Here is a 71038-nt window from a genome sequence, read left to right on the forward strand (position 1 = left end):
AGCTGTTGAACAAACAAACTATAAAGAATGTAAAAGATTCTACTAATTCTACAACATTGGAGTGAATTAAGTGATATTTTACAGTGGAGTTTGTCCTGCAGACACTTTAGTTGATGTGTTGTGATGTGACTCTGCTCATCTGACAGCTTTCTGTCTCTGGATTGTTGGAGCGACTTGATCTGAACCAGCTGAGGGATAAAAACAAAACAAATGAGAAGCAATAACTACTTAGTATATAGTTTTAAATCTCCCTGTACAATTCATGCACTTAACACACTGTTTACTGCAACAGTTACACCCTTCTTGCATATGTTCTTTTTCAGCTATTTATTAATAAGTGACTTTTATGTATATATATATATATGCCTATATTGTGCTATTCTTAGTTAGTGTATTGTCTGTCTCTGTTAATGTTTGTTTATAATGGAGCACTGTAACGAAAAATAATTTCCCCTAGGGATCAATAAAGTATTCTGATTCTGATGATTCTGATTAAATGAGCAGAGGTGGGAAATAATGAAGTGCAACTCTTTATCTATGTGCGTATTTTACTTAAGTAGTTTTTTAATTAAATCTTTTTTACTTTTACTCCCTAAATTTTACAATAAATATCTGTACTTTCTACTACTATAAAACCACATGGCATAGTCAGAGGTTAAAGTAGGCTGCAACTTAGTTGTTCTCCACGCCTCCTCCTCTCTTGCTCCTCCCACCCTTCTGTCTCTCTTTCACTCGGCCATCTCTCCAGGACGCACCTGCTGTTCATCACCCTCGTTTGGCACCTCGACCCAGTCAGCAATCACCTCGGAAGTTATATAGGCTGGGGAAGAACTGTGTGGTGCAGGTTGTTTTTTGTCCTGTGATTCTACACTATCTTTCTAGGTGTCAGAAAGGTCCAATTACATGTTTGGTCTGCCTGTGGCGTTAAATTGAGTGAGTAGACGGGCCCGTGGGCTCCGTAAGTGTCTCCCCGTGGTGAGGAGTGAAGTGGGAAGTGCCTCGTTTATTTGTTTGGGACTTTCGTCCCATTAGGTTACATAAAGGACAGCCGAGATTAATATGAATTATGGCTGATAATGAATTCCACCTTCATACCAACAGTATATGGCATAATATAAATACAGCATAAACAGTGTACTGTCAGTATAGAGGATGGAAATCAGTCAGGACAACTCATGAAACATTGACATACATCTGTTTAAATTTAGTTGTGTAAATCCACAAAAAGCAGTAAACCTCAGAGCAGCAGTTAAAACTGGAGCTCTCAATAGAAATTATTCTGTTGATGAATTTTTTCCCCCCACACTGAGCCACTCCTTCTTAGGGTTCCCCCACCCTCTGAATCCGACTTTAACCCCTGAATGTGCTCATTTTCCTGTTTAGAGGTAAACCCACCGGTTACAATGTGATCAACTGAAAATTTAGTTATTTTTAATTTTCCTTCTTTTTCTCTGCTCATGTTCTACTTAACTGATACTGGCAGAGATAGTTTATTTCAGTCTAATACCAAGACTGAAATAAAGTTTGTATTGCTATTTACCAATATAATGTTATTATTACATTAATATAGCACATTGTTCATTTAGCTTTGCATAAAAATAGGTAGTAAAAAGGTTCTTCTAGGAGTTCATTTTACATTCTTACTTTGAGTATATTTCAGAGCCGGTACTTTTTGACTTTCACTTTTACTTCCAAACAAGCTGAATTGGCATTTCAACTTTTACTCAAGTATGTTTTAGCACAAGTATCGCTACGTCTACATAAGCAAAGACTCTCTGTGCTTTTGACACCTCTGCAAATTAGTGTATCATAGAAACATTTTTCTTACCACTCAAACATGCCCAGTGTGCTCACAAGCATTATGATTCCCACAGTCTTCACTATAGTGTAGATACCATCCAGTGTTTCAGCTGTAATGCAACAGGATTGTAGAGCAAAGAAAAACTGTAATTGACAGAATAACTGATTAACAGTAAATAAAAGTTTTTAAAGTGAATCAAAATCATAATTTTGAAACAAGGCTGAAAAAACCCATGAAGAAGGATCTTTAAAGTTCATTAAACTAAATTCAGTCTCACTTAAACACATTTCCTTTTCTCCACTGTGGTAAGGTATGATGCAAAGACAATTTAGCAAGAAGGGGGGGGGATAAACACTTTATACACTTTGATGATTGAATTCATTTTAAAAAAATCAAGCTAAATGTTAGCTGTGACTGACTTTTACCTTCACAGTAAGTAAGAGTTAGATGAATCACTCCTGATGTCTGATTACCCAGATCATTAGTGGCCACACAGTAATAAACTCCTCCATCTGTTACATTGAAACTGTAAATCTCTCCTTCAGATACTTTCACAGCTCCATCTCTGCTCTTCTTGAACCAGGTGAAGCTGCTGGCTAGAGGTTTGGCTCTGCTGGAGCAGGTCAGCTTCACCCAGCTGCCTGCTGACACCAAACCTGATGGACTGATGGATGCTGAGGTGTACTTGGGAGCATCTGAAGAAAAGGAGTGACACAGATTACATTTGTTACAAAGAGCTGACTTCCCATAAATCATGATATGTTGACAGGATCCAACAACAAACTCTAATTGTCTTACATGAAACACTGAGTCTCTTCTGTCTCTGCTGTCTTGGTGTCGTTTCCTTGGTTCACAGGATATCTGGCAGAGCAGCTGATCTTCTTTCCATCATGTGTGTCTGACAGAGTGATGTTCTGCTGGATTTTAGTTGTAAAGCTTCCATCTGTGTTTTCCTCTATTTCGTTAGCAGAGTCTTGTTGGAGATTCCAGGTGAGTTGAGGAGGGGAGTGTGGACAGGGAGTGAGAGCTGAGCAGGTTATAGTGACAGACTCCTTCTCCTTCAGATCACCTGGGATTGTAATACTGGGCCTCCAAGGAGAATCTGTGGTTTGACAACACAAACATCAATACTACAGAGCAGACTGCACCTCATACCAGCTTTTAAAATCTTTAAAAATCTGTAAAATGCAACTCTTAAATTCAGATGTTTAGAAATGTAATCAAGTACTCAGAATAATAACAGTGCACAAACTGAAATAAGAAAGTAGAAATGTCCACTCAGTGGACTCCGTATAAAAATCATTATAAGTGTAATATACAATTATCAAATTGAGTTTAATTTTCATTGATAATATTAATGAAAATTAAAATATTAAAAGTAAGTTTTTAAATGAGTGTAACTATATTGTATAATTATCTTATAAAATAAACTTGAAATTTCTTTACCCCTGACTGTTATTTGAAGAGGATCACATTCTGCTGTTGCCTTGAATGGTTCACTCTCTACTCTGAAGAAGTATGTGTCTGTGTATGTGGTGGTTAAATTAGAAAATAGAGTTGTGCAGTCTCTCTGACTCAGGTTCCCAGTAATACTGATTGGATAAATCTTAACTGCTCCACTACTGTTGAAGATCACATTGTTTGGATTTTTGCCAAATTTGGGTCGATTTTTAATCCACACTCCAAAGATTTTTCTTGGGCTCTTAAATTTCTGTTCGTCTTTGGGTCTGAAGCTACATGGGATTTGCAAACAAGATCCACTCAGTGCTTCCAGCTTCTTTGATGCATTTATGAAGACTGCTGCTTCATCAGGACAATCAGCCAAAGTACCTGTAAATACAACTGAATAATTATTACATTAACACCCTCATTATTCTTCTTTAAACATTATTAAATGTTCATCAAACTACACTTATACATCCTAGTAAGTCACTGAGATTTTCATATGTAAAGTTTTAACAGATATTCCTGAGGTGACAGCCATTTATCCTCCACCATTTAAAAAGTTGGATTCATTGTAAAAACTCAGAGTAACAAACATTAAAGACAGTGATCATATATAAAACAGCTCACCTGAAAGAAAGAGGACAATCAGTAACATGCCAACTGTCATCATGTTCAGATTGAAGTTCAGTGGAGCTGTGTGCACTGAAAAACAATAACAAAACACAGAAAACTGAATTCATACAGATAACAAAACATCAATAAATACCCACTTAACATGTTGATGCTGAATAGCCATCAGCTGACCCCCTTTTGTTTCTTGTCTTGGTTGAAAAACAGCTTCAAAATCAAACTTCTGCCGACACCAAAATAGCACAGCAGTAAGTTTAATGTCTGCTGAACATGTTTTTGTAACTTTGCTTGGATGTTACTGAAAGTAAATCTTTATGCTGGTGGTGTTTGTGACAGTGGCTGCATTAAGGTGCATGAAACTGGATTTTTTTAAAAAGTTTTCTACATACATGTAAAGTTCACCATTAAACAAAAGGCCCGATTAATAAAAAGGCCCAGAATCTGCATGTAGATAATCAATAATGATTTTAAAGTGTTTATCTTTAGACAAACAACCATTTAGTAACCAAACCAGTTGTGAATCAAATGTATTTTTTTAAAAAAGACATGTGTTTCCCTGCTTTCAATATATACTGCAGTCATAAATGTCTCTTCCTCTGAAATAATACTACTGTTTTAAACATGATTTCTGGCTAACAATACTGTGTATCTGTATTAGATGAATTACAAATTTAAAATTTAATTTAAGAAGGAAAAAACCAAACACGAAAGGATCTCTTACCTAAGGAGCTCAAGTGAAGTCTTGTAACTGTAGAATGAAATGAAGCAGAATTACAATAAAACATGAACTAGTTGCTGCCAATGTCAGAAGAAGAACTAATGAAACACCCAAAGACTAAAACAATGTAAAAAGTTTCTTGTCCTTCCTGATTATGTTCAGCAAAAGAGGAAGTTACTGCAGCAGTCTTTTTTTCTGCCACTCACTTGTAAGTTTAACCTTTTAACAGAACTGCACAAAAAGTAACAGACAACGTACATGCTGTTTAGAAAAGTGCCGTTTTTTTGGGATGCAAAGTGAAATATGTTCTTATAAATTAAGTGTCATGGTCCTGAGTCTGAGGACTCAGTGTTTTGTGTTTCCTTATGCTTTTGTTCATTCCGAGTGTGTATTCTGTTGTGATTTTGCCATTTGTTAGGTTTCTGTTCTTTGCCTGCCTGCTCCCACTTCTCTGTGTTCCCTCTGTCTGTCCATGGTGTTATTGTGTCTGCTCATGAGTCTGCCTGTCATGTTCAGTGTCCTGTCTGATTCTCTGTGTCAGTTTCCTGTTTTATTCTGAAAGTTCATGTCTCATGTCAGTGTGTTCAGTTTTACCTCTCCCCTGTCTCGTTAGCCTTATTGCTCCCAGCTGTGTCTCCCTCCTGTGGCCCATTCCCTGATTAATCCCCGTGTACTTAAGCCCTGTGTTTTCCTGTGCTCTCTGTGACGTCGTCCCTCATGCTGTGTGTGATTCCCCCGTGTTTCCTGGTGAGCCTTATGTTAGTTTTTCCCAGTCTAGTTTTGTATCGCCTATCATCTTCTGTTACGCAATAAAGCTGCCTTTTGAGTTTATTCCCTCGTGCCTGTGAGTCCTGCATTTTGGGTCCTACTCCTGCCTGCCGCACGGCGATTCATGACATTAAGAACAGTAGAGGTTATTGATACGGGCGACACGGGCGGTTGCCCGGGGCAGCATCGTGGTGGGGGGCGGCATCACGGGCATCGGCAAAAAAACAAAAATAAATTGCTCGTACTCATTCTGCCCCGACATCAGCCAGCGCATATTGGGAATGTCATAGGCACCTATTGGTTTTCTATCGCCCATTTGCTGGGAGTAAGGGCGCCCTGCGTTTGCGAAGTGCGCCTGCTGCTTGCGGCACAGGGAAGAGAGGGCGGGGCGGTGAGGGATTCACTGGTGGCTGGAGCAGCATCTAATAACCAACTCGCAAAATAAAACAAAATAAAAACAAACCAATAAACACGAAAACACCAGACATCATGATACAGACTTATAATTTGCACCGATGTTTTTTCGAAATTCTGTACGCGAAAAGTGAGCACGAGAGCCCTCGGTGCGCCTGCTGAAGTCAAAGTAAACTTAAACCCCGCTACATACAGTCCAGTATGTAGAGAGACGAGACGACGAGGCTCCAGTTACAGCAGTGCAAGTAAACAAACAATAAATATAAGAAGAGTAAGAAAATAAATATACACTTTAGGACTCGTGGTAAAGGGATCAATAACAATTTAAATTTTATAATTTACAGTTTGCTGCTTTAAAGTCTCACACACAACCCGTCGAAAGGGAGGGGGGGGGCTGCTTCCAAATAGAGCACATTTCATTCATAGTGATGTAAATCCAAGCCCATTATCTATTCATGATTTGAATCCTGGGTTGTGTGCACTGTAAGAAGTCATCTATAGAATTTACCCAATAAATCTGAGGTAACAATTTGCATAGACTTTTTTGTGGTAGATTTAGTTCAATATATTGTGTATAAAATAGCTTCAATAAAAAGCTACGGAATACTTAATTAAATTGGGTAAAATTTACCCCATATTTATGTATACATTCAACAGCTACTTACTCATTGAAATGAGGTAAAATTATCTCTTGTTTGCTAGTTGGTAATACCTGATAATTACTAATAAAATTTAATTATTATCAGTTGATAAACATTACCTATTCATATAAGGTAAAATGTACCCCCCCAAAAAAGATATTCAAATGGTTCATCATCTCAATGTTTTTATTCCATAAAAACACAGAATAAAGTGCAACACAACAGCTAATGCAGACAACACTTTCAAAGGCCACTTAGGCCACTTAGTCCATTTTAAAAGCCAAAAGCACATACAGAAACTCTACGAGGTTGTTTCTGTGCATGTACGTTATCAAACATATGTATAGATAGAACAGAACACTAACACCAACATTCAATAGTTTCTGTGCTTGCTGTCAGCTCCATCAAGCTATGTCTGGACAAAATATCCTCTGGGAACAAGAGGGGAAATGTGTGTGCATTGCATAAGCTTATTTTTGAGGCCGTGGACCCTTTTCAGTAGTTTCGTACCGTCAAGTTCCAAAAAAGTTTTTGAAAAGTGTCAGATGTGTTCTTCAGCTCCTTCGGATATTCGAGGTTGAGGGCATATATCAGTCTGTGACGGAGTCACCCCGTCCCGAGCCGCCGACAGCTGATCTGGGCGCATACACGCACCACCACCATTAGTTTTTACAATTACCGGGGCTGCGCGGCTTTTCGGCGACCGGGCAGATAAACAAAAAGGGGTGAGAGGTATAGTTTGAGCAGCGCAGAAGGTGGCCAACGTATTTTCCCACTTACCTTCCATAAAGCCGGTCGCGGAGACTCGCTATGATCGCCGAATTATACGGGGGTTATGCAAGCCGATGGTATGGGGTTCCGGGGTTTAAATAGTGGGTTCGCGCGCGCTTGAAGAGTCACGTGAACTGCATTATTCTTTTGGTTTGTTTGGTGTTATTGTGAAACACTGTAGGCTGCCGGGAAGTGGCCATAAATGTCTGTATATACATATATGTATTGTAGGACTACAGCAGGAAATAAGCTGAGGGGGAAAGACGGTTTGATAAAAGAAATAATAAAGAGATGACTATTACGCCTAGTGGGAGGGGCTATGGGGTATAAGATAAGGCGGTCAGGGCCCACCTGTTGTCTTTTGTCCAGTGAGCTGTTACAGAGAGGGTAACATGCAGACTGTGTTTTGTATATAGATGTTTGTTTGTGCTGACTTAAGTCAGTTCTATTTTCTTTGTAAATAACTTTTTGTGCACCTGGGAGGCCGGCAAAATAAATAAATTATCCACACTGAATGCTTTCCGACTACGCCTGTATTTGTTCGGGAGAAGTTTAGGAGAGGACCCCGCGACACAGTCCCATCAGCAGTACACATGCCTTTGTTCGACTTCCACATCCCTCCATCACTTGGTTTCCCTCAATCACAATGAACACATCTGATGGATCCTCCTCAGCCATGATGTTGTGGATCACAATCACCTTCATCATATTGTCTGTGTAATCCTCACATTCCTACGTGTTAAAAAGAAAGAAACAAAAAGCATACACGTTTTATTTTATTTAAGATGCTTTTTCAATATATTTCAGTTTATCTAAAGAGGGGAGCAGACAGAAGATGAATGGAGAAGGGGAGAACAGGGGATAGGAGAGGACAGGAGAGAAGAACATTCGGATCCCTTGAGTTAATAAGTAATCTGTTATCAATATGACAAACCTGGCAGTCATGAAAAAGATCTTCTTGTCTTTCCCCGAGGTAGCTAATGAGGCAGCAGATAAGGAGATCCCTTTTCTTCTCAATGCTCTGTGTCTGTAGGGAGATACCATTTAGTGAAAAGACTAAGTGGAGTGATTTACTTACATTAAGACTGAATTACTTCAAAACAAAAACATGGTTGATGCCTCTCTCCAGCTTTCAACGGGTGAGAGGCTGGGTACACCCTGGACAGTCAATCACAAGGAAACATAGAGACAGACAGGATAAACAACCATGCACGCACACACTCAAACCTAAGGTCAATTTGGAGAGACCAATTAACCTAACAGTCATGTTTTCTTAATTTGATCTGTTATTGTATATTTTACATGTTTGTATGGGATATTGTATTTGTTTTAAATGTTATATACCTATGTGGTATGTGACTTTTGTTGTTGGAGGAAGCCGGAGTACCTGGGGGGAACCCACACATGCACAGGGAGAACATGCAAACTCCATGCATAAAGACCAGGTTTTGAACCCAGGACCTTCTTGCTACCCACTGCCCTCCATAATTACATATTTGTGAAAAAAGTCAAATAACATAGGTCTTTCAAAGTGTCCAGCAGAGGTTTCATCTTGGAATCAGCAGCTCCTCCTTTGGCACGCATAAGCTGCAAAAGATAATCACAATCCTCAAAAACACATGGCACAGTTTCAAACATTTTTAGATGGCCACCAGAATGTTCAAAAAACTGCCTCTCATTGTCAAAAGAGCACGAATTACAGACAATGCATGTGAACGAAAGGATGTTGCCTGGCTAGGATGACTGTGAATGATGCCTTGACAAATGTGTCCTCAATGCACCCCATGTCTTGACAGTGCAAGGGCAATCTGCATGAAGGCAGGGTATGGAGTGGACTCGACCAAAATACCCATGTATTAGCCTGATGTGTTTCAGCAGGTCTAATCTTTTTGTGGTTGTGAAGTTGCACAACTTGCATTTCCAATTCATTTTCACATAACTGAGGACTTTGGTTAAGATTAACCACATTTTCAAGGTCAATGTGATTTATTTCATTTAGAAACTTGCATACCTATAGGGCTTTGGAGCGTGATGTCACGGGGGGTGGGCGTGGAAAGGATTTTGGCCCGATCCGCCATTTTGGGGGTCTAGCGCAAGTGAAAAGGGAGCGAAGTCACACACAACAGCCATGGTTCGTATTTGCTGTGTGGTCAGCTGCAATGTTCGATCACATGACCGGCAAGAGAATAAGGTTGAAAATGGTTTATCTTTTCATTCTTTCCCAACCTGGAAGCAACATGAGGCAGCTCGTGTATTGATGTTACCAAACGAAGGCGTCTAGCCTGGATAGCAGCTGTGAGACGAGCTGACGTGCAGTTCTCTTCCATCTCCAAATATCTGTTGGTGCTTCAGACATTTTCATTCCGGTAAGTTCTAAATATGTTCATATCACTCTTTATAGCCTATTAGTTTTATTTTCTATGCGCTCTGAGCTCATAGCAAATTAGAACAAATATCCTACTGAGTGATTTTGCAGAACTACCTTCTATCTATAGAGATGCTAATTATTTGGCATTATTGCAGCAAACCAGCCAATGAAATGGATGAAACACATCATGACTGGGTTCCAGCGCTACACAAGGGACCTGCTGCAAACATACCACCATGCCAATCAGATTACTTCTTCCATGTGAGGGTGAAGAGTTGACCCTTCTGGATAAGATGGTGAAGGTTTGCTGCGTTTTGGTGAACAGTGTGATAATAAAACCAGGGAAGAATGAAACCTGCTCCTGTTAAATATTCTTAAGTCTTGTGCTGTTAAAATTGCTGTATTTTTTCAAAAGATACAGTAAATAAAGTAATGTTAGTAGTGGGTGATGTCATGTAAACACTCATGATTTTGTGTAAACATTTTGTCATTTGTAAACTATAAATGACATGGATTCTACATTGTAACTGATGTGATGTTCTATAAGGTGGTTTCAATTAACCCTTGTATGGTGTTCGGGTCTGTGAGACCCGTGTTCAGTTTTTTTCAAAAGAAAAATTAAACAATTAATTATTTTTTCACGTGTAAATGTGTTGTCTTTCCACTCACTCCACTTGATTATAACTGATTTATTTATAACATTTTATATAAAAGAAAAACGAGAAGCACATTAATTCATAAATGTGATCTAACAAAGGTAAAGGGAAAAAATTAACCATGTTTGCTGTTCATATGTCTTGTAATTGGGATGAAGTAAACATCTGTTGAGTAATTTAACATAAAATTGTTTGATAGTGTTAATTTGGAAAGCCAAAACTCTAGCGGGTCCACCAGACCCATGAACACTGGCTGAGTAACAAAAATACGAACATCACACAAGGGTTAAAAAAAAAAAGAGGCAAAAATTAGTTTGTTTCTTTATTCAACTTTTGAACAGTGGTACTCAGTCAGTATATATTCAGTAAATGCAAATTATTTACACGGCAGTGCACTACAGGCATAAATGTAGACCCCTAGATAAAACATTATGGGTCATTCCCACAACCCACAGCTTTACTGTGTTCCAGCAAAGTATCCAATAGCAGTGACAACTCCTCCAAAGTAGCAAGTGGGATTTTTCTGTTTTGAGGACGGCTCCTTTTACCTGTCACTACAGATGGTCTGTTTATGTTTTGATCAAGAGCCTTTTTTTGGGCAGCTGAAGAGGAGAAGTCTATCTTATGGCCAACCTCTGGCTGTATCTTGGTCATATTACCCAGCAAAACCCAGTATGCAGGTTCATCTGTAACAGTCCTTATGCCACAGATCAACACTGCTGCTTCTACATTAAACAGAAGAGCAGCGACATGGCTGCAGGTCTCTGCAACTCCGGCCTTACAGCTGCAGTGGGCGGCTTCAACCTTCCCTGTGATGCTCACAGTGACCCATGGCTGCAATGCTGGTTCATTCAGTCTTTGAGAGTGCAGGACCTGAAACACACACAGACAAAGTTCATTTAAAGACAAGAACTATGAGCCAAGGCCGACGTAAATGTGTTTTATCTACTTTATCATAAATGTAACAAAGTGTTTAGAAAGTTAGCACATACATGTAATTTTTCATTTCTTTATGTGTCCATCTATAGAACGCTGCATGTTATAGTGTAAATCTGCCTGCAGAAAATGAACCTAAAGTATGTACCGGTAATGCAAGGATGTCATCACTTTAGAGATGGAGAAAGCATAAAGTGACAATTATGAATCCCTTAATATGATAAGGAGATTCTGCAGGTCATTGATCAATATATAAAATTAAAATAAAATGTATTTTTAGTGACACAAGATACAAAACATGGAAGCAAGATGTTTAATTAGGATTATTTATAATAAATATGAATAAATTAGTGCAATTTCTTTAACCATAAAGAATAACAATCCTTCAGGAGAATGTCACATCAATGCACTGAACTCGCTATGTTATCCACCTAACAGCCTCCACATGTTGTCACTGTAATTTCCCCTCATGAATGAATTTATGCTGCACTAATTTGAATGTTTGCAGGGAAATCAAACGCATTTCACTCGCAGTACTCGAGCTGACTTACCTTTGCTTGAATGACGACTTGTACGCGCTGATTCCACAGATAAGGTACGAAAATATGTCAGGCTACGTCAATAGCGGTTGGTCTTCAGGGTTTCTACTCCACGGCCGTATTTCATACGGGTCCACATTTCCAATGCACGCTATTTTCTGCAAGTACCGCTGCTTCGCCTCTGAATGAAATCGGTCTCTATACAGTTCATTCTCTTTTGAGCTGCTTTTAAGCATCTTTCTTGTAGTCGTCGTTCCAACACAGTGTGTTTGGTTTGATTCGTAGACCCCGAAAATGGCGCTGCGCTCCCATAATGCATTGCGGCGTGACGTCAACTCCAAAGCCCTATTCCAGCAGCAGCACAGCTCCCTCTGCCTTTCGCTCGCTGGCTGTCGCATGCCTTCGCCACATACTGCACAGTAGTGATGTGTCAGTCACGAACAAAATGGCTCTTAGAGCCGGCTCCTTATCGCAAGCCGTGGGTTTTTGGTTTTTTTTCTTCCCTTTATCTCACCCTCTCTCACACTTTTTTCCGCTTCACTCCGCATGTGAGCTTTGTGCTTTGCGCTGGGCAGAGGGGGGAGGGGCGGTAGTCACACTGGCAGTAGCACAGGAACAGAGCGGGAGAGAGAGAGCCAGGGACAACAACGTCTAATTTATATTTAATTGTGCTGCGGTTTGCAGTGTTTTGAGTTGTTTCACTTTAAATTGGTTTAAAAGGAAAATGCTGAACATTTAAATAGTTAAAAGTTGAACTGTGACTAGTTGGTTTTTGTATTATATGAATATTTATTACATTTTATGTGGAGTGAATAAATAAAAGTATATTTACGGTGGCCCCTAAAGACAAAGCACGTAAAAACTCCAAAACACGTACAAACTCTGAAGCACGTACGAAACACAACAGAAGTGCTCCAGAATGCTAGGCGCAGTGTTGAGCTTTTGTTACCTAGTGGCTACACAAGCCTGCAAGTACCAACGACAAATGAACATTTTTTTAATTATTATTTGAATATATACGAGTGCTTGTGTATAAATACACATATGCTTTCAATTGTGTAATTTAAGTGATCTAGGTAGCTCTGTTTTGGAAGTTCAGTTAACTCTGGGAATGTGCTTTGGAGTTTTTACGTGTTTTGTCTCTAGGGACCACCGCATATATTTATATATAAACATATATAAATAAAACCACTTTTTTTTACATTAGTAATTCCTTTTGTGCATAATTTTATATTATTGTTAATAATAAATTAATTAAAGCAACAAAACAACATGAAGAGCCGGTTCGGAGCCGAAAGAGCCGGCTCTTTTTAGTGAGCCAAGCCGAAAGAGCCGGTTCTCTAAAAAGAGCCGGAAATCCCATCACTACCGTCTCGCCTGTGTGATTAGCATCCGCTGTGTTTCCCGGGGTTTCCTCTTTGCCCTGTTCCCTTCTCATATTTAGTGTCTGTTTCTTTCTCTGCTCGTCGTTGCGTTCTTTTTGTTATAAAATTTCAGCACTCATCTAGATGACTTCCTCAGTCTCAGCTTTGCATATTGACGGTATGGAGTCAACAATGCCAATGAAACTGACCACATCCCACTGTTGGTGGTGCTGTTTGTGATCTGAGACTGACAAAGTCACTTGGATAAATGATGAAACTTTCTCCCATTGAAAACACAACCATACCTGGATGACTAAGCATGCTTTGAGTTATTATATGTTATAATTGTATTTATTATATGCACACACATTTTTTAAAACCTTCTTCTCATTGATTTTATTTTATTTTATTTTTTTATTGAGGATGAAGACTATGAGCCCCGACGGCCCTCATCCTCTACATGGCGACATGCAGCAGCTCTCACACCCAAGCAGGCCAAAAAGGTGAAAACTGGAAAGGCTAAACCAAAGTTCAAGGAAAATGGGTCTCCTGGGGTGGAAGAACTGTGGAAAGACAGGAATGAGGAGGACAGAAATCCTAACCCCTTCAGGTTTAAGCCAGCAAGGGACCCAGGCCCTACATTTAACACCACAACAGCATGGTCTCCTCTGTCGCTGTTCCAGCTATTCTTTTGTGAGAACGTTGTCAGAACAATTATTGAGAACACAAATGCCAATGCTGCAAAGAAAAGGAGGGCTGGCAGCAAGTTTCCATGGACTGCTCTCACGGTGAAGCAAGTTTACATCTTCTTGGCAATTCTTCTTTACACAGGCCTTGTAAGTGTACACCACAGAGCTGACTATTGGAGAAAAAAATGGCCTTATAACTTGGCCTTATAACTTTCACTTCCCTCGTGACACTATGTCAAGAAACCATTTTGAAGCCATCTTGTGGTCATTGCACCTTAGCAGCCCAAAAGATGACAAGGACAATTAAAATAAAAGAAACACCCCAGAGTACGACCGGCTTTCCAAAATAAAGCCACTCTACAACCAGATTGTGACTGCCTGCAAAGCCCTTTTCCAGCCATATAAAAACATTTGCATCGATGAGAGAATGGTGGCATATAAGGGTAGGATATCAATGAAACAGTTTATGAAGGACAAACCCACAAAGTGGGGATATAAACTGTTTGTCTTGGCTGATTCAGACACTGGCTACACCAGTAAGAGTGAGGTCAGCACAACATATGGGCTTAGCTACTCAGCTGTTATGGATCTTTTACATCTGTCATTGCTTGGGCAGGGCTACATTTTGTATGTGGACAATTTTTACACAAGCCCTACACTCTTCAGTGACCTATATAAAGAAAAAAATGGCTGTTTTGGCACTATTAGAAAAAAACAGACAGGCTTTCCGCGCACGCGCAAAAATTACTTTCCTAAGAAGGCTGAGAGGGGAGATGTGCGCTGGATAAGGAAAGGCGAACTGGTGTTTGTGAAGTGGACTGACACTCGAGAGGTCACAATGTGCTCCACAGTGCACAAGGCCTTCAGCGGGAAGACTGTGAAGCAAAAAGTGAAGGAGGCTGCAGGTTGGACAACAAAGGCTGTACCTGTTCCAGATTGTGTTGTAGACTACAACAAGAACATGGGTGGTGTTGATTTGTCCGATGCTCTGATTGGTTATTACACTGTCCTTCATATAACTATGAAATGGTATAAAACTTTGTTTTATCATTTCTTAGACATTGCTGTTGTTAATAGTTTTCTTTTGCATATGGAGTTATGCAAGAGGCAAGGTAAGGAGCCAATGACACAAAAAATGTTTCGGGAGCAGCTTGCCAAGGAGATGCTGGACTTTGCTCCTGCCTCAGCATTACCACCACCAACACCATTGTCTAACCTCACCTGCATGCCATGTTATTTTGGCAGCAATGCAACAGATCTGAGGAGATATTGCTGGAGGTGCCAGGATGTTGGCATCCTGAGGGTGAAAACCCCAATTTATTGTAGGGCTTACGACGTCGCTCTGTGCCTCACATCAAAAAACAACTGCTTTAAAGACTGAGAGTCTCTTCTGTTTCTGCTGTCTTGCTGACTTTTCCTTGGTTCACAGAATATCTGATAGAGCAGCTGATATTCTTTCTGTCATGGTCTGGGTGAGTGCCAGTGTGTATCTCTTGAGCCGGCAGTTCAACCTCTCGGAGGAGCCACTGTGTTCCTGCTCATTGCTCTCACCTGTGGGTAATTAAGCTGTGGACTTTAAAGGCCACCACACTCAACCACTCTTTGCCAGATTCTCAGCTAACTACAGTTAGTGCAGGCCACCACTGTGTTTTGTACACTTTAATAGCAAACTACCTTGTCTCACCTTTTATCGCTCTTTCATGACTACTCACCAGATTACCAGACGCAAATCTCCACCATACTACAGTGGAGAGCTCTACCTGGATAGTAGGTAGGTAAAAGGGTCTGCACACTGACAATTACCCTACAGTACACCTGTTTGGGTTATGACAAACTTTGAAGGAGAATTCAGGCTGGACAATTCAAAACTTCAGGACAGAACACTTTAATTTGTTTTATTCATTCAAAAGATTGTTTAAAAAACCCATAGAAGTCACCTTTTTATTGTTGTATTTATTAAGAGATATGTATTACTTACAAAAAAGCCACCACACAAATAGGATTTGTAGAATATGATGGTGGACATTTAAGAGATTATACAGTGTTTAAAATCTGTTCACCTTCAATAGTTGCATAGTCTGTTTAACACTCATCGACAGCATGTTTCTGCAGAATAATTACAACTTACTAATTATATTACGTTTTGGTTTTTTTTTAAATGCAACTTGCTGCCACAAGATAGTGACATCAAAACTAAAGACAGATATTCAACATGCTCATGGAGCTGACATCCCACTTCATTCAGAAAGTTGGAGCAAGTGAAGGAGAGAGTTAAAAATCACATTGAGTTCTTTTCTCCACCAGAATACTAGCATTGATGTTTGCATTCTAAAAGCTGTCTGTGTCTACTTAAAGGAAAAGCCAGATGACCTATTAAAGAAATTCTTGGTAAGTTGGAAAAGGAACTGTTGGCAGTCACAACGACATATTTTCATGTAAATGCTCCACATTTATATTTTATTCTTCATAGACTGTAAACAGATACTTCTCATTTTTTCTTCACCTCAGCGTAGAGTTCCTCTTGGCCATTAACTCTCTGTGTTAAGCTGTTTTCTGGCTTGTTGACTTTCACCTGTGCGTACACCGTACCCTGCTGCTGCCCTCTGTCCTGCATTGAGTCAGAGGATGCTTCATATCCCAGCTTAGAGAAGCTGACCTCTCCATAATGGATGTTTTCTTCCTCTTTTTCTGTGTTATTTGCTGGCCCTTCAACAACCTGCTCTTCATGAGGTTGAATCTATTTAAAAAAACAAATAAGAAAATCTGTGATGTAGACCTGTTGAGTCCATTCTTAATCATGTTTTTAGAAATTTGAAATCATGTGACTGTGGCTGTTATAGAAATACAGAAGTAAATATTCATGGAAACAGGCAGGTAAAGTGATTGAACAAATTTAGTATCTTCTTACCTGAGTGTGTTGTATAGTTTGACGCATTGACTTTAAGCACCTGGACATAAGAGGCAATAAAATAAAATATTTTTATACTAAATATATGTATGAGTAAATCTAAGCTTGGTGGGAGAAAAAACACATTTTATTGTGCAGCTAAAATATGAGTGACAAAATATCATGTTTCCTACTGTCATGTGTGATACTTGCCAAAGAAATATTGTCAAGAAAATTAGTAAGATGGTCCCAGTGATTCCTCCAAGAACTAGTCCCAGTGTGAAGTGATCATTCTGCTCTCCTGGTACAAGATAAATATGAAACACCATGTGAGTCAAACATTGTATAATAATCTAGACACAGAAAGACAGCCATTGCTAAAGTTTTTTCACATCCTCTTTAAATTTCAGTGTAGCAATGTAACTGAGAAATAAGTAAAAGCATCCAGTCAAGAAGAAAAGGGCGCCAAGGTCTGTGCCTATAGACTGTGTTGCTTTTGATGGGAACCCAAATATAGACAAAACGAGGTGTGGAAACAAACTTAAATTTAACCAAGGGTGAGACGTTTATTTAGGCTTAACACAAGAACACAAACTAAAGAGAAAACTAGAACACAAAAGTAACCTAAACTGGAAAACTACAAGGAACCTAGAAAACTATGAAACCTGGAGAGACAAGGAAAGACAAGAATGAGTGACAACTTACAACATAAAAACAAAAGAGGGTGATGAGGGAAAAGGAAACAAACAGGGAACACGACCCTGTCAAAGTAAAACAGGAAACACTAAGGTGCAGACTTAAAACACGTGGCCAGACACCGGGCCAGGAGGAAGGAACACACAGGGGAACGAGACAGACTGGGGAAAGAGGGAAACATGGAAACAATTAAGAAAGACAAGACACAAGGAGTGTGTGTGTCTGAGAGAGAGAGAGAGAGAGAGAGAGAGAGAGAGAGAGAGAGAGGAAGGGAGTGAGTGACACTGAGGGAGAGAGAGACAAGATGGGCTGGGGAGAAGAAATATGATGCAGGAGACAGGGGAGACATGAAATATGAGGAGTATGTGGGAACAGGAAAGAGAGACCCAAAGGGGAACACCTACAAGAGAGAGAAACATACATGAACGGGAAGACAAATTTTCACAGGATGCAGGGATGATGGAAACGCAAAAGGAGCCTAACACAAGAAAGCATAACACAGGCAAACACGAAAATTTCAGACACAGAGTCAACTAAACTTTAGGATGACTGTAACACTAAATCGTAACCTGTCTTAAAAATGCAAAAGTCACAAAACCCCAATAACCTCAAAGCTAAAAAATAGAAAACTAAAACATGACAACACAAAGAAATCACAAATCACAATAAAATCAAAATGACTCAGAGCCATGACAAAAGAGGAGAAAAGCAAGTCATCGGTTCTTAACAGCTCTGTTAAGAAAGAAAAACAAAAACAAAATAAGGGAAAACAAAAATAAATAAACAAAGAGAAGACAACATTACCTAAAGAAATAATAATAATAATAATAATAATAATAAGTAAGACAATTTAAGGTGAATAAATATTTTCAAGTCTAACGCATGAACAACCACACATTATAGGATAAAGTACAAGATTTGAACTTCATCAAGCTAAATGTACTTCCTTCTCAACTCAATTTTAATGAATACGTCAAAAAATTATTAAAAAAACAGCTTATGAAACTTAGTGCTGAGTAATTTTACCTCCAACAGTCACGTCAATCTCTGCTGATGTCTGATTACCCAGATCATTAGTGGCCACACAGTAATAAACTCCTCCATCTGTTACATTGAAGCTGTAAATCTCTCCTTCAGATACTTTCACAGCTCCATCTCTGCTCTTCTTGAACCAGGTGAAGTTGCTGACTGGTTTGGCTCTGCTGGAGCAGGTCAGGTTCACCCAGCTGCCTGCTGACACCAAACCTGATGGACTGATGGATGCTGAGGTGTCTTTAGGAGCATCTGGACAAATAAAAGAGAGAAAGTGATATCCCATATACCATGGTGTCCTGAAGGATTCAGTTCAACAACAAACTCTGATTGTCTTACATGAAACACTGAGAGTCTCGTCTGTCTTTGCTGTCTTGGTGTCGTTTTCTTGGTTCACAGGATATCTGGCAGAGCAGCTGATCTTCTTTCCATCATGTGTGTCTGACAGAGTGATGTTCTGCTGGATTTTAGTTGTAAAGCTTCCATCTGTGTTTTGCTCCATTTTGTTGTGAGAGTCTTGTTGGAGATTCCAGGTGAGTTGAGGAGGGGAGTGTGGACAGGGAGTGAGAGCTGAGCAGGTTATAGTGACAGACTCCTTCTCCTTCAGATCACCTGGGATTGTAATATTGGGCCTCCAAGGAGAATCTGTGGTTTCACATCACAAACGTATTAACACTAAAGCATACATGCAGTTTGAACTACTATGGATTCTCAGTTTTGTCAATATAAACAACAACTGACAGTCAAATCGATTAAACCTGAAACATCACTGGTTAAAAGTGAGACATTTGATGTTTTTTCTTAATATGGACACATTTCTGCACCAAGAATTTCAAATTGTTTGTCTATAATGAAAAGAAAAAACATATCTACAAGAGGAACCACACACACAGCTGCTTTCTCTGGGCATGTTTGCAAAAAAATGAAATTTGGGTTGTTGTTACATTTACAAGAGTCTAAAGTGAAATTTGAACAAAATACTTTTATGTTTCCACGGTGAACTGAATTAAATCATCGACGATCTGCATGAAATTCAACAACTTAAAACTAGTTAATTGTATTCTTGTTGAGATGACATGATACAATTGAGTAGGAGTGGTTAGTTGCCTGAACTTGTGATGTTACAAGATCACGTGAGATTTCCAACCACAGGAAAATCACTGGGGTTATGAGAGGCAGAAAAGCGTACACACTCCACATGTCTGCTGTTGCTATTGGTAAATGGACTGATTCTTATGTAGCATTTTTCTACTCTCCCAGACCATAAAGCGCTTTATACAACATGCCACACAAGCACTTTCTCAATGCTTTTAAGTGCTTTCAAACTAACATTCACACCTATTCATACTACGATGGATGCATCGGACAGCAATTTTGCCCAAGGACTTTTGGCATGCAGACTGGTGGAGCCAAAGGTTGAACCAGCAACCTTCCAATCAGCAGACGACCTGCTCTACCTCCTGAACTACAGCCACCCATATTGTGGCTTAAAGCTCAATAACTGGCAGAGCAGCCAGTCTGAGCGGCCTGTCATAGACCTGTCGAGGACAAAGACGTAAAGAAAATTCTGTATCAACCTTGTTGGCTTTAAGTAAATGATTCTAAATTTCCCATAGGTGTGAGTGTGAGTAGAAATGGTTATCTGTCTCCTTGCAACAGACTGGTGACCTGTGCAGGATGTGCTCCACCTCTCGCCCGATGACAGCTGAAATAAATCCCTGCCCCCTTGGATATCTGATGAGGAAAGGAGGAAAAGGACGGATGGAGTGACAGGTATGTTCTAAATCCATTAAATTGGAGGAAATCTGGGTATGTATTATTGGGCCTCCAAGAAGAATCTGTGGTTTCATATCACAAACATGTTAACACTAAAGAACAGTATATTACATACATGCAGTTTGAACTGCTGTGCATTCTCAGTTTGCTGAAGTAAACTAAAACTGACGTAGAAATGAATTAAATCTGAAAAAACATCTTCTTAAAAAAATTACAATAAATTTTCTCTTCTTTATCTCATATTATGTTCTTTTATAAATGATTTGTAAATGTCTGCATTCATTAAAGAGAGTGAGTATCAGAACAAAGGTTTATATTATTTTTTTGATATAAATGGATTAAAAACTTCAGTCTTTACCTCTGACTGTTATTTGAAGAGGATCATGTTGAGCTGTTGCCTTGAATGTTTCACTCTCTACTCTGAAGAAGTATGTGTTTGTGTAGTTTGTGGTTAAATTAGAAAACAGAGTGGTGCAGTCTCTCTGACTCAGGTTCCCAGTAATACTCATTGGATAGATGCTAACTGCTCCACTACCGTTGAAGATCACATTGTTTGGATTTTTGCCAAAGTCACCATTATTTTTAATCCACACTCCAAAGATTTCACTTTTGCTGTTAAATTTCTGTTCGTCTTTGGTGCTGAAGTTACATGGGATTTGCAAACAAGATCCACTCAGTGCTTCCATCTGCTTTGGGGCAGTCATGTAGAGTGCTATCCACTGAGAATAATCAGCCAAAGCACCTGTAAATACAGTTTCATTATTAACAAGCTGCTGTTCATTGTTTGTAAACTGTAAACATTTTCAATCACAACACAAAGCGCTGGCTCTGTCTTTCAGGTTGTTTTAAAATGGGTGAAAGTAAAATTACAAATGAATCCAATAATGTCTTTGAATAACAGAACAATCAGCTCACCTGAAACAAAGAGAACAGTCAGTAAAATGCTGACTGTCACCATCTTCATCTGGATTCACAAAATACAAACAAACAATAAAATCAACAAAAAAGTGAATGATAATGATTTAGTTATTATTATTTATATCTGTGGTGCTGTGTGCTTTGAAAATAGCTGAAATATTAAAACAAGGTAAAATCACATGATGTGTCAGTCAGTTGACTGAAGGAAAAATAAGAAAAAGGTTAATTTATAAAGTTAATGAACACAATGAGTAAAATGTGTTTTACTGCAACATTAGGCAGTTTGTAAGGAAGTTTATAAAGACGACATGCTCTTTAAGAAAGACAAGTTCAAAATAATAAATGTGTTTCAGTTTAGAAAGTTAAGAAATAAAAGCAGTAAAATGTTTCTTTACCCCACATTACATCTGATGATTGTCTTATGAGTGAAATAAAGCAGCCTTCAGCAGAACTACTATAAACTGTAAAATACAAATGACCATCTGAGGAAGTACATGTAGAGACACCCACTGACTGTAGCGCTGCATAATGAAGTCTGTTTTGTGCCGCCTGCTTATTTCCTGTGAAAGAAGTCAGATGTTGCCCTTAAAGACATTTTTAACTTTTGGTCTGTCGAAGCCTCTGACCTTAACCTTACACAAGTGATTGAATCATTTTTAGTATGAATGTACAACCTGTGCTAACACAAATCATGATGATGGACTATGACAGACTGTATCTCTCTTGCTCTACACACACACGTTATCTGGACGTCCAGTATCAAGTGTTGCTTGCCTTTGACTGCTGGGCCCTGAGAGGCCATGCGTGTGCTGCTGGAGTGGTGATACTGGAAGATAGAAGTGGCAAAGCTGTGGGACCTGTTTATGTGATTCATTTATTAGTAGAAGCTTGGTAAAGGTTTTGAATTACATTTTCTCCTTCAAGCAATGGAAACTCAAAATTGAATTCAATGTAATTGTTCTGTGAGGTATTTGGCTACAGAGGATCCTTGTGGTGAATCATCAATCGTGTAGCACAGAGGTTCCCTGATGTTCCAACTTCTGGCTCGCTGATGTCATAAAATGTATGTTTTAGGTCATTTATATCAGGGAGGGTAAGAAATGTTGGTGAGATCAGTAACAGCATGCTGATGCTGAACTCCTCCAACCTACGCGTGCCGCTGTGTCTCCAGCTCCTGGTTGAACCTTTCCAATGGACCTTTTAATTGGGACGTATTCAGAGGGAACATTTCTCTGTAACAACATTTGTTCAACTGCACACTCATTTACTCTGCACTTCTCTTCTGCTCTCAGTCTTGCACACTTACTTGCACACACAGTAGATACAATGAGAGTTCATACTCTCTGGGCCTTCACGTCTCGGCGTTACGCTGTTGCACATGTTGATCTGTGAATACACTAAATCCTGCTTCTGTGTGCTGTCCTGCACTGAGTCTAAAGAAGGTCTCTGCTTGAAGAAGCCAGTCTCTCTGTAATGGACATCTTCATTTTCTGCTGTTCTTCTGCTTCTTGAGGAGACAGACTCAGTGAAATCAAATATACCAAAGTGAATTGCAATGACGAGCTGGAGGAAAACTCTCATGCACTTCGTCAAAGGAGCTTGCAAAAAAAAGCGTCTGGACTTCTTTAAGTTGCTTGAAGACGTTTCACCTCTCATCCGAGAAGCTTCTTCAGTTCATCTTCTCATGTACTTCATTTTGATACTAATCTGTTATGCCTTTTAATTTACTACCAGCACATGAAGAGTTGGCTCTGTCCTCAGATTCTTTGAGCTTTGTTTCTAAAAGAAATTTAGATTGTAAAGATACAGACTATTTTAACAAACTCTGGAGCAGGTCAGCTCACCTAAAACAAAGAGAACGATCAGTAATGTGCGTACTGTCAGACAGAAACTGACTCCCTGGTTTGGCAAATATACAAAATACTAGCTACTTCATTGTTTGTTGATTACTACAGAGTTTTGATTGTCTTTAATTCACAATAAAAAACTTCCCCTCTGCAACCAGAGTTGAATCATGTCTAATAAAGATGATTATTCCCTTCTGTGAGAACAAGGTGGCTGAAAAATAAAAATTATAATAACACAGTGTTCCAGTTTTTGAGAGTAAAATTCAAACACCAGTCAATGAAATTCCTGAACATATCTGTCAGTGGAATATGAGAGAAATGACAAAATACAGCTGAGAAATCAAAACATTTCAGTACCTACGAAACTGAACATTAAGTTCTATGATTTCAGAGCAAAATTAATTTCTTTAACACAGTTACAATAAACCATACTAACAAGTTTCATGATAGAAAGAGTGTCACATGCATCAACTGACTATCACACTGCATAATGAAGTCAGTTTTCTCTTTCCTGCCTATATCGTGCAAAAGAGGAGTCAGAAGTCAGTGTGCCATATGATTGCATTAGCAATAAATTTAACAACGCTCTATATTAACAGTTACACACTATATAGAACCACTTTATAGAATTATATTTGTTCGCAGATGTTGGCAGCTATCAGCGAATAGTTATCAGCTATTTTGAAACAAAAAATGTCATGTGGGGGATGTTGGAGAAAGGACCCAAACGCTGGACTTAGTGGAATGAGCAGTGGGTTTATTTACAGTGAGGTAAATGTACACCACACAATAAATCTCCAAAGTGCTCCCTCGACACCCGTGACGTGTCTTCTCCTAAGTGCTGGTATTTCGTGCTCTCTGCCCCTGTGCCTTCGCACACCCCGTGTGTCTTGCAGCCCTGTGTTCCGTTGTCCTCCTGAGGAAAAACAACAGACACAGCCGTTATGGCACCAACTCCAGCAGGCATACACTGAACAGCACTTTAAACACTGACATGGAGTCTAACTCAACGATCCTGCGCCAGAGGAAGCTCCATCGCACTGTTAAGTAGCTCCCCCGACGAGCCTGATCAGAAGCAGGTGTGTGAGAACCTAGGCGTGACTGGCAGCCGGCAGGGCCACGCCCATAAGGCCTGCAGGTGGCTGTCCTTCATCCTTCAGCCACACCCGCAGACACCCACACGTACACACACCAGCATGGAACACAAGAGCACAGTGCAGCAAATATACATCCAATACAATAATAACAATAATACTAATAATAATAACAACAACAACAGCAATAGTAATACTAAAGGTCCACACTGCTCACGGACCCCAAGTCCCCGGAACCGGGTCCGTGACAAAAAAGACACTTTTTATCCATAAGAAGAACTCCATAACAGCAAATGAACTGTACAACAGAAAAATCGAAGGCTATTTATGGTCTCCTCACAAGAATGATATGAAAAATAAACTAAGCCAATATGGCATGTCTGTTAATACAGAGACACGCATGTTAATATGATCTCTGGTCTCCCACTCAGTGACACAGGTCTCCGAGTGTCCAGCATTCAGACGGCTACCTGAGGACTCATGTGAGAGAAAATCTGCTCACACAGATATGCAGAGCCAAATCCTGTCAATAAGGCCTCTGCAATGTTCTGAAGACAGTTAAACTTGTCAGGTAGTAATGTCCAGCAGGTGAAAATGCAGCTCCATGAACACGCACAGCTGTGGATTCCAGCTGCTTCGATGTTGCATTAACTGGCATTAACTCAGCCAGTTAATGCGAGACAAATCTAGCTGCTCATTAAAGATTTCTGGTTTGATCAGAAAATAAAACATTGGTCCATACACCTGAAAGTCCCAAAAATCCATTGTGTCTCGAGTCCACAGATGTATCCATGTATTTCCGTGGTGCTGATGCTGTGCTGAGCGGAAAGCTCCTGAAGCTTTTGAAGTGTCGGAATGTGGAAAGCTAACAACGACGAGTTATTTTTAGCCAATTACAAGTTGAATCTGGTAGTTGGGGTTGTTAGCTAAGATACCGTCATTAAGAAGAGGAACAACTAATGTGTCTATGCGAGCTGATTTGCGATGTGCACCGCTGGCGCGGCCAATTATTTTTTGATGCACCTTCTCAGATTATTTCACTGCGTGTCGTGCCCAGGACTGGACTGGGACAAAAAAAAAAACAAAAAAAAAACAGCCCGGGCATTTTGACTAAAGACCGGCCCACCAGGTATTAAAGCCATAAAGCCTTTGAATGAAAACAAACGCTGTTGTGACAGTGATGTACAATGTTGTTGGTATATGTATGATTTCTATTCATTTTATGTCAGATAAAAACTTTGGTTGTAAGCTTCAGATAATTATTTAATAACAGCCAGACATTTTAAATGAGAATAAGAAAGTATTTCTTTGTGCCCCTCTTTCCCTGTTAATGCCCTACCTGGCCCCCTGGCAAAACTTTGCTAGAGCCACCCCTGCACAGTTACCAGCTGTCAGCTACTTAGAAAATGATATTGGTGTTATTTGTCTCTTAGAAACAGTTCATAACTTCCCATCAACTCATTAATGTCACCTAAAAGGTAAACCTGTTTCTCCATCACCTGTTCAGCTCTGATGATTCACTAAGGACATCTCCTGGTTTCATCTTCATGTTTCCCTCTCACAAGATAACCAAACCGATATCATGACCAGCAGCTTTTACAGCTGTGGCTCCAACAAACATCAGCTGATACTAGAAATTAATATTAAATAAATTCTAACAACAGCTGATCAAGCTTAAACGTGCTGCTGTTGTTTAGCACGACATCTGGCGCAAAGTGGGCGATAAACAAACAAGAGAGCCGATCAGCTGATCATTGATCAGTTTCATGATTAAAGTAGCAATAGGAGAGAGAGGGAGAGAAGAAGAGGCAGCTGTGCAGCTCCACCTTTGTGTCTTTTTTCATTCTAGCTGAAGTACGGGACAAACTGCGTCCCTTCTCAGCTCAACACGAAACGAGTAATAATTTCTCTGAATGCTGGACAATTCCGTCTTTTTACAGGACGGTGGCAACTCTACTAACTAACCTTATGAATAAAATAAAGTTCACTATCAGTAACATCATAGCACCCACCCAGCTGTATAAAACTCCATCATGCTAGCTAGTACGCAGTACGAGTTATTGTAACTGACTGTAAAAAGTCAGCACAACGAAAATAAACTCCACCTAAACTTGGTTTATATCTGACCCAGATAGACTGCAGGTCATAACTTCTTACCTGAAGTTCAGTTCACCTGACACTCGGACCGGCGGCCGCCTCGGGTCTCTCCTTGTCCTGCCTCCCCTCTCCCTGATCCACCTGCCAGCCTCCACCACTTGTTAATGTTACTGAATCTGTGGAAGCTCCGCGATGCCACCACCAAATAACTGAGTTATTTTCACACACCGGCCAGCATCTGGCCAATCCACCACCTTTCATTGTTTATACCGTTACAAAAAAAAAAAAAAAAAAAAAACATCGGGCCACCGAGAAAATGCCCGGTATGGCCAGTCCAGCTATGGCCGTGCCATCAGTTAACCCGTTCCTAGGGTTGCCAACCCCTGGTCTAACCAATCAGAGAGCTCCTTACTGTCACGGCGAGTGAGGTGAGCCGTGTGGAGGAAATGAAGGAGGATCCAAATGCAGGCAGTCGTGAAGGTGTAAAGGTGGTTTATTGAACATGAAAGTAAATACAAATGGCAAATGGAGCTAGAACTAAACTATACTGGGATCAACTAAACTACAGAGCACAAACCTTAACGAGAACGACCAGAAGAGACTAACCCGAAACACAAAAAACCAGGAGCACGAGAGTCCAGAACCAAAACACGACTGTCCACTAGTCCGTAACACAGTCAGGGGGCCGACCACGCACACAGCAACGGCGGCGACGGGCAAACAGTTCTGGGGGCCGACCGCGCACACGGCAATGGCGGCGACGGGCAAACAGTTCTGGGGACCGACCGTGCACACGGCAACGGCGGCGACGGGCAAACAGTTCTGGGGACCGACCGTGCACACGGCAACGGCGGCGACGGGCAAACAGTTCAGGAGGCCGACCTCTTGGAAGGTAGTGGCGGCCACTGAGCAGGTCCGGAGGATGGCCGCGATGCCAGCGGCGGCGACAAACTCTTTCCGGAGGCCGTCCCTGAAGGCCATGATGCCATCTTAGAGGCCCGGAAAACGGCTGGCAGAGGCGAGGCGGAACGGGTCGAGCTGGCACTGATGGCGGCGTGGCAACCACAGGACCAGACGAGGGCGGAGCTGAAGCAGGACCAGGCGTGGATGACGGCAGCAGGACGGCTGCGGAACCTGACGGCAGCGACGCTGCAGGCGGTGGCGTGAATGCTGCAGGCGGTGGCGTGGAAGTCGCGGGGGATGAGCCAGCAGGTGACGGCTGAACGGACTCCCACGGACTGTCAGCGGATGTGCGGATGTGCTGGCTGGGTCCTTCAGGACCCTCAGCTAACGAGACGTGGTGCTGGGTGGGCTCCTCGGGCCCTCCAGCAGACGTAGCGTGGGGCTGGACGGGCTCCTCGGGCCCTCCAGCAGACGTGGCGTGGGGCTGGACGGGCTCCTCGGGCCCTCCAGCAGACGAAACAGGAGGCTGGCTGGGTTCTTCCGAACCCCCAGCAGACGAAACATGAGGCAGGCTGGGTTCTCCAGAACCCCCAGCAGACGAGACTTGAGGCTGGCTGGGCTCCTCAGGCCCTCCAGCTGGCGACACTTGAGGCTGGACGGGCTCCTCGGGCCCTCCAGCTGAGATTGACGGCTGAATGGGTCCCTCTGGTCCTCCAGCAGAGGACAGGGGCAGAGGGGTGGACTCACTGGAGCTCTCAGCAGGGGATGACGGCCGAGACTGCTCAGTAAAGTCCTCTAATGAAGCTGCTGGTACTGGCATCTCGACCTCTAGGGGTCCAGAGTCGGCTGGTGACTGGCACCCAGCCTCTGGGGAGGCCCTAGAGGGAGCAACTGTCTCTGAGATGGCCAGCTTAAATGAACCAGCTACAGTTTGTGTGGAGTGTGTTCCCTGCTTGTAATGAGGCTGTGAGGATAAAGGCTGGGTAAATGAGTGGACAGGCTGCTGAACTGGTGGCCACTGAGCTACAGGTAGCGAAGTAGTAACAGGTAGTGGAGTGGCTGGCTGAACTGATAATAAGGCTGATGAATCTCTTGCCAACTGAGCTATTGACTGGGCTATGGACTGTAACATGGTGTCTACTGGGTCTGACTGTGACTGTAATGGAGGTGATGATTGAGCGGCTGACTGAGTTAGCGACTGCTGGGCAGCTAACCGAGCTACCGGCTGAGCAGCTGACTCAACGAACACAGCCCCGGTATAAACAGTCATATGAACTGGTGAAACAGACGGAGAGTCTCTTCCACTCACCACAGCCGGCAGTTCCGAAGTCCTAATCTCCGGCTGTGGGGCGACGCGCCGACGGCGCGATCGCCGCTTCCTCCCGGGCAAAACCTCCGGCGGGCCGGGCAAAACCTCCGGCGGGCTGGGCAAAACCTCCGGCGGGCCGGGCAAAACCTCCGGCGTCCGGCTGGGTTGGGAAGCGGTAGCGGCTGGTGGGTGTAGGTGAAGTTCGTGAAGGATGAAGTCTTGCACGAGTGGGTGTAGCGAGTCCAATAGCCAGGGATAATCCGTGAGCAGCTGTTGCAGTCTGGCTTCCAGAACGTGGAGGAATGCTTCTCCCTCATGCTCCAGCCACAGGTTGATTATGTTTGAGGTGGAGTTCGTGATGAGGTCCCGAAGCTCCGTGGGTGGGGTGAATGCCGCTGGATCCATATCTGGCTGGTCCATACTGTCACGGCGAGTGAGGTGAGCCGTGTGGAGGAAATGAAGGAGGATCCAAATGCAGGCAGTCGTGAAGGTGTAAAGGTGGTTTATTGAACATGAAAGTAAATACAAATGGCAAATGGAGCTAGAACTAAACTATACTGGGATCAACTAAACTACAGAGCACAAACCTTAACGAGAACGACCAGAAGAGACTAACGGCGGACAGCAGGGAGAACACACGGGTGAGACATGGTAGAAACGCAGATGAGGCAGGGTGGAATACACAGACGGACCAGCAACTACAATGACGGAGGACATGACTTAAATACACCCAGAGAAACACAGGGGAATTACACACAGGTGGTGGACACAGCTGGGAATGATCAACAAGACGAGACAGAGGTAAAACTGAACACACTCACATGAGACCCAGACCTTCACAATAAAACAGGAAATGAGAACACCAAGACGCAGACCTGACACTGAGAAACAGACAGAGTGACACATGGAACCTGAACTAAACTAAACGTGAGATACAACCGAGAACAATTCCTTAAACATGAAACTCAAATAATAAACATCATAATCATCATCATCATAAACACAACAAGAGAACAAGAAAACAATCCCTGATGCAAACTAAAACCAAAACATAATAACCTCAAACATGGAATAACAAAAATATGAAACTCCACATACTGGGTCCAATGGACCCAGACCCGTGACACTTACAATGCACCACTCGGCTAATTCATATTTCTTCAGAAATTTGGAAATGATAGCTAATCCAATAGTTAATCTGTTATCTAATTTTATAGCTAATCTGATAGTTAATTTGTTTTCTAATTGTTCAGGATAAACCAAGCAGATGGTGTCTTGAAGAATGGCTAAAGCAACCTGTAACTTGCCAACAGACAGGCAAGGATCAGATGACTTGAGAACAGTTGCTAAACTGGCATAAGAAGCAACCTTCTTACTGCAACATTCTTATGCAGGAGGTGGAAGAAGCAGTTCCCAGAGAACTGCTGGGAGGATATGGAGGCAAAGGCATAGCATGAACATAGCATGCTAGGCATCATGTAGAGATGCATGACTGTCTGAGAGCACTGCACCACATCCATGCAGGTAGTAGATGGAGTAGATAGTTGATCGTAGATAGAGCTAGTAGACCCAGACAGCAAATAGGCTTGGTTCTGGTTCTTTTTCGTCTGCGAGTGATTGATTTGGAAGAAGCAGAAACACTGGGAATTACAGCAATGCCATCGGCATTGACTTTTACACCGTGGGAAAGGGAAAGTGATGTAATGAATAGACAAGTAGCCAAACACCTGGGAAAGCAGACATATGACTGAATGTAGATCTCCCCATTGAACCAATGCACATGCTTCACTAAAATACCTACAATAGCATATCTGCAGATGTTGTCTACATCTGTCATGGTCTGGGTGAGTGGCTGTGTTTTTTCATAGAGCTGGACTTTTCACCTGTGGGTGGAGCCCCTTCATTCCAATCACAGTCTGGACCTGTTTGCAATTTGGGCTACCTGCACTTAAGACCAGCGATCTCTGTGAGTCCTGGCCAGATCTTCTGCTAACATGAGTTAGTGTGAGGCCTCCAAGTTTTTCTATGCATCATAGTTTTCAGCGTATGCTTACCTGGTGTTCTTCTCCCTGCGATTTTTGGGAATTCTCTGGTCCACCATTTCACTTTTAGCAATACTCACCATTTCCAAATGCTGGTCTGCTAGGTAATCACCGTCACAGCCAAGCCACTTGGATTTCCATTCACCTGCCTGACTCCTTGCCATTGCTCAACGGATTCACAGAACTCCCTCCCTCTGGACCCTTGGTTTCTGGACACTCACCCAGACCAGTTTAGCTTATGCATCCACTTCCTAGCTCATGTTTCATTGTCTACAGTTCATATTTCTCGTTCATAGGTTATGTTTCTATTTCCTAGCGTTTTGTTTCGTTTCATAGTTCAGACATAGTACTCAGGTTTGAGATAATTTAGTTCACAGCCATCTCCTGACTGTCATGGTTGTTTGAAAATAAAATCTTATTATAATGTTTGAACCTTTGACTCCAAGCTGTGTTTGCATTTGAATCCATTCTCTTGGGTTTTGGCCACCTGGCCCTAGTAAACATATTGTTTTAGCAGGCAAGTTTCAGCTGAAGTGAAGTTTGAAGCTTAAGTTTAAGAACTTAGTTTATGACATTTTATTCACTTTGTTCAAATCTGAAACTATAAGTTTAGCTACATTTAGTTCATCTCTCCCCAACAGAGTGCCTGTTCTCTTTTTCTATCAGTATATCAAAGATGAGTGGACCGTGTAATTTCCATTACTTCACTGGTTTGTTTAACAGACAAATTATTTTTATTTAATGACATTTCAATGTATTTTCAATAAAATTGTTCAGATGATGATTTTTAGTAGAAAACTCATTTGTATCACTTATTCTCTCAGCATCATGTGTTATTATACCTTGTAAATGATAAACTTAATCATTGTAAATTTGCAGGCTTTGAATTAGTAACAGAAAAATGATTAATGTTGAGCATGTCACTTTAGATGTTCACAATACAGTAACATCTGACTTCCTCTTTTGCACGATATAAGCAGGAAAGAGAAAACTGACTTCATTATGCAGTGTGATAGTCAGTTGATGCATGTGACACTCTTTCTATCATGAAACTTGTTAGTATGGTTTATTGTAACTGTGTTAAAGAAATTAATTTTGCTCTGAAATCATAGAACTTAATGTTCAGTTTCGTAGGTACTGAAATGTTTTGATTTCTCAGCTGTATTTTGTCATTTCTCTCATATTCCACTGACAGATATGTTCAGGAATTTCATTGACTGGTGTTTGAATTTTACTCTCAAAAACTGGAACACTGTGTTATTATAGTTTTTATTTTTCAGCCACCTTGTTCTCACAGAAGTGAATAATCATCTTTATTAGACATGATTCAACTCTGGTTGCAGAGGGGAAGTTTTTTTATTGTGAATTAAAGACAATCAAAACTCTGTAGTAATCAACAAACAGTGAAGTAGCTAGTATTTTGTATATTTGCCAATCCAGGGAGTCAGTTTCTGTCTGACAGTACGCACATTACTGATCGTTCTCTTTGTTTGAGGTGAGCTGACCTGCTCCAGAGTTTTTAAATATACAGACTATTTTAACTATTTAAATTTCTTTTAGAAGCAAAGCTAATAAACCAGCGTGTCTGTGAAGGTTCTCAGTCATCCAAACCTGAAGACAGAGCCAACTCTTCATGTGCTGGTTGAAAATCAGCAGAAAATGAAGACGTCCATTACAGAGAGACTGGCTTCTTCAAGCAGAGACCTTCTTTAGACTCAGTGCAGGACAGCACACAGCAGGATTTATTCACAGTTCAAAGACTGAAAATAGCTTAACACAGACAGGTGGTGGCACAGAGTGTATCTACTCTCAGCTTATACATTCTTGGAATAACTCATGGTAGTAAAAAGTATTTGAGGGTGAGGAAGTAATTTCATACTTAAGCTGCTGTCATGTCTGACTTCCTCTTTCACAGGATTTTTGCAGGAAGCTAAAAACTGACGATTTTTTCACTGCTGTATTTCAGGGGCATCGTGTCACACCTCTAGCAGTTTTGCAACCAGACAAAACAGACTTGTTGAACTTTCTTGAACTGCATGTTTTTTTTGTACCTCCTTTTTAATCTAGTGACTTATATGTTAAGTTGACTAAATGTTTCACTAAAAACATTTTCATCTCACTGTGAGATCTTCACTTGGGTGTATTTGGTAAGGAAACATTTTACTGCTTCTTGTCACAAAAACTTTTGTTTATTCGTCTTTTGCTAAGAGAAGCATACATATTTTATTTATTGATGCTTCAGTTTTCCAGGAACTGTTATGTTATTGTTTTCTTATTTCAAGTGGTTTCAAATCACACAGCTCTTTAGATTTTCTTCATCTTTGGTAATAAAAATGGAAAATCTGCTGATAAAAGTTTTGATTGTTAACTTGTTTTGAAACACACCAGTAGAGTATAAAAGCTCCATGTGTGAAATCATTTAAATAAAAAATCTTTTTTGTTCACAAATGCAGGGAATGAGTTTCTGAACATGGTGACATTCGGGATGTTACTGATGGTCGTCTTTTTTTCAGGTGAGCTGTTTATTTAGTCAATCTAAGACATTTTTGAATCATTTATAATATTATTTGTTTCTTCAAGCAAAGTGAAAACAGAGACTTTTTCTCTTTATGTCTTGAAAAGCTTTATGTAGAAACGAGAGGGAAAATGTCAGTTTGTTTCTACATAAAACATACACACACAGAAACATAATGATACTAATAATTTGATCAAAGTTTGTTTAAAGTTTTGTTGGGAGCAAAATTCTTTTTATTATTATTTTTTTAACAATATTTAATGTGTGAATGGGTTAACCATGAAACTATCCTTACAGGTGCTTCGGCTCACTGCCATGATGACCTTTTTGTAACTGCACCAAAGAAGCTGGAAGCACTGAGTGGAACTTGTTTGCAAATCCCATGTAGCTTCAGCCAAAAAGCAGAACAGACATTTATCAGCACAAGAAAAACCTTTGGAGTGTGGATTAAAAACAATTCTGATATTACCAAAATCAAAAACAATGTGATCTTCAAAAGTAGTGGAGCAGTTAGCATCTATCCAATAAGTATTACCGGGAACCTGAGTCAGAGAGACTGCACCACTCTGTTTTCTAATTTAACCACCACATACACAGACACATACTTCTTCAGAGTAGAGAGTGAAACATTCAAGGCGACAGCTTCTTGTGATCCTCTTCAAATAACAGTCAGAGGTAAAGAAATGTGAGTTTATACTTTGTAACATGTTATTTTAAATTAATTTTAATTAAATTAACTGCTGAGGAAATGTTAGATGAAAGACATAATGATCATAACTAACATCCTGACACTAAAAGGATGTATGTATTTCTTTCTTTTAATTTCTGTGCTACTTTGTTCAGGACTTGATTACATTTCTGAACTTCTATGTGAATTCAGGAAGATAGCATCACATGATTAGTTTGAAAGATTTTGTCCTCTTCATTTTTAATATGTGTTTGATGTGAAACCACAGATTCTCCTTGGAGGCCCAATATTAGAATCTCAGGTGATCTGAAGGAGAAGGAGTCTGTCACTATAACCTGCTCAGCTCTCACTCCCTGTCCACACTCCCCTCCTCAACTCACCTGGAATCTCCAACAAGACTCTCACAACAAAATAGAGGAAAACACAGATGGAAGCTTTACAACTAAAATCCAGCAGATCATCACTCTGTCAGACACACATGATGGAAAGAAGATCAGCTGCTCTGCCAGATATCCTGTGAACCAAGGAAACGACACCAAGACAGCAGAGACAGAAGAGACTCTCAGTGTTTCATGTAAGACGATCAGTTTGTTTTTTCATCCTGCAAACATATCATGATTTATAGGATAGAATTTATTTGTCCAGATGCTCCTAAAGACACCTCAGCATCCATCAGTCCATCAGGTTTGGTGTCAGCAGGCAGCTGGGTGAACCTGACCTGCTCCAGCAGAGCCAAACCTCCAGTCAGCAGCTTCACCTGGTTCAAGAAGAGCAGAGATGGAGCTGTGAAAGTATCTGAAGGAGAGATTTACAGCTTCAATGTAACAGATGGAGGAGTTTATTACTGTGTGGCCACTAATGATCTGGGTAATCAGACATCAACAGAGATTCATGTGACTGTTGGAGGTAAAGTAAAGACAAATATAAAACTTAGTCATCAGGACTTTATTAAAGTCTTTGGAATCTGCATAAAGGACAAGTCCAGAAATTTAAGAAAGAGTCATGTGTGTAAATATCTGCTTTTACTTTTATTTTTAAGTGTATCTTATTTTGCTGTTTGTTTTTATACCTGTACATGTAAGTACATATCCAACTTAGACCCATCTCACACAAATGAAAGGTTCAGTCACTTATATGGTTTGGATTTGGTTCTTTCTTTTGTTTCTCTCTACAGGAATGATCAAGCCTGTATTATGGGGGGCTGCTGTTGGAGCGATCATTGGGATCATCATTCTCATCTGTATGGTTTTCATCCTTTGGTAAGACTCCCAGATACATGTTTTGCTTTTTTAAATCCATAGTAGCTTTTATGTAACTGGAAAATAAAACCAAAAGTTGCAAGATACCGGTGTGTATGCCCCACAGGGTTGATGTCAGGAATTCTGGAGTAAGTTAGATGAAGTGTCTCCAGGGTGGTGGTTGTAGAAGACTTCAGTGTGGGTGATGGAAACAAAGGTGATCGGTAGGTTCTGGATAGGTGTGTGTTAAGAGATGCAGAAGGATAGATGGTAATGGATTTTTTGAGAGAATGTAAATGACTGTGTAAATGACATTGTACTTTAAGGAGAGAGGGACATAGGGTGACGTATAAGAGTTTAATACATCTTGTGGCAAAAGTGCACTCTGAAAGAGACAGGAGACTCTCCAGGTCCACTTTGAAAAGTGAAGTGAATAAAGGCAGATTAATTGTTGGTGGATGTTGAAGATGAAACAATGTTGCACAGATTTCATGGAGGAGTTGAGTCTCCAGGTGGTAGACAGGAGTAACCAGATGGCTGGGAAAGTACAGCCGAAGTAGTGAGGTAATCTGCCAAGGAAGTGTATCCTCTGGACAGAAGAAAGAAGGGAATGAAACTCGGTGTGGAATGAGGACGTACAGGAAAGTATTCAAAGGAAGAGGTTAGTAATGAAAAGGTTGGATCAGGGATATTGAGAAAGTGCGTGGGACTTGTCTACATCTAACATTAATATGTAATTATTATTCAACAACTTTCAGACATTTTTGAAGACATTTATTCAAAACTGTATTGCAATATATAATAATACTAATATTACTTTTTCACATACTACTGATGCTACCGATGCTAATAATACTATTAATAATGATTTAATAATTGTTATTAATAATATTATTGTTCTGTCACCATGTAACCGTATTCACCATTGGTGCCCGTGTCAAATGATCCTACAGATCCTTTCATTCTTACACCGGCTTCATTGCTTACTCAGAAAGTAGGTCCATGCCCAGTACCAGAAGGAGATTTTGGACATAAAGACCTATTGAAGCAACAGTGGCGCAGGGTCCAAAGCTTGTCTAACACATTTTGGGACAGGTGGCGGAAACAGTATCTGTCAACACTACAGTGTCGAACAAAGTGGACTTCTGACCGGCCAAACCTTAAGCAAGGAAGTGTGGTGCTTCTTAAGGACAGTCAGTGTAACAGGAACGACTGGCCCTTAGGTATCATCGTCGATGTGTATCCCAGTAAAGACGGAAGGGTGCGCAAAGTGCAAGTGAAGGTCATTAAGGAAGAGGGACCAAAGCTTTACGTCCGACCCGTGAATGAGATGATCTTGCTCATTCCTCCAGATGACTGAAATGTGTTTGACCTTGTCATATTAATAGGTGAAACCTGCTGAGTTTCAGACGGGGAGTGTTCTGTCACCATGTAACCGTATTCTGTTTAAATAGATTTTCCCTGAGAAAGTTACTCTTTAGTGCCCCCTTTTGGCATGACCTGGTGTAACGTGCTCAAATCCGTCTCTGTTCTATGATGTCATCAGAAAGCGCATGTTATTGTTTGGGGAAAGGACTTCTCCCGTTCTCCCGTCCGCTGCTGTAGTGGCATTTGTCTCCCTTAAGACGGTCTTTAAGGGCATTGTCGGTATGTAATTCTGTTCCATCTTTACTAATGAACAATCTACTTGAAGAAATGTGATTGCAGTGTTTTCTTAATAGAAACGTTTGTAAAGAGGGAATTAGCTAACGCTTTCGGCTAAACAAGTCATTGTACTGTTATTGTGTATTTCTCCTCATCTATGGTTTCTAAGAGCATTTCATGTCATGTTGTTTCTCAGTTTTACCCTACTTCAACTGGCCTAAGTAAAGGGAGTGAAGTCAAACCCTCTTGTCTGCGTGGTCATTTTGAAGAGGAGTTTAGTCTGAATGTCGACTCTAGCAAGGCGTTAGAGGCAGAGGACATTACAGTAAAACGACAGCCTCTCAAAGACCAGTCTCGTGGGGAACTGGACAGCAATTAGAGCTATCCTCCGGAAACAGCTCAGATGTAGGAAGAAATCCAATCGACAGCAACATGTCGCAGAGAACCAGCGCATCAATGAAAACCAGATCTAATATATCTGGCTCCTCCAGGCATACCAGGAGCTCAGCTGCAAGTAAGGCAGCCGCTGCACAAGCACGTGCAGAAGCTGAGGCGGCTAAGGCTGAAGCAGCATTTGTGGATAAAGAGAACGATCTGAAGCTGCAGCAAGCGGAACTGGAAGCTTCTATGCAGCTTCGAAAAATACGTCTTGAAGCGTCATTAGATAAAGTACGCATGGAAAAAAGGGCTGCAGCTGCAGAAGCAAAAGCAGAAGTTTTGGAGGCTGCAGCGATCCAAGATGATGGCGAGGGTCTTAGTGAGATAGATGTTCCTGCTGACGACCCAGTAACGCGCACAAGAGAATATGTGAAGGGTGCCTCACACGGCAGCCAAACCACGCCCATTCTAGAAACCTCCAATGATAACACGGAGACGAAACTCCTTCAGCATTCACCGACCATAGACTCCTACTCCAAGATCTTTACGCCAGGATCTGATGTACATTTTCGACCAAGCCTCAAGCCAGTTGCGACACCACACATCCAAACCCAAACCACACCCATAATAGCAAATCTAAAGGATCAAAGTGAGACCTACACCCCTAAACAAGAACCAACGGTCAATTATGCACGACAGCCTCTGGACAGCGGCTACACCGGCGCGGCGTATATCACAACCCCAGACAACTCCGGTCACCCACATGAGACCACATGCCGGGAAAGGGGCCCACTGTACACTCCACTAGAAATGGAGCAGAACATGTCAGACCTTGTTAGATTTATGGCTCGACGTGAACTGGTGACTACAGGGCTCCTTCACTTCAACGACCGTCCCGAATGCTACAGAGCCTGGAAAGCATCGTTTATGAATGCCATCAGAGGTCTCAACCTCTCACCAAGTGAACAGCTTGACCTCCTCGTGAAATGGCTAGGTAAGGACTCAGCTGAACATGCCAGACGAATACGATCCGTGTATGCGAACCAACCAGCTAACGGACTCAGAGCTATGTGGGACAGGCTTAATGAGTGCTACGGTGCACCAGAGGTCATCGAGGGTGCCTTTTTGAAAAGATTAGACAACTTTCCCAAGATTCCAAACAGAGATGGTCGTAAACTAAGAATGCTGGGAGACTTGCTGTCGGAGATACAGGCTGCCAAAGAAGATGGTGACTTGCTTGGGCTTAGTTATCTGGATACCCCTCGTGGTGTTACCCCTGTCGTCCAGAAGCTGCCATTTTATCTCCAGGAAAAATGGCTTTCTTTAGGCTTTAAGTACAAAGAAGATCGCGGGGCTCCCTATCCCCCATTCGGTTTCTTTGTAGACTTTGTGTGTCGGGAAGCACGGATGCGCAACGACCCTGGCCTCACACAGACAGCATACAGTAGTGAGTTATTAGGCAGTAAGCAATCGTCTAAAGCCGAAGGTCACAAAGCTGTGGCAGTTTTTAAAACGAGGGTCTCGCCGGATCCTCGGCCCCTTTTCAACGGTACAAGGACTGCATCGTTTCGCACCCAATCTGGAAGCGAGTCATCCACTAGAGATGATCCAGCAGAGCGCTGCCCGCTACACAACAAACCCCACCCCTTACCCAGGTGTCGCGGGTTTAGAGAGAAGCCAATGGAAGAAAGGAAAGCACTCTTTAAAAGGTACGGAATATGTTACAGGTGCTGCTGAGCCACACATTTGGCAAGGAATTGTGAAGACGACATCTCCTGCTCAGAGTGTGGAAGCAAGAGCCACATTGCAGCCCTCCACCCTGGATCTTCCCCATGGTCCACCAACACAGCACATTCCGCACCAGATCAGGGCGGGGAGGGAAATTCCAACCTGAATGAAGGTGATGTTTCCACAGCATGTACTGAGGTCTGCGGAAATTATTCCGCAGGGCGTTCCTGCTCAAAAATATGTCTGACCAGGGTGTACCCAACCGACTGCCCTGAAGCTGCAGTTACGGTATACACAATATTAGATGATCAGAGCAACAGATCACTTGCACGTACCGAGTTTTTCGACCTATTCAACATTGCAGGGCCTCCTTCACCATACACTTTGAAGACATGTGCCGGAACACAAGAGACAGAAGGCAGACAAGCACGTGGCTTTGTGATCGAACCCATTAACGGGAGTGTCACACTCTCTTTGCCGTCACTGATTGAATGCAACGAGATCCCAAATAACCGCGCAGAAATACCAACACCAGAGGTAGCATTAAACCACAGTCATTTGAAGGCCCTTGCAAAACACATTCCAAAGCTGGACTCCCAAGCTTCCATCCTGCTCTTGTTAGGCAGAGATATCATCAGAGTTCATAAGGTCAGAAGACAAGTGAATGGCCCACAAAACGCACCCTATGCCCAGAAGTTGGATCTGGGTTGGGTTATTGTAGGAGATGTGTGCATTGGAGATGTCCACAGACCTACGGTTATCAGCTCTTGCTACACTAACGTACTGAAAAATGGACGTCCTTCTCTCTTTCAGCCATGCCCAAACGATTACTATGTAAAAGAGAAGTATAGTAGTGGTAGCTCCCCTTCATTTCCCCTAACATGCAAACATCTCCCTGCTAGTGAGAAATGGGCCACCTTAGACTGTAATGTGTTCCAGACAACAAAGGACGACGACAAAGAAGCTCCTTCAATCGAGGACGGACAGTTCATCCACATCATGGAGCAAGAGGTCTATAAGGACCAAGAAAACAGGTGGGTGACTCCCCTGCCTTTCAGATCTCTACGACCAAAGCTCCCTCATAACCACGAGCAAGCACTTGAACGTCTCAAATCTCTACAGCGGTCCTTCAGAAGGAAGCCTAAAATGAAGGAAGAGTTTGTCTCGTTCATGGCAAAGATCTTTCAGAATGGGCACGCTGAAGAAGCCCCACCTCTGAAGCCTAATGAGGAGCATTGGTACCTACCTTGTTTTGGGGTTTACCATCCCAAGAAGCCCTCCCAAATAAGAGTCGTCTTCGACTCCAGTGCCCAGCACAAAGGTTTGTCTCTGAACCAAGTACTCCTAACGGGACCAGACCTCAACAACACCCTGGTAGGAGTCCTCCTTCGGTTTCGGAAAGAACAGATCGCCTTCACTGTGGACGTGCAACAGATGTTTCATTGTTTCAAGGTGCGTCCTGAAGACCGGAACTTCCTCAGGTTCCTCTGGTTTAAAGAGAACAACCCAGAGAAAGAGATTATGGAGTTCCGTATGAACGTGCACGTCTTTGGAAATAGTCCTTCGCCGGCTGTGGCTATCTACTGTCTTAGACGTGCAGCACAGGAAGGCCGGAAGGAGTATGGGGAGGACGTAGAACAGTTTGTCACTCGTGACTTTTACGTAGATGACGGGTTAAAGTCCTTGCCCACAACAGACGCAGCTATCGACCTGCTCAAAAGAACTCAAAAAATGCTGGCTCGCTCTAACCTTAGGCTGCATAAGCTGGCTTCGAACAGCAAGGAGGTCATGAAGGCCTTTCCCAGTGAAGATCATGCCACAGACCTGAAAGATTTGGACCTTACTGCTGACACTCTACCAATGCAGCGTAGCCTTGGGCTGTACTGGGACTTGGATTCAGACTGTTTTACTTACCGCGTCCAGGACGAGAGAAAGGCATTCACTCAACGAGGAGTTCTCTCAACGGTGAACAGCCTGTACGATCCTCTAGGATTCGTCTCCCCCGTGACAATTCAAGGGAAACTGCTGCTTCGAGAACTGGCCTCACAATCTTCAGATTGGGACACCCCATTACCAGCAGAAAAGGAAAAGGTGTGGGAAAGTTGGAGAGATTCTCTGCAGGAGTTAAGACATCTGAGGATCCCCCGACCATACTCAAACATGTCACCATCTACTGTCAAGTTAACAGAACTCTGTGTCTTCTCAGATGCCTCAGAGAAAGCAGTAGCTGTCGTTGCCTACTTGAAGACTGTGGATGCAGATGGGGGATGCTGCACTAGATTGGTTGCAAGTAAAGCCAAACTGGCCCCACGTCCAGAGCATACTATACCTCGGTTGGAGCTTTGTGCAGCAGTCATGGCAGTAACTCTGTCTGAGGTCATCACCTCCGAAATAGACATTGTATTTGACGCAGTCACCTACTACACAGACAGTAAGGTGGTGCTCGGATATATCTACAATGAGAAGAGAAGGTTTTATGTATACGTGAGCAACCGAGTCCAGAGGATCAGACGAAGCACTACGCCACAGCAGTGGCGATATGTCTGCTCAGAAGACAACCCCGCAGACATCGCCTCACGGTCTATCACAGCAGACCACCTTGAGAACACAATATGGTTCTCTGGACCGGCATTCTTGTCTCGACTTGAAGGGGCGTCACCGGTGGTACAGAGGTTTGACCTTTTGGAACCAGATCAAGACAGTGAAATCAGGCCTCAAGTCACAACACTGTCGGTCACTGTCCTCAAACATCTCGGCTCTGGGCGGTTCAATCGCTTCTCATGCTGGGGTTCCCTCATAAGGGCTCTTGGTACCCTTATTCACATTGTTCAGAGCTTCAAAAAAGGAACGGAGTGTGTCGCTCAGAAATGTGAGGGTTGGCACCAGTGCAGCACACCCCCAACCAGGGATATTCTTGAACAGAGTAAGCTAGTCATTATCAAAGCAGTTCAACAAGAGGTCTATAGGAAAGAACTGGAGTGTCTTGCATCAAACGCCAACATTCCCAAGAGCAGCCCACTCGTTGCCCTGGATCCTTTCATTGACTCAGACGGGCTGTTAAGGATCGGGGGTCGCCTCATTGAGGCAAAAATAGGATTCCACGAGAAACGGCCACTGGTCCTGCCTGGACGGCATCACGTAACCACTCTCATAGTGCGTCACCTTCATGAGCAGGTACGTCACCAAGGACGTCTTTTCACTGAAGGGGCTGTCCGAGCTGCAGGTTACTGGATCGTTGGTGGCAGGAGATGCATTAATAGACTCGTTTTCGAGTGTGTCACTTGTCGAAGGCTGAGAGGGAGGTGTGAAGTCCAAAAGATGGCAGACTTGCCACCTGACAGGCTCAGCATGGAACCACCCTTTAGCAACGTCGGCATTGATGTGTTCGGGCCCTGGTCTGTATCAGCCCGTCGCACGAGAGGAGGCCACGCCGAAAGTAAGAGGTGGGCTGTCCTCTTTACCTGTCTGTGTGTCAGAGCTATACACATTGAGGTAATTGAGTCATTGGATGCCTCCAGTTTCATAAACTCATTCAGAAGGTTTATGGCGATTCGAGGACCTTTGAAAAGCATACGCTCCGACCAGGGTACTAATTTCACCAGAGCTTGCAAGGATATGGGGATTCCCTCGAATCTTGATGGGAAACACATGGAGAGGTTTCTGTCAGAACACGGATGTACGTGGACCTTCAACACACCACATTCCTCTCATATGGGAGGAGCGTGGGAAAGGATGATCGGCATCACACGTCGTATCCTGGACTCGATGCTTCTTCAGATGGGCTCCTCCAAACTCACGCATGAGGTACTCACAACATTCATGGCTGAGGTCTCGGCCATAGTGAACAGTCGACCATTGGTGCCCGTGTCAAATGATCCTACAGATCCTTTCATTCTTACACCGGCTTCATTGCTTACTCAGAAAGTAGGTCCATGCCCAGTACCAGAAGGAGATTTTGGACATAAAGACCTATTGAAGCAACAGTGGCGCAGGGTCCAAAGCTTGTCTAACACATTTTGGGACAGGTGGCGGAAACAGTATCTGTCAACACTACAGTGTCGAACAAAGTGGACTTCTGACCGGCCAAACCTTAAGCAAGGAAGTGTGGTGCTTCTTAAGGACAGTCAGTGTAACAGGAACGACTGGCCCTTAGGTATCATCGTCGATGTGTATCCCAGTAAAGACGGAAGGGTGCGCAAAGTGCAAGTGAAGGTCATTAAGGAAGAGGGACCAAAGCTTTACGTCCGACCCGTGAATGAGATGATCTTGCTCATTCCTCCAGATGACTGAAATGTGTTTGACCTTGTCATATTAATAGGTGAAACCTGCTGAGTTTCAGACGGGGAGTGTTCTGTCACCATGTAACCGTATTCTGTTTAAATAGATTTTCCCTGAGAAAGTTACTCTTTAGTGCCCCCTTTTGGCATGACCTGGTGTAACGTGCTCAAATCCGTCTCTGTTCTATGATGTCATCAGAAAGCGCATGTTATTGTTTGGGGAAAGGACTTCTCCCGTTCTCCCGTCCGCTGCTGTAGTGGCATTTGTCTCCCTTAAGACGGTCTTTAAGGGCATTGTCGGTATGTAATTCTGTTCCATCTTTACTAATGAACAATCTACTTGAAGAAATGTGATTGCAGTGTTTGCTTAATAGAAACGTTTGTAAAGAGGGAATTAGCTAACGCTTTCGGCTAAACAAGTCATTGTACTGTTATTGTGTATTTCTCCTCATCTATGGTTTCTAAGAGCATTTCATGTCATGTTGTTTCTCAGTTTTACCCTACTTCAACTGGCCTAAGTAAAGGGAGTGAAGTCAAACCCTCTTGTCTGCGTGGTCATTTTGAAGAGGAGTTTAGTCTGAATGTCGACTCTAGCAAGGCGTTAGAGGCAGAGGACATTACAATTATTATAATTGAAAATTTCAATTTAAAGAGCTCCGCTGTTTTTTGTAGGTATCTGCAGTCAACACATGTAGCTTCACATCCGACACAGGTGGGTAACTGAATTTCATTGTGTAATATTTTCTGTGTTTATGATTCTAGGACATAGATTTAACTGAGGTGATTCATAGTAAGTGAGGTAGAAATGTGAAAAGTGACCCTTTGTTGTGTCTTTTATTTCTCTTTTTACTGTTTGATGTGAGACACACCTCATGTTTTGACGCACAGGACTATATATTTAATATTAAATTTGGGTCTGATCTCTGGCTACAACATTGGACTTCATAGCAGTTCTACGTTTACTGTGTTCAGTAAAAGATGGTTATTTTAATGGTACCAGAATTAACTTTGGTCTGTTTGTTTTCGCAGAGTGTGTCTCTTGAAGAAGCAGCCAGAACAGCAGAAAATGAAGACGTCCATTACAATGAGATCGAGTTCTCGAAGCAGAGGCCTTCTTTAGACTCAGCGCAGGACAGCACACAGCAGCAGGATGTGGTGTATTCACAGGTCAAAGAGTGCAAGACTGAACAAAGATTAACACAGACAAGTAATCGAGAGTGCGTCTACTCTCAAGTACAGAAAAAGTGAGAGTGCGGATGTGTCTTTGGTTAAACAAACGTTAATACAGAGAAATGTTCTCTTGTAGTAAAATACAGGGAACGGGATCAATATGCTTAAGCTGGTAATGTCTGATGGTTGTTAACAGCAGTGAGTAGTGCTCCCACAGGAGACTAAAGTAAACAAAGGAGATATCAAAGTGACTCACATTAGCAGTTTATTTCCAGTAAAATATGTTTGTTCTGTGGAACCCATTTATCATACATACTACATTTTCAGTGCTTCTAAAATGAAGAATTTTAAAAATAATAAGCTCAGCATGCAACTAAAAAATAAGCTCCACCTTCTGTATGTATGACCCAAAATGTTGTGTGTTGGGTGGGGAAGTAATATTGGGTTCCTTTGTGGTCACTTAGTTTCTTACATGCGTCACTCTTGTAGTGATCTGTTTCTGTCCACCACTAACTAATAGAGAAACTACAGTCCTAAACCCTCATTTTTTTGCATTTTTCTATGGTTGACATGAATAATTATTTAGAGATTGTAACATTTTACAATCTAATAAAAAACAACAACTTGTTTTCTGAAGACTTCTGAAATATTTTTTGTGCCATGATTTACACCTGAGTTACATGTTATACAATCAGGCTTTCATAAACTCAGCTCTTAAGTAAATGCATGACTGAAAGAATGAAGATATAAATGCATCGATCTATAAATGAATTTATAAAGTTTAGTAAGTCTAAACTGGGTGAAAAACTGAATGCCAGCTCTTCCTCTACAGTGGGTCTCCAATTAGAGAGACGGACACAAAATAAGAGCTCTTTATTCAACTCAAACTTTAGTAAGTAGTTATAGTTCCAAATAAAGTCAAAGGAGTCTATCTTCTTTTGTTTTAAAAAGTGTATTTTTTTTCATGAAGCTTCTTGCTAGTTTGCATACATCCTTTACTGCCACCTTGTGACAGCAGTTTTCTATTGTCTCTGAACGTAGGCTTAACTGTACTTGACTGCAGGCCATGAATCCTTGTACTGTGGTAGTGTGGTTGAGTCCATCTGAGTAAGTATTTGCCTACAGAGAAGGATTTTCAGTCTGCACGAACGTGCTCCTGTGCTGTCCTCCAAAAACCAAACAGCATGTAGCTTTTTAGCATTCATAGGTTGAATGGAGGTTTCTTGACACAAGGGCCAGAACAGACCCATCTGCCTTGTTCTGGAGTTTATCAGGAACAGGAGAAGCATTAAAAAACATCAAATAGCTGGCTGAAGGACCAACAACACACTGTGAATAATAAAAAAAAAAGAATGCTTGGACATTGCTAGCATAACGGACAGGTTTTTTGATGGGGCTCCCACATTAACGCAAAGCAGAAGACGAAGCAAGAAAATATAATCAAGTATATCTTGTCTTTGACTTCACCTGCACAATGGCGGTGCCAAGTTAGGTATCCCCGGCAGAATTTGTTTCCCGTTGTTAAGGTTCAAAATATTGGGGATGGACACCAGAGGAAAAACCCACAATAACAACACTGGTCCGGTCGGGTTGAGTCAAACGATGATTTAATGATCACACACGTGGGAGATGGACACTGTATGCAGACAGCCTCAGATCTCGTCTCAAAAAACACATCACCATAGTTTTATGAAATCAGGGTATTAGAATGCCCCCTCATGCGTAGTGACAGGTGTAATACAATCAATGTTGACAATTTTATTTAACACAAAGAATAACATTGTCTCCTTCGCGAGGGCAGACGCTGACTGCCCCCGTCTCCTGGACCCATCTGTACCCTGCTAAGACACAACATGGCAGCTACAAGGACTCTTTCATTTGTTAAGACCATCAGTGTGTATTGCTCTAAATCAAGTATATAATATTAAATGAATACTGCTGGATCAGCTACTTCTACTTAAAACATATTAAAACATGACTAAGCACAAAATCACCAAGAATAACATCTTATAAGTGCTGTGTAAGCGCGTGCGGCCTTCCAAGCTCAAAGCCTTTGCCCTCCATAGATCAGCCAGACTCGCGCTGGCTGTAGCTTTTAACCTTTAATTACCTTGAGCACAACTCTAGAATAAGCAACGAACTGCAATATGTATGGAATGATCATGGTTACATCTGCAATGGAAAATCATGTTATTATTCTGGTACCTGTAAGAAAAGATCAAACTAAAGTTATAACAATCACTGTAATGCAAAGGATAATGTAAGGTCAAAGACTTCAATTTATGTTTAATGCAAAGCTGGTTATATACTTCTGATGAACTAATAATGCCATATTAAAATATTAAATGATAATGAGAAAAACATCCCCTCCTTATTCTACACCGTGCATCGAGAGCACGCGCAGGGCTGTCCAAATCACGGACAAACAGCATCCCACAGCTGTTTGTGTTTTTAAACCCATTTTGCACAGAGAGGCATTTTTTGAAAAATGTACTGATAGCAATGTTGAATATTATTACACAGTTAAAAAACAAAAATAACAACTACGTGTAAAATAATTACACCATAAAGATGTTTTGTTATTTAAAAGAGGTAGCAGTTTATTTTATTGCTACATGTAAGTTATTGTAGTTTACTTGTATGTGTTTACAAAAGGTTTGATGTGTGAAATAAACTGCAGTAGAGTTTGAAAACAAAATATCGGTGTGTTTAGGATGTACTGGGGGGCAGTGCTCCAGGTACACAGGCCCTCCATAGCTCCCTTCTTCTCTGCCAGTGAACTGCTAATGGAGAAATACACTTTTAAGATATTTTCAGGCGAAATTGTAGCTGTATAACCATCAAATATCTCCTCAATTTATCAAGACATCACATATTTCCAAAAGTGCTCCGACGTTTTCGGGGACGTCTGTCACCCACCAGCTTGATAGCAGACCGGGAGGTCGAGGATCACTAGAGCCTGGTTAGAACAGCGGACTCCCGGCACATCATTTTCAAACCCCCCGCGGCCTTTCACTACTCAGGGTTAAACATGATATATAAATAACTTAGATAACTTCTAAATGTTAATGTTTGGCTTATGTGTGTTTGTTGTTGTTCCTGAGTAAATCATTTTGGCTGAGATTAGCTGACTCAGAATTAATTCTAACATTAAAAATATTTTAATTCAGGAGGAAACATTTTCACCGGGAACAATAATACATGTTAATACATGGAGATTCTGAAGGCTGCTTCAAAAATGATCAGATTATATTTTAAATATTTGTTCAGTTCTCTTCCAAACCCCAGCAGCTGTCTGTTGTAAATTTGGAGTGTCTACTAAAATAAAAATAAAAACGTTCTAAGATCTTACCTGTTTGTTTTTTTTTCAGGCATACATCTACACTAGTTTTATTAATAGAGAGATTTTGCTACTGAGGTTAAACATGATATATAAGTCACTGAGATAACTTCTAAATCTTAATGTTTGGTTTGTTTCAGTGTTTTATTTGTTTCTGAGTAAACTGGTTTGGCTGAGTTTAAAGTTAAGCTTCATAACATAATACCAGTTAAATTACGGGACGGCAGTAAAAACTCTGACCTGTGACATCATCAAGTACACTGGTGTTCCAATTGTACAAATAGCGAGTCCATACTCACATTCTTGGCAAGTGAAAATTGAGAAAGGGAATCTGTTTCCTGGTTCCCATTATGCTCTCTGTGTGTCATTTCCTATTAGTAGTTAGCTTTAGCGTTAGCGTTAGCCTAAGGCTACTTTAGAAACATGTTTAATCAAAATTGAATAAACTTTAAGACTTTCAAAGAATGTGGAGATTTAGATTTATTTTTACTGTACAGTACAAAAGTGTGTGTGTGTTCTAGTTACATAATCTATTACAAAATCTTTGTACATAATCAGGGGCGGAGCGTGGGGGTGGCTTACTGGGCTTAAGCCCGGGTTGTTTTGTCAGAAGCCCGGGGTCTTTTGGAGTGTAATTTTTTCATAGTTAGATGCCTGGCTGACACTGTATAAAACAAGAAGTACACACAATATTCGAAGCACATAGTGCACACTGTGGGAATTTACGACTGTGCGTGAATCCCCCCTGATATTGGTATGATCCGAGCTCTGGCACTAGGCGACTGAGCGAGGGGGCGGGGCAGCTGCTGCCTGTCAGTGCGCTGTTGGAGAAACGGAGCCAGCCATACTAAGGAGAGCTTAAGTTTGACCAGGTACCAAAGCAAATCATTCGTACTGTACAAATAATGTAAATATGACGGTGCATCACGAAAGATTGATATCAAACTGATCACTTCACCAATATTACGTTACTTGCTCTTCAAGTGAATCAACAAATGGCGAAATGAAAAGCCGAATAAATGCTATTTTTTTTAGAGAGTCTTATCTTACGTGTGTTTATTTCATATTTTCAGTTCTTACCCTCCCCGACTAAATCGGTTTCAGTTATGTACTGAAATATAAGAATGGACATTAGAGGGTTCTTTCAAAGAAAAAACTCAGGTAAATGTTATTTTATATATTATGCTTTGTATGTTGTTCAGTATATTTCTATGCAAAACAAGAGGGATTTCAGTACACAGCAGGATATTCACATTTGTAACCAGATATTTACATACACTTTAGGGAGAAAACATTTTTACTGTACAACATCAATTTAGAGTAAACTTTTGTTTTAGATAAATATTGAAATATATTTTGAATTAGTTAAATGTCAGAATAAAGAGAGACAGAGCTGCATATAAGGAAAAACACAGAGCCTGTTTCTTTGACATGGGAAAATCAAGAGATGTCAACCAAAACACCAGGAGAAGAACTGTGGAGCTCCATAAGTGTCACGGCTGCACAGCAGTCGTGTGGTGAATTGAGTAAAGGATCCAAGATGCAGGCACTGACTGGGGTGCGAGTGAATATTTATTTGCAGAGGTGATAAGGTGACAAAAACAGGAGGAGCAGAGCGGGGAGTAAACCAACCTAAACTGGGGAAAACTAAAGAACTCAACTTAAACCAAACACGCACAGGGGGAGGAACAAAATACACAATGAAAGATGGCGGAGAGACGCAGACTAAACACCAGGTTACACAGAATGATGCCGACGGACACGGAGTTAAACAGACGACGCAACAGAGAGCACAGGAAAACACAGGGCTTAAATACACGGGGAGTAATCAGGGAATGGGCCACAGGAGGGAGACACAGCTGGGAGCAATAAGGCTAACGAGACAGGGGAGAGGTAAAACTGAACACACTGACATGAGACATGAACTTTCAGAATAAAACAGGAAACTAACAGACACAGAGAATCAGACAGGACACTGAACATGACAGGCAGACTCATGAGCAGACACAATAACACCATGGACAGACAGAGGGAACACAGAGAAGTGGGAGCAGGCAGGCAAAGAACAGAAACCTAACAAATGGCAAAATCACAACAGAATACACACTCGGAATGAACAAAAGCATAAGGAAACACAAAACACTGAGTCCTCAGACTCAGGACCATGACAATAAGTGTGGCTCAGTTTTGAATACAATTTGGTGCCATTTGCAATTAAGAAATACAGATAGTTTCTCTCTTTACTCTTAAAGTTAGCAAATATGTTTTTTATATTTATCAATCTAAAAAAATAAACATTTAGTCTGATTTGATGTTACAATTAAAAAAGTGTTTGTGTTTTGATCTGAAGAGTGTGTAAATATCTGGTTTCAACTGTATATTTGATGATTGTCAGCACAAAGAGGGAGAGAGAGGAACAGAGAGGGAGATGGAGAATGAGGACAGAACAGAGATGAACAAGAGCAGGTGAGACACACATGTTAGTCAAATAGTTGTTTACCAAAAGTATCACCGTATCATAGGTCCTCATGTATCTCGTACCTAGTGTTTCTTTTTAGGTTTGCTATTTTTCAAATTCTATATTTATTAAGTTTTGCAGGCTTGTTTGCACAACAAGGCTAAATAATTATATAAACTTTTCTAAATCTAAATAGTGGACTTTAGTAGAATTAAAAAAATAAATGTAGTGCAGGTCTATGAGGATTTTTAGTGCTATCATCTAGTTCTGATTCTGGTTCTGTCTTTGTTAAGTCCTCAGTAGTCCTGATTTTGAACTGTTGTAGTCCTGTTTTAATTCCGGATCAGTTCTGGGTCTGGTTGAATTGGGGTTTAGTCCCTGTGTCTTGATACAGCCCCGATTTTGTTCTGCCTTGCTGCTTAATTAAAAAACTAGTTTAAGGTGTCCTGCATATGTGATATATATTTTCCCCTATATGAAGTCATTCTTTTTTGAACAAAACTCAAAACAGAGCCTATTAATCTTTCAGTCATTTTTACCCCACCCCCCTCAAAAAAAAAAAAAAAATCCCACATGCATACTACCCTTTAGGGCTAAGCCCCGGGTGTTTCAAATGTCTGGCTCCGCCTCTGTACATAATGACATCAATTTTAATAGACCCTGTGCACGAGAAAATGCTAACTTCCTGGTTTGAGACCGGATGTAGGGTTGTACATTTCCGGTAGCTTTACTTTGCGGTCAATGGCTACTGCGAAGATATACTCCAAAATCATGTCCAAAACTCGAAAACGGAAAGATCGCGTTAAGTTACAAAGAGCAGAAGGTGGGAACACTCACCACTGTTGTGTCATAAAAAATCGAATGATCAATTTTGACGTTTAAAGAGTTTAGATCGATCAGTTGTTTACATCACTCAACACAAGCAGAACTGCATCACTGCAGCAGAAGACACATTGTCCACATTCAGAAGCACATCTCTGTATAGTGACTGGTCTTATGATTTAAACAGGCAAATGTTCCGCATTAAAACTACAGGTGAAAAAAAGTCAAACCAGATGTTTCCCCGTTATGTCGATATCAGCTAGTCAAGTACACACCTACACAGCATGTTAACAAACCGTGAAAAAAAGCCACACAAAAAATTAATGATTGCTGGTAAGGGTTTCTATACATTAGTATTTACGAAGGGTATGTTGTGACTTACCTTCAAAATTACAGCGGTCCCTCGCTATAACGTGGTTCACCTTTCACCTCGCTGTTTCGCAGATTTTTTAGTGCAAGTTTGCATGCTTTTTTTTTTTTTTACATCACATTGTCCTGCGTCCTGATCGCTGCTGACGATCTCCTCCGTGACGTGTCTCCTGTACAGTACAGAATCGCTGCATCGATCGCTAGCAGTGTGACTCTGAAGTGCAGTACTGGATGTCGACGAAACATTTTGCACTGTCAAAAAATAAAATTGGCTACTTGATTTCACCTATCGCTGGTTGTTTTTCGAACATAACACCCGCGATAAACGAGGGACCACTGTTTACAGATACTGAGAAATATAACATTTGACTCCCTTTTCTCTTTTTGCTCTGAGGTGCGGGGGAAAAATATCGACAAGTCGATGAACATCATTTACAGATATATTGGGTAAATGCCCAAGACATCTATAGAAATGTAAATCGCCGCTTGATTCATTCATTTGCTTAACTTGTTTTGGACCGTAAACAAGGCGCGAATAGGACACCGGAAACAAAGCTCCCCACAGGAGTTTCCGCACCGGAAGTAGCATATGCTAACGTGCACATAGTCAATTCGTTTTAATTCCCTTGACAAACTCCTTTGTATTTAATTAATAAATCATTTTATATAGTTTTTTCTTACATTTCACACATTTTTGTCTTTATTTATGTGTTTTGAAAAGGTTGGGTTTTTTTTTTTACAATAATTAAATAAATTAGACTAGCATAGATACTAGTGTTAAAAAATACTCCAGTAAAAGTTGAAGTACTGATTGAAGTTCTTTACTCAAGTAAAAGTGAAAAAGTACAGTACAAGGTTTCTAGACTGTCTTAATGTACAAGCTGTGATCAGCTGAACTGCTGCTTTTGTGGATTTGCATAGTTGTTCTGGCTGATTTCCATCCTCTACACTGACAGTGTACTTTTTATGTTTACACTATAGTATACACTACACAACCATCATTTTCTTAATTTCAAATTTATCTCTACTACCCCTTGTGTAACTTAACTCTGACCATGAGCACCAAAGTCATTGTGCACTAGTCACATACACAATGCTGGAAGATCATATTTTGTCCAAGTTTGAACGATCTAGCTGTTAATTTGAGGTGAGTTTGGCAGTTTAACTATTTTTTAACTTAGGTTGTGGCTCGATTTGAAGTGGATTTGGATGCCTTGCTTGGAGAAAATTCTCCTGTGTCCCTCTGATAAACCTGCTACATAAGACATACATATGAAAATGTTCAGTTTGTCCTTGTGATTACCCCTAGTTGGTGTCTGACCTTCTTTCCTGTGCATCTTTGCTGATTTGATGAAAGCACAGTTGTAATAACCACAGGTTTATTTTATGTTGTTTTTTTTTTAAATGAGTGTGTTCTTTTTCTTTGCCTTCTGGCTTAGGGGGAATGTTTTCTCCCTGGTGTTGCAAGTTCGTGAGGGTCATTTAAAACTCACAAACTAAGCAACATAGTGTATGCTATACAGTGCAACGAGGAGTGCTCTGACCTCTACATTGGAGAAACCAAACAGCCACTCCATAAATACATGACACAACATAGAGGAGCTACTCAGGTCCACCTCAACAGGACAAGACTCAACTGTACATCTGCATCTAAAGGATAAAGGTGCAAATGTTCCCATTTTGGACCAGAATACGAATGGTTTGAAAGAGGACAAATAGAGGCCATTATCCACTGTAAATGATCATTATTTAACAGAGGTGGTGGCTTACGACACCAACTGTCACTTACAGTGTAGTTTTCAGATCCCTTCCCAGGTATCTCACCTCTACTCACATTTTGCGTCACATGATAGAGTAAGACAAGGTTTCACAATGGTTTCACTGAAAACCTCTGGTTTGGTGGTAATGACCCACACCTTTTTTCTCCCCTTGGCTCATGTGATGAGGCATATAATTAATACTGGTACAAGGATCCTCTTCAGGTACAACCCTCACTAGGGTTTAAATAACTGGGACCTTCAACCATGTGGTTTTAGAACTGAAGAAGCATCTTAGATTAGAGATGCAATGTCTTCAAGAGACGAAGAATTCTTGTCGCTTGCTTTCCAAGTGACTTAGACTTCCATGAAATAAAAGACTGAGAACCTACACAGATATCTCAATTGCTATTTCCATGTCTTATTTAATACAGGATGGCATTCACTTTCAAGCATTTATAATTGGATGGGCAAAATTCCACAAAGGGGGCAGCAAGTTATTTAATACAGTATTAGTGATGTGAATAGAGGGCAGCATGTGTTAGCCCTGCATCAGATTGGCGAGATGTCCAGGGTGCACTCTGGAGTAATTTAGTGACATTTTAAGGTGGAGTTTGTCCTGCAGAAACTTTAGTTGATGTGTTGTGATGTGACTCTGCTCATCTGACAGCTTTCTGTCTCTGGATTGTTGGAGCATCTTGAGCTGAACCAGCTGAAGGAAAAACAAAGAAATCAATGAAAAACAAATCCCTTTTGTTTTACTACAGAACAGTTATTCTGTAAGTTCAATTGAGTGTATCACAGAAACATTTTTCTCACCACTCAAACATGCCCAGTGTGCTCACAAGCATTATGATTCCCACAATCTTCACTATAGTGTAGACACCAACCAGTATGCCAGCTGAAATCAAACCAGATTTTAGTGTTAAATGTATGTATGAAGTGACAAAATGAAAATAACTAACTAACCTACTTTACCTTCATTGTAAGTAACAGTCACATGACTCTCTGCTGATGTCTGATTACCCAGATCATTAGTGGCCACACAGTAATAAACTCCTCCATCTGTTACATTGAAGCTGTAAATCTCTCCTTCAGATACTTTCACAGCTCCATCTCTGCTCTTCTTGAACCAGGTGAAGTTGCTGACTGGAGGTTTGGCTCTGCTGGAGCAGGTCAGGTTCACCCAGCTGCCTGCTGACACCAAACCTGATGGACTGATGGATGCTGAGGTGTCTTTAGGAGCATCTAAGAAAAAAAAGCGAGTTAGATAACTATTTTTCACTATAGTATTCAGTTGGCTCTCGTTCATTGCTATGGTATGATTTCTCTGCGCCTCATACTGACACTTTTTATGATTTCTTTATAGTATACACTATATAACCATCATCAACTTAGCTTCACATTTATCTCTACAACCCTTTATGCTGCTTAACTCTGACCATGAGCACCATAGTCATTGTGCACTAGTCACTTTACATCCAACACAGAGGTACTTTCACCCCACTGCACATGGAGTTGAAAACTTGCAGCAGAGTTAAAATCTTTTTAACTCTGCTGCCACAAGGACAGATGCAGAAAATCTTTACCACCAGCAGCGCTAAATTTAGACTCCCTACATTATCACATATAAATTTGTATTCATAGAATTAGTTTCACATTTTGACTGCTGTAACACAATCATTTCAGGATAAATTAAGTATTTCTTTTTTCTTCATTTTTAAAATTTCATTAAGTAGTTTTTATAAGGACAGCCTTATAAAAACTACTTAAAAATTATATCCCACGAATCATGATGAGCTGACAGGTTCAAATAACAAACTCTGATTGTCTTACATGAAACACTGAGAGTCTCTTCTGTCTCTGCTGTCTTGGTGTCGTTTCCTTGGTTCACAGGATATCTGGCAGAGCAGCTGATCTTCTTTCCATCATGTGTGTCTGACAGAGTGATGTTCTGCTGGATTTTAGTTGTAAAGCTTCCATCTGTGTTTTCCTCTATTTTGTTGTGAGAGTCTTGTTGGAGATTCCAGGTGAGTTGAGGAGGGGAGTGTGGACAGGGAGTGAGAGCTGAGCAGGTTATAGTGACAGACTCCCTCTCCTTCAGATCACCTGGGATTGTAATATCGGGCCTCCAAGGAGAATCTGTGGTTTCACATCACAAACATAGTTTAAAAAAAGAGTTTAATTGGTGTGCATTTGCAGGTTTACTCATATGCACTAAATAGCAGTTTAACAAACCCATCTATAAAGCAGTTGAGACTTAGTATGTAATCCACTGAATGCACCTATGTACAACTCAATGAAACATTATAACGAATCAAAAATGGTACAAGAACAACACATTTAAGGATAAAATGTGAGACATTGGATTAGTTTTGAATAACATAGACATTATTAAACAATCTATTTAAAAAGAAAGTTGAGGCGAGGGTGAGAAAATACTAGAAATATTGTGTAATGTCAAAATTTCTTTCTTTTTTTTTTTGGTTTTCAGAACTGAACATGTGAGGGATTTATCATTCTCAAAGAGTGTTGAGGTAAATAGTTAAACAATGTTAAAAAAAAGTTCTCAACAGAAAACATGCAAAGATTGAAGATTGTGTACAGGGATTTCTATAAATTCTATAAGTGACAACCAGTGGTCAAAACAAGTGCTGATTTGTATTCTAAAGATGCACAAACACTACTGCTTTCTCTAGGTTTGTATGTAAGATCTCCTAAACAAGTAACAGCTGAAAATAAAATAAAATAAATAAATGATAATAACAAAAGGTCAATCAGATGGACCAGTACGGCAAGACTGTGATGATCCACTCGGTAAATTAAATCTGTTGGGCATCTTTCTTGGCCTTCAGACAATAATCCCGATGACTAAAGAACCAAACGGGTTCTTTATTCGTAGGGAAAGAGTCCGTGTGCTTAATCATTTTTAAGGTCAGGTTCTGGTCTTAAAAATGATTTTGTATATTATGCAACAATGAAAATTATGTTTGTCTCAGACTCAGAAAAATTCGATGTTCTTTCTTTCTATTTTACTTATAAAACAATCTAATTTCCCAGTTTTAACCCTTGATATGTTGTTTGTACATGGTTTGTAAATCCCTGTATTTGGGTTCTGGGCTTTTAAAAAAAATCTTTCTGAAAATTTCACACATTTTTTTAAATGAAATAAATCAGAACAGTCATTGTGACTGTAGGGTTACTGCAACTTTCAGAATGAAGGCATATATTTTTATGTTAGAAATGAATTCAAAATTCTTTACCTCTGATTGTTATTTGAAGAGAATCACAATGAGCTGTTGCCTTGAATGGTTCACTCTCTACTCTGAAGAAGTATGTGTCTGTGTAGTTTGTGGTTAAATTAGAAAACAGAGTGGTGCAGTCTCTCTGACTCAGGTTCCCAGTAATAAGATAAGAGAGAGATAAGATAGAACTTTATTAATCCCTCGGGTGGGTTCCTCTGGGATACTCATTGGATAGATGCTAACTGCTCCACTACTGTTGAAGATCACATTGTTTCTGGTAACTCTATGATAACTTTTAATCCACACTCCAAAGGTTTTTCTTGTGCTGATAAATGTCTGTCCTTCTTTGGGTCTGAAGCTACATGAAATATGCAAACAAGATCCACTCAGTGCTTCCAGCTTCTTTGGAGCCGTTATGAAGAGGTCTGCTCCATCATGACAATCAGGCAAAGCAGCTGTAAGTACAGTGTCATGGTTAACAAAATGCTGTTCTTTTCATGTTTGCAGTTCAATGTTTATATGTAAGTGTTACAGTTTTCGTCAGGACATGAACAGTTGACTCTGTTTTCAAAGGTCTTCCATTTTGTTTCAAAATGAGGTTAAATTAAAAAATCTTTTCAATAATGCCTTTGAATAGCTGAACAATCAGCTCACCTGAAAGAAAGAGACCAATCAGTAGCACACCGACAGTCAAAATGTTCACAGACAGAAACTCCTTCCCTGTGTTTACAAATAAAAAAGCAACGGCAAGAATCAGATAAACAGATAAAAAAGAAATAAAATCATTGTTTTGAATCATTTCACATGTGGAGCTTTTACACAATGTTGTCTTTAAACCAACTTTTCAATACAAACTCATTCTGTGCAATCACATTTTTCATCCGTATCAGTGGTTTGTGTCATTTTTGTAATTTTTAAGTACACCTGTGGAACTATGCGAAAATAACTGAAATGCAATAAAAACAATATATCTCAGAGTTCATGTCAAATTAAAACACTAAATAAATTATTTGATGCATCATTTAGTTGCGGTGAAAAAAAAAAGTAAAATGTGCCTTACAGAAGTGTGGAGTGTTAGTGTAAGATTTGTCACTGTGACCCAGAGTTTTTTAATTTTGGGAATGTTTAGGAGTTTTCTGTTTTGTTATCCTTGTATTATAGTTCTATATTTTCAGCTCTGCTTTTGACACTGTAGATCACAGTATCATGATAAACAGACTCGAGAACTTGTTTGGGATTACTGGTGTTGTTTTAAAATGGTTTATATCATATCTGTCTGAGAGATCTTTTACTGTTTGCATGAATCATGTCACATCAGAATCAACAGTTTTGCCGTGTGGGGTACCTCAGGGATCTGTCCTGGGTCCAATTCTCTTTTTACTTTATGTATTTCCCCTAGGCCAAATTATTAAGCGCTATAAATATATCTCCTATCATCTCTATGCTGACGACATCCAACTATACTGTTCCTTCAAAATGTCTGAGTTTTATAAATTGTCTAATTTAAGTAATTGTCTGACAGAAATCAACAAATGGTTATATGACAATTTTCTCCAACTAAACTCTGATAAAACAGAAACTCTAATTATTGCTCCAGACCACATGGTCCCAGAAATTAGACAGCATATCAGCTTCTTAGACCCTTACGTAAAATCAAGCCTTAGAAATCTCGGTGTCTTATTTGACAGCTCGATGTCGCTCGAGCAGCATTCTAAGCAGCTGGTCCGAAACTGTTTTTATCATTTACGGAATATTTCTAAACTCAGACTAATGGTATCAAAGCTTGAACTTGAGATGATTATTCATGCTTTTATTTCTTCTCGTTTAGACTATTGTAACGGCCTTTTTACTTGTTTTAACAAATCAGCCTTAAATCGTCTTCAGACTGTGCAGAATGCTGCAGCACGTCTCTTAACAGGCACCAAGAGAAGATCGCATATCACTCCAGTCTTGGCCTCCCTTCACTGGTTGCCTGTAAATTTTAGGTTTCAGTTTAAAATTTTAGTTCTAACCTTTAGGGCCCTGCATGGTCAGGCTCCTCAATATTTATCTGACCTGCTGAAATCACATACATCTTCTCGGGCTTTAAGGTCATTAGATCAGAGACTGCTGGTGGTACCACGCACTCGTTTTAAAACTCGTGGTGATCGGGCCTTTCAGACTGTGGCACCACGGTTGTGGAATTCTCTCCCACTGTCTCTTCGCTGCACGGACTCCATTGATTCTTTTAAGAAACAGCTGAAGACATTTTTATTTAGAAAAGCATTTGATTAATTTCTTCTTATGCTGTTTTTATAGTTTTATTGTTTTACATTGTTTTATTTACTGTTATATTGTTTTTATATTCCCATTTTCTGTGTTGTAAAGCACTTTGTGATTTTTATCTGTGAAAAGCGCTATATAAATAAATTTTACTTACTTACTTACTTACTTATTTGTCGTCAGTCAGCATTTGTTATTATGTTGGTTAGTTTAGTCTTTGCCATCCTGTGTTTCTATGTAAAGTAAGTCTTGTCTCTGTGTGTCTGTCTGGTACCTCTGTTCTCTCTTGGTCCCTCACTCTCTTCCTTGTCTTGTCTCTGTCTCCTCCCTCTGTTCCCTGTATTTTGCCAGTTTGGATGTCAGTGTGTTTCCCATGTTTTCCTATGACTGGTCTCTCTCTGTTTCTGGATTTATTGTGTTAGTCTCTTGTCCCGTGTGGATTATATTTGGTTTTGCCTCCCCTGTTTCATTAGTCAGACTCATTCCAGCGGTGTTTCCACCTGTTGTATTTCCCAGTTTAGGTTCCTTATCATTTCCTAGTTTCTACATGTTTGATTAATCCAGCAATAAAGTTTCTGAGTTCAGCCCTGCTTTGTGTTCTGCATTTTTGGTCCTATCCTGCATGCCTCCCACAGCATTACACAACAGGTTTATACTATTTTTACAGTAAAACATGCACCATTGTTGTTAGGAGGAAGTTTAGAAACAGGACATGCTGATTAAGAAAAAGTGTTAGCATGTTCACATGCAGGCACAAGCTTGTTCCCTTTTTAGCGAGCAAAATAACCTAGCTGTTTTAATGAAATAAAAGGCAATAAACAACCGATTCTGTCAATTTATACACATTGACAATAAAATGTTCTTTGTGTAGATTCTTGTAACAGAGATTTTTAATATGGAGAGTTATTTTATTTCCTGGTTAAATAAAGCTTTAAATAAAAATGTAATTAAATAAATAAAGAAGAATAACAAAATAAGTTTTAGTTTAAAACTTAAGAATAAAAAGCTGTAAAATGTTTGCTTACCCCACATTAAGTCTGCTGATGGTCTTATGAGTAAACTGAAGCAGCCTGTAGCAAATTTCAGGAAGAACATATAGAGACATCCACTGACTGCACTGCACTGCATAATGAAGTCAGTTTTGTCCTTCCTGCTTATTTCCTGTGAATGAAGTCAGATGATATCCTTAAACATATCTTTAGCTTGTATTTGTCAAAGCCTCAAAGCTTAACCTTGCAGTAATGTTTTAGTCATTCTCAGTATTAATATACAACTTTTGCTAATACAAATGATGCTGACATCAGAAGCAACATACTTGTAATGCACTGTAAAATAATCATATTAAAAATGAGAAAAGCAATAGCATAATATTATCGTGAAGTAAATGTTTTAGGTGGCTCGACATGGGTGAGCAAAGCACATAGTCTGGGAGGACAGAATGGAAACGGTCTTTGTTACACAAAACACTGCCCCAGAAGAAACAGCCAGTATTTCAACAGGTGTGGAAAAAATGTCACCGTTACTCACCACAACCGGCTGCTCTGAAGTCCTGGAATCTGGCTGTGGTGAGGAGCATCGGCAGCATAGATGTTCCTTCCTCCTCAAAGGCGGGACACACAGGCTGGGCAGCGAATCCTCCAGTGGGCCGGGCAGGTAAGCGATTGCAGTTGGAGGATGAAGGTACAGGGTGTTGAGGAGAAAGTCCTGTATTAGCGGGTAAAGTGAATTCGGTAGACAGGGGAGACCTGAAACCAGTCGCTGTAGCTGGCTTGCTACAGCGCGATGATACTTGGAAAAAGGAAAGATGCATAAAAAATATCTTGGCTTGTTCTTTCTGTTATTTATGTTTTGTTGTTTTTGGTGTTGTTTTATTTGTAATGTTTATACAGTGAAAACTTCTGTTTGTTTGCAAAGAGTCCTGGAATCCAATCTGTCTGCAGTATGTACACACAGCACAACCTGTCACACCACTCCAGAACCTCCATTAAGTAACAGAAAGATAAACTTGATGACTCACTGAACTTATCTTCTTGTGATTCCAAGTATTCTTGTGGCATTCATCAGTTTATTTTATTTCTGTGCTGAATCTCAATCATGGTAATCCTGGTAAACCAGCCCTACTATGTGCTAACATCGCTTTCTGCATGTTCACAAAAAGCATGTTGTGTTTTTTTTTTCATACAAAATCAATTTCGAATGTGTTAGAGATTCAAATTTGTCTCCCATCACTAACAATCTGGCACATTATTTAGTCTCCTAAAGTTTGTTCTCCACTTTAGAGCAACCAAGAACTTTTTGCCACAGTTTTGAAAAGTGAAATTCAACTGGTTAGTACAACACTTTGTATTAGCAGATGTCTCTGTGTGTTGCATCCTTACAGTTTATGGATGCTGCTCACTAACCATGTTTGGTAGCATTAACACTTCGCCCTCTCATCCAAATATGGTCACTTCATTGTTACCTTACCTACCATTGTTAGCTTTTTTGTACAGTATATGGTCTGCATTTTAATTTTTTTGAGAAGAAACAAAATAAAACACCAACCAAATATAAAAAAGGCACATTAGTAAATATTCTGTCTGTCATCTCACACAGCTTACAAAAACAGTGTCTACTAGAGGTGAGGTCATCAATCTAAATATTGAGTACTAATGCTGGTACTGGATGTGCGATAACATCAATACTTTGTTTAATCCTCTATTAGGGTTGAAAATGATTGATTTTTGTTTTTTATTAAATTATTAGATAAAGCTGTTTTTTTATTTTATTTATACGCAATGCAATTTTGCTCATAAACGAGTTGGCGCTCTGTTTTGAGGGTAATAAACTTCATCCGGTGCTATGACTGGGGTGAAATATTGAAGAGTGGGCGTACAGCGTTTGAGGGTCCTTTTTGCTGCATGCTTACACATATACTGATAATGGTTAGAATAGTCTCAGGAAGTCCGAACAAGATGTCCGGAAATGGGCCTTAGAAATCAACAGATAGCCAAGGCTGCGCAGGGGTTGTTTTTCTTTTCTGTCTTTCTGAGGAGGAGCAGATACGAGGTGAGGTCGGACTGAACGAGGAGGATTCGCAGCAGACTGCCACGTTTGTGTTGGGAGAAGATAGCCATAATAATCTTTGTGATTGTCGCAGTATAAAACCTGCACTGCCTGATTCAGTGTCATCTTTTCTTTGATGCAGTTCCCTGGTTCACCCAAAGGTACAGTACTGTAAAACTTGTCATTTCAACTGCTGAAGCAAATTAAATCTTTTTAAATGACAGATATTTTCTCCTGAATTCCTTCTGAAAATTTTAAACATGACACCTCTAAGTTCAGTATAAAGCCCTCTGAACTGCGATATATAAATCATTTTTTAGAAATGAAAAAATATACCTAAAACATGGACTATGAAAAATCTCTTTGACAGGCACATTTACGTTCCATGTCTCCAAAAATCCACTTTAAAATGACATTAAATGCTTAAAGGTGTGTTTTGTTGTGTTAACTAATCATTGTGGAACGTAAGTAACACTGAGATAATGGTCATTTGAATTGTTCAGTATTGGCAAATTGATGATAATTCATCTCACAATGCTCATTGAGACACTGTTTGCAGTGCAAACATAATCAACAATAACTTCTCATCCTTCACAACAACATGGTAGATCTTGTGAAACACCAGCATTTCACAATAGACTTTTATTTATACAAACAATCAAATCTGCACAATAAGTATTTCAATGGTGTTTTGCCCATCTAACATTTAACACCTTGGTGTTGATTGGTAACTGAAGAGTCTCTGCTATTGTACAGCCCCAGTCCACTGCATTTAAAGAAAGCATTTTACCTGGGCCAGTGGTCAGTCTCTTGAGGTCACATGTCTCCCAACTGAAAGCAATATAACTTTGATGTTTTATTGTCAATGTTTTAGTTACATTTTTGAAACTCTTCAAGTGTTTTTTAAAGAAGTTGCGTTTCGCCTCATAGCGCATGCACCAGCTATGTAAAAGTGGTCCTGTTTTGAGTAAACATGTAGGATAATGTATCATGAAGATATCTTGGAAGAATAATTCTGTTGTTCTTCAGGTGAACAACAGAGGTGAGCTGTTCTGTTGAACTACTTCCAGATGATTTCACCCACAAACACCATTCCAACTTTAAAATGTTCTCCCATTCTTGATCTATCACTCTATAACTCAGCCCTTTCATATCTCTTACCATTGTCCTACAATGAATTTTTAACTTTTGCATGAATCATGAGGACAGAACATGGGTTGCTATCATTGCTAAGGGCACTCTGAACAGAGCACGCGTTGAAAAGTTTGAATCTGTTGTTCATGTCTGAACAAATACTCACTCAATTTTCGCTCCATCCACACAAATTATACATCAAAACGTAGGTATTGTTTTTGGCTTTCAGAAAATGTCATTGCATTATTGTTGGAGGTTCAGTTGCAGTTCTCTCGCAAATTGCCTCATAGCAACACAAGGTCGGAAAACTCTTAATTCAAAGTCTACAGAGACTTCATGAAAATCAGAGCTGAAATTCTGTAACGGGAGGCATTTTCCCCTCCTCATATCTCCCAAACCATGGGCTGCAGAGACATGAGCCTTGTGCCAATATATCTTCAGACACTGCTGACGCTCACAGTGAAATGTATTTTGCATGTGGTGTGAAATGCCCATGTAGAAAGGACGGCACTGTGACACTGGACTTGCTCTTACTCTGGGTTCCCTCTTTAGACCACCCCTCCTCCGAACGACCAGGTCCTGTGTCTCACTACAGCTGAGGTGAGGAAAACTCTACGCAGAGTCAATCCACGTAAAGCTGCTGGACCAGACAACATCCCAGGCAGAGTGCTCAGAGAATGTGCTGATCAGCTGGCAAATGTTCTCACCGACATCTTCAACATCTCTCTGAGCAGTGCCGTTGTCCCCACGTGCTTCAAGGCCACCACCATCGTCCCCGTGCCCAAGAAGTCTTCTGTGTCCCGTCTCAATGACTACTGCCCTATCGCACTTACACCCACCATCATGAAGTGCTTCGAACGGCTCGTCATGAGACACATCAAGACCCTGCTGCCCCCCTCACTGGACCCAATGCAATTTGCATACCGCCATAACCGCTCAACGGACGACGCCATCTCCACTGCACTCCATCTTGCCCTGACACACTTGGACAAGAAGGACTCACACGTCCGAATGCTGTACATAGATTTCAGCTCAGCATTTAACACGATCATCCCCCAACAACTGATCGGAAAGCTGAGCCTGTTAGGCCTGAACACCTCCCTCTGCAACTGGATCCTGGACTTTCTGACCGGAAGGCCTCAGTCAGTACGGATCGGGAACTGCACCTCCAGCACCACCACACTGAGCACTGGGGCCCCACAAGGCTGTGTGCTCAGTCCTCTGCTGTTCACACTGCTGACTCATGACTGTGTAGCAACACACAGTTCAAATCACATCATTAAATTCGCTGATGACACGACCGTGGTGGGTCTCATTAGCAAGAACGACGAGTCAGCGTACAGAGAGGAAGTGCAGAGACTAACGGACTGGTGTAAGGACAACAACCTGTCTCTGAATGTTGACAAGACAAAAGAGATGGTTGTTGACTTTAGGAGGACACGAGGCGACCACTCACCGCTGAGCATCAACGGCTCCTCTGTGGAGATCGTTGACAGCACCAAATTCCTGGGTGTACACCTGGAGAAGGACCTCGGCTGGTCCCTCAACACCAGCTCCCTGCACAAGAAAGCCCAACAGCGTCTCTTCTTTCTGAGAAGACTGAGAAAGGCCCGGCTTCCACCACCGATCCTGACCACCTTCTATAGAGGAACTATTGAGAGCATCCTGAGCGGCTGCATCACTGTCTGGTTTGGGAGCTGTGCCATATCAGACCGCAAGACCCTACAGCGGATAGTGGGAACAGCAGAGAAGATCATCGGGGTCTCTCTACCCTCTACTGAGGACATCTACACCACACGCTGCATTCGCAAAGCCACCAGCATTGTGGCTGATCGGACACACCCCTCTCACACACTCTTTACACTCCTGCCATCTGGAAAAAGGTACCGAAGCATTCGGGCACGCACATCCAGACTGTGCAACAACTTTTTTCCACAAGCCATCCGTCTCCTCAGCAAAAAGGGACTGACTGATAAACACGCACACACACACATACACTAACATTATCACTCAGCTTAACTCAAATACCTCAAAACATTGAGACTGGACTGACTAACCAACACAAGCACAAACACACTGACCTACACCACCAAACCATCGCACACACCAACCTGTAAATGCTCTTTTGCACAATATTATTACTAGATATATTATATTATTTTTTTTTTTTTGCACTAACTTGTCTTGTAGCACCTTGGTTCCTGGAGGAACGTTGTTTCGCCTCACTGTGTATTTTTAAACTGTATATGGTTGAAGTGACAATAAAGTTGAACTTGGAACTTGGAACTTATTCTGGTAACTGATACAGAGGAAACAGCACAGAGTCGACATCAACAGTGTTATGAAACTGCAACATTCAGTCCTGATAACAAGGATTAGAACAGTTACAATCTCATAGAAAACATTAACACTAGAAAGCAGAAAGCACCCAACAAGCTAACTAGTATTAGCTTACCATGCTCACCAAAAATACTACTTGTGAATAAAGTTACTATTAATAAACCAAAATGACTGTAACTTTCAGGGTACATGCTAGTACTGCTCTTAATAAAAATACTAATATTACCAATTACTGCTATGAAATTGTTTTTACTAATGAACATACAAAACTGAAAACAGCATCACTCACGTGCACCTACCTCCAGCTTGGGATTATTTTCCTTTGCTGAGGCATGTACTGTGCAGTGATTTAGAACCTTAACAATGCAGTTGTGGTATTTGTCCACCAGGTGGCTTCAACTATTCAGAAAGCACATCAATTTTGAGGATATTTATTAAGCTGTTTTCTAACTCTGTTACACCTGCCTCCCTGCTCTCACGGATTGGAACACCTTAAACTCACCCAAACCAACCTCCTCCCCACATGTGCCTCTACCTGCAAACAAGTAAGCCATTGCAAGTTAATCACTTCGGATATTTCCTGCAACACATTTAAGACTTCACACTGATACTACTGATGCTACTGTCCTCTGTTTCAGCCCTTTTACCATCACTCACTGACCTGTCCCCAGACTGCAGCCCATGTTTGGCTTCCTCTGAATATCACACTTTAAGCCTCAGTCATAGCTGGACTGGCCATCGGGCCCGCTGGCCAGTGGTTTTTATGGGCCGATGATTTTTTTTAAAAAAATTTTTTATAACAGTATAAACAATGAAAGGTGATGGATTGGCCAGATGCTGCCAAATGTGTAAAATAACTCAGTTGTTTGGTGGTGGCTATGGCGGAGCTGCCACAAGAGACCAGCAGGTAGATGAGGTAAAGGGGAGGCAGGAGGAGGAGAGACCCGAGGCGGCCGCCGGTCCGAGTGTCAGGTGAACTGAATTTCAGGTAAGAAGTTATGACCTGCAGTCTATCTGGGTCAGATATAAACCAAGTTTAGGTGGAGTTTATTTTCGTTGTGCTGAGTTTTTACCGTCAGTTACAATAACTTGTACTAGCTAGCATGACGGAGTTTCTATACAGCTGGGTGGGTGCTATGGTACTGATAGTGAACTTTATTTAATTCATAAGGTTAGTTAGTAGAGTTGCCAACCGTCCTGTAAAAAGACGGAATCGTCCCGTATTCAGAGAAAATCTTAGGGAATCTTTGAAAATTACTTCCTCTGGTTGTTAATGCATAATAAAATCGAAAACCTTCACTGTTCTCTGTCTTTCTGCCTGCTTCACTATCTACACACACAGACAGTTTTTTAGGCAAACTCCTCACACACACATACAGAGATCAAGGTCTCATCTGCACAGAGACATTGTACATTAGAGAGAGTTACTGATTTATGATTGTATTTTGATTACATTTCTGATTTGATTACAGCAGAAATAACTACCAGCAAAAGTTCTAAAACTCTGTCAGTCTATGCTACATTACAACCACAAAGGCTGGATTTCAGGTATTTTGCCTAATTTCTGTTGAAGCTAAGCCAAGGGATCTCAGGCTTCTTGACAATAATTATTGAATAACTATTGTTATATAATTATTTATTTTACAGGATTTTCAGTTGCAGTTTCCAAGAATGTTTGTAATGTTATATCAGTGAGAGGTCTGAGTTTGTATGTATATAAAGCCGTGACTAAACCACCCTGAGAACAAACTGAGGGCTGAATAAGAACATAAATGAAAAACACTGTCGAAATGCAAGCATCCTTATTTTAAATGCTAAATTCTTACTTCAGTAAGTCTATTGTCCCGACATTTCTGTAAAATGTCAAAAGAAACATATTTAAAAAAACTGTACCAGAGTACCAAAAGCCTGTTGAAAGGGTTTCATCATCAACAGAAAAATTCAAAAAAGACAAAAAATATTTTGAAAAGTATTTGATTTGACAAATCACCATGGCATATATAGAAATACAAAAAAAATGCAAGTTAGGTTTTTACGTTCAGTTTTTAAGTTAAGTTACAAAAATAGTTTACTGATTTTGTTATGCTTTTAAATGATCCGACAACAACCCACTATTTCTATTCACTGAGATCTGTTTGGGGGGGGGAATAAATGAATAGATTATTTGTGCGTACTGTTATGTTTCTAAACAAAACTCCTAGATGGAGTGATTTTTATAATAATTTTGTATTTTACCACTAAGATTATACATGATTTGTCATTTACATCTATCAACATAAACATTGCTGTCATGGTCTGGGTCTGATGACCCAGAGCTCATGTATTTCTTGTATATGTTTTTCCATATGTTATGGTGGTTTTCTCTCCCTTTTTGTCCTTTCTCCCTGTGTGCTCCCGGATGTTTTGGGGTTGATGAGGGGACTGCGACCCGGAAGTGTTCCCGCACTGGGGACTGCCGCACCTGCCGCCCATTAGCCCTCACCAGCTGCAGCTGATGGCTTCATGAGGGGCACCTTATTTAAGAAGGTGGCGGAGCCCCAGTCGGCGCGGAATTATAAGTCGAACCTGTTAAGTACCTCCGTAGAGTAGTGTGTTGAGATCGGCTTCACTACTAAAGGCTGCCTGCTGAGCTGTGTGTGTTTTTGTGTCACCAGGAGTCGGGAGTCAGGAACGTCGTCACGAGGGGAAATCACGGAGTGGAATCGGGTTTTTGGAGTTGTCACCTTTTCACTGCTATGGACACGTGCACTGTGTGGGATTCTTAGAGGAATCGCCACAGGAGTCACAGTGCTTGGATTGTATATAGTTGTCGTTTCTGTCCATAAATAAATCCACTGTCTTTCACTAGAGTCTCGCGTTTGGGCCCTTCTTTCCCTACAACTCCACGGTCTGCCGTCGCAGCCCGTGACAGTTGCAGAAGTAGAAGGTGAGATTTAACAGAAATAGCTTATTTCCAGTCTATCCTATTAATTAATAGCATACAATCAAAATTTAGACTTGTTGCTTCATTAAAAATGAAATATCATTTATTGAGCTCAGATACAAAATAAGTGCTGTCTTTAATAACTATACTCACATCAAAAAATCACACGCCTGGTGGTGCTCCTCAACAACCAAAATATGTTGCTACTGAGGCCTTTGTCACACTTTGTGATTATTTTAAGTGCTGATGCAGCCAGTGCTGATGTGCTAAAATATATATGTAAATGTATGCGCTTGTGACAATGAGACTTTGTATTTTGGGGAAGTTGGTCAGGGAGGAAGTTGGTTGAGTCCTCCAAGCAAAATTTTAGCTCTCTGCGTGAGTGTTCTGCTCATTGTTTGTCTTCTGGAGTCACAATTAACCATATGTTGATGAAAGAGCGCAAATGTGGTTACACAAAAATTTAATTTTAATACTTGTGTTGAGGAACTGATAAAGAAGCTAAAAGGTAAGTTATTTTTAAACTTTTTGCCAGTCCTGTCTATGTAGATGTAACTTACATGAAGCTCCTACCATATCCCTAAGCCAGTGTGATGCTGCATATCATAATTCTCATAGTTCGCTTTAAAATAACAGAAGAAATATTTTTCTTCTATAGAACTTTTCTACCATATTTGAGCACTAAGTGCTTTTTACAACACAGCTCATTCACCCCTTCACACAAGCTTTTTTTCTATTTTTAAGTGCTTTCTATTCAGCATTTACACACACAGACATATATATGCATGCATGCATGCAGAAGCAACTCAGCCTTCAGTATCTTGCCCAAGGAAACATTGACATGCTATGTAGACTGCATTCAGCTTGTGTTTTCTTGTGCATCTTCTGTTAATGTGCTTCTCTAACAGAAAACATCCTTACTCCTTTCTCTCTTCCTTGGGTAGTCTGTTTTCCACCACTGTTTTTATGGTGGTGCAAGGGGAAACCAGAACACATTACAAATTCACTTCAGTGCTTCCAGCTCCCAAGTAATTAGTGCTTCCATGAGATTTTGAAGTCCGAAAGATTTGCTTATTTATCTTTTAAGGTAGAATAACATGAGAGGCCTATACTAAAAAGCAGGATTTTGCCTTGCCCAGGTAACTTCAGGGTAAAACCTGGGTTTTCTTGTACTGCAATATCGTTCACTTCTTAGTGGCGTATATCACAATACTGAAAACACATTTCTAGAAGATTCCTCAGGTGTCTGTGGGGGAATTAAGAGGGTGTAAAATGGGGTAAAATTCTTTCAGTTGTGTATAAATTCTGTGTGTTTTTCTATTGACCATCAGTAATAAATTCTAAGACATAGCTTTATTCTATGAGGGGTTTTTTCTTTCAATTGGCAATGAACAATTTTACATTTTTATTGTTCTATAAGCATTAAAATATGATCCTAAAACAGGACTATACTTGTTGATGAAATTGGAACATAGACTAAGCCTATGTTTGAATTTTGCTTGGATATTTATACTCTACTCTCAAACCCTTAAACAGCACAGAGCTGAAAGAATAAAAACAGTTTATGTTTGGAGTTTTAGCTTCAAATCAGCTCGGTGTGCCACTGTTTCACAGCTTGTTTTTTTCTATTCACAGCCTGTTTTAAGCAGATTGTATGAATGTATGTGTTCTGTAGTTTACTGAATTGTTTGACCATAAAAACATATAAACAATTATATGTACTGTTTAAAATTGTGAATCAAATTACGAGCATCCCAAGAGTAAACACTCGGATACAAAAGAGCAGTCAGTTGTTTTTACTTAAGGATGCACTTATTCTGATTATATTTCAACATTTTGACCACCCTGGTTTACACACTGTAAAAGTAATTTGAGTAACTTTCTATTGTAATCAATGAACTGATGCATAAAATAAATAATATGTTTAGAACTGTTTAGAAATAATATTTCTAAACAGTTTTTAGGGCATCATGTGACACCTAGCAGCTTTGTGACAAACTGATTTTAATGCACTTTCTTAAACAGCATCTTTCTGTACTTCCTTTTCTTCAACATTGGCTGACACGGTTCACTGTAATTTTGCAAAAACTGTAAAATGATAGGAATACACTTGGGCTTCTTTGGTAACATTTTATTGATTTTATTCAATAATTTTCTGTGCTATAACTTTTTTTCCTTTTTTTGATGTGCTGACAAGTGAATATATAACTTTCTTTTACTGATGTTCCAGTTTTAAATAAACAGCTTTGTGTCACTACAACTTTATATTTTAAATGTTGATAACAGAAGAAAATGTGCAGATAAAAGTTTACCGTGAATCTTAAAATACAAAATAAGTATAATGTTACAGCACCATAGATAATAATCATTAACGGTGTTTCATTTTTTTTCTCGTTAGATATTCAGGCAATAGAGCTCTGTGAACATGATGACGGTTGGCATGCTACTGACTGTCCTGTTTGTTTCAGGTGAGCTGTTTGTTCAGTCATTCAAAAACACTGAAGTTATTTTACAAAGTGAACATTATTTAGATACCAAGCAAGCATAGCATTACTTTTTCAAACTCTTTATATCCTGACTTTAGATTAAAATGTTTTATGTACAAAATGTTAACGACAGAGGAATAAAAAAGTTTGTTGTTATCTCACTAATTTTAAAAAAGAGAATAATTTGCTCAGAAAGCGCCTCCATTTGTTTTGGTCCTGCCCACTGAAAAACAATTTTTGGGTTTCGATACACTCTTAGTTACAGATTATTTTTAACTGGAATGAACTCTTGTTTGGATGTTTATACTCAGTAAACGTGGATAAAGTGACCAAGCTGTTATATGGCACTTTGAGCTTGGCTGCCCGTAAGACTATCACTAAGAGATGGCTAAGTGGGAAAAAATCCCATCACTAAATGACTGGCATGAGGTTGTTCAAAATGGAAAAAATTATTTTTTCTAACAGGTTGATACATTTGTTGAGATTTGTGACAAATGGAAACATTACATTTTGCCAAGGCATCCTGAATTCGTAAGAACCTCTGAAATTATGTATCTCATATTTTTGAATTGTTTTATATATATGTTGTGTTTTATTTTCTCTATTAAAAAAATTATATTTTTGATTTTTTTAAATTCTAAATTAAAAAAAATTAAAAAAGAGAAAAATTTGCTCAGAAATGTGAGAATGAAAAATAATGTAATTAATTGCATAATATTAATGTCTCAACAGGTTAATCATTAAATTTTATTTATAGGTGCTTTGGCTGGTTGTTCTGATAAAACAGCACTCTCCATAACTGCACCAAAGACGATGGAAGCACTGAGTGGATCTTGTTTGCAAATCCCATGTAGCTTCAAACCCAAAGAAGCACAGA

The 71038-nt window shown here is 40.5% G+C and overlaps 5 protein-coding genes and 2 long non-coding RNA genes across 8 annotated transcripts in view; 4 read left to right on the forward strand and 3 right to left on the reverse strand.

Annotated features, from left to right (window-relative positions):
- Positions 1 to 2264: 2264 nt before the first annotated feature.
- Positions 2265 to 4679, reverse strand: LOC146566947 (myelin-associated glycoprotein-like). Of its 2 annotated transcripts, XM_085286560.1 has the most exons (5): positions 4599 to 4679; positions 3875 to 3949; positions 3248 to 3631; positions 2600 to 2903; positions 2265 to 2496 (listed from the first exon to the last, which is right to left on the reverse strand). In XM_085286560.1, the coding sequence occupies exons 1-5, from the start codon at positions 4660 to 4662 to the stop codon at positions 2343 to 2345; spliced, it is 981 nt and encodes a 326-aa protein (XP_085142686.1). In that variant the 5' UTR covers positions 4663 to 4679; the 3' UTR covers positions 2265 to 2342. The 2 variants fall into 2 exon arrangements, with proteins under 2 accessions (XP_085142686.1, XP_085142687.1); XM_085286561.1 differs by lacking the exon at positions 2265 to 2496 and having other exon boundaries at positions 2596 to 2903.
- Positions 4680 to 15733: 11054 nt separating this feature from the next.
- LOC146566948 (B-cell receptor CD22-like) lies at positions 15734 to 21090 on the reverse strand. Its single transcript, XM_085286554.1, has 7 exons — positions 21048 to 21090; positions 20491 to 20874; positions 18696 to 19001; positions 18351 to 18608; positions 16842 to 16929; positions 16650 to 16689; positions 15734 to 16478 (listed from the first exon to the last, which is right to left on the reverse strand). The coding sequence occupies exons 1-7, from the start codon at positions 21088 to 21090 to the stop codon at positions 16230 to 16232; spliced, it is 1368 nt and encodes a 455-aa protein (XP_085142680.1). The 3' UTR covers positions 15734 to 16229.
- Positions 21091 to 32357: 11267 nt separating this feature from the next.
- LOC146566949 (myelin-associated glycoprotein-like) lies at positions 32358 to 44139 on the forward strand. The gene is made up of 8 exons (XM_085286557.1): positions 32358 to 32489; positions 32796 to 32855; positions 33155 to 33532; positions 33814 to 34119; positions 34191 to 34456; positions 34731 to 34804; positions 43483 to 43522; positions 43840 to 44139. Exons 2-8 carry the CDS (start codon positions 32813 to 32815, stop codon positions 44056 to 44058), a joined length of 1326 nt encoding a protein of 441 aa, XP_085142683.1. The 5' UTR covers positions 32358 to 32489; positions 32796 to 32812; the 3' UTR covers positions 44059 to 44139.
- On the forward strand, positions 36261 to 36668 carry LOC146566950 (uncharacterized). The gene is made up of 2 exons (XR_014893850.1): positions 36261 to 36430; positions 36624 to 36668. It is a non-coding gene; the product is annotated as an uncharacterized LOC146566950 (long non-coding RNA).
- Positions 42941 to 43348, forward strand: LOC146566951 (uncharacterized). The gene is made up of 2 exons (XR_014893849.1): positions 42941 to 43110; positions 43304 to 43348. It is a non-coding gene; the product is annotated as an uncharacterized LOC146566951 (long non-coding RNA).
- Positions 44140 to 53252: 9113 nt separating the features above from the next.
- LOC146566952 (B-cell receptor CD22-like) lies at positions 53253 to 59283 on the reverse strand. The gene is made up of 8 exons (XM_085286558.1): positions 59259 to 59283; positions 56626 to 56691; positions 56195 to 56426; positions 55990 to 56135; positions 54563 to 54868; positions 53705 to 53974; positions 53546 to 53627; positions 53253 to 53438 (listed from the first exon to the last, which is right to left on the reverse strand). Exons 1-8 carry the CDS (start codon positions 59263 to 59265, stop codon positions 53357 to 53359), a joined length of 1191 nt encoding a protein of 396 aa, XP_085142684.1. The 5' UTR covers positions 59266 to 59283; the 3' UTR covers positions 53253 to 53356.
- A 10817-nt stretch (positions 59284 to 70100) lies between these two features.
- Positions 70101 to 71038, forward strand: part of LOC146566953 (sialoadhesin-like) — a 4259-nt gene continuing 3321 nt past the window's right edge. The window contains 2 exon segments of the mRNA XM_085286559.1: positions 70101 to 70143; positions 70919 to 71038. The exon segment at positions 70919 to 71038 is cut by the window's right edge and continues 249 nt beyond it. Coding sequence (XP_085142685.1) covers positions 70101 to 70143; positions 70919 to 71038 — 163 coding nt within the window.

This window comes from Mchenga conophoros, linkage group LG9 (assembly GCF_057382185.1).
Source record: "Mchenga conophoros isolate Kocher_MC1m ecotype Shallow Benthic linkage group LG9, M_conophoros_male_GT1.1, whole genome shotgun sequence".
NCBI classification, from domain to species: Eukaryota; Metazoa; Chordata; class Actinopteri; order Cichliformes; family Cichlidae; genus Mchenga; species Mchenga conophoros.

Coding starts and splice junctions, on each gene's coding strand:
- LOC146566952 (XM_085286558.1), bottom strand. Junction 56,136..56,194: donor GTTAGCATCTATCCAATGAG/TATCCCAGAGGA, acceptor TCTCTCTTATCT/TATTACTGGGAACCTGAGTC. Junction 53,628..53,704: donor GACTGTTACTTACAATGAAG/GTAAAGTAGGTT, acceptor GTTTGATTTCAG/CTGGCATACTGGTTGGTGTC.
- LOC146566949 (XM_085286557.1), top strand. CDS start 32,813: ATGGTGACATTCGGGATGTTACTGATGGTCGTCTTTTTTTCAG. Junction 33,533..33,813: donor TCTTCAAATAACAGTCAGAG/GTAAAGAAATGT, acceptor GTGAAACCACAG/ATTCTCCTTGGAGGCCCAAT. Junction 43,523..43,839: donor TAGCTTCACATCCGACACAG/GTGGGTAACTGA, acceptor TTGTTTTCGCAG/AGTGTGTCTCTTGAAGAAGC.
- LOC146566948 (XM_085286554.1), bottom strand. CDS start 21,090: ATGGTGACAGTCAGCATTTTACTGACTGTTCTCTTTGTTTCAG. Junction 20,875..21,047: donor GACTGTTCTCTTTGTTTCAG/GTGAGCTGATTG, acceptor CTGTATTTACAG/GTGCTTTGGCTGATTATTCT. Junction 16,690..16,841: donor TTCTTGACAATATTTCTTTG/GCAAGTATCACA, acceptor TCTTATGTCCAG/GTGCTTAAAGTCAATGCGTC.
- LOC146566947 (XM_085286560.1), bottom strand. CDS start 4,662: ATGTTTTATTGTAATTCTGCTTCATTTCATTCTACAGTTACAAGACTT. Junction 3,632..3,874: donor GATTGTCCTCTTTCTTTCAG/GTGAGCTGTTTT, acceptor TTGTATTTACAG/GTACTTTGGCTGATTGTCCT. Junction 2,904..3,247: donor TCTTCAAATAACAGTCAGGG/GTAAAGAAATTT, acceptor GTCAAACCACAG/ATTCTCCTTGGAGGCCCAGT.